At 32.1% G+C, this 72,089-nt stretch overlaps 1 protein-coding gene across 1 annotated transcript; it reads right to left on the reverse strand.

Annotated features, from left to right (window-relative positions):
* Positions 1-7,523: 7,523 nt before the first annotated feature.
* Positions 7,524-46,452, reverse strand: LOC118202254 (large ribosomal subunit protein mL62). The gene is made up of 6 exons (XM_085820528.1): positions 46,190-46,452; positions 30,327-30,372; positions 27,444-27,503; positions 24,232-24,314; positions 15,776-15,945; positions 7,524-7,660 (listed from the first exon to the last, which is right to left on the reverse strand). Exons 1-6 carry the CDS (start codon positions 46,340-46,342, stop codon positions 7,567-7,569), a joined length of 606 nt encoding a protein of 201 aa, XP_085676654.1. The 5' UTR covers positions 46,343-46,452; the 3' UTR covers positions 7,524-7,566.
* Between the last annotated feature and the right edge of the window lie 25,637 nt (positions 46,453-72,089).

The raw sequence follows: 72,089 nt of genomic DNA on the forward strand, positions 1-72,089 counted from the left end.
AGGCCTTCCCTTGGACTAAAACTCAAGATAAGAAAATAAGAAAAACTAATTTAATGCTGAACCAAACTGTACTTAGTTGAAGCTGCACAAAATTATCTAACGTAGTTGGCCCTTAATTGAATTAACCAGCGAATATAAGCAGGCACGTACAATACGTCCGAGCATAGTTAGCTTTAAACAACGAAGCAGCTTACGACTCCTAAGCTCTTACCACTCTAACTGCTTCAAATAACCGGAAGAAACAAGATGAAGCTTTTACTTTTAAGCTATATGTGTTTATTTATCTTATGAATTAATTAAAAATCCTGCTAACACATCTTGTGAGCACAGAGCGAGAGAAAAACACCTCCTGTATTTTCTACAATTAGGCTAAATACCATCCTTAATCTGTTAAATTGGCGTGTTTCTCTTTCTATTTGACCACGGTATCCGTCGTAAAAAAGAAGGTGTGAACAAACATAGAGAATGGTTAAGAGCCAAAAGCCAGGTATTTGTAAATAAATAAAATATAAGATATGGGAAAAGAGAAAGTATATAGTAGTATCAGTTGAGACATTTAGTGGGGCAGCCTTTAGCTTCAACGACGCACTATGATAAACATAGTATTACAAACATATGATTCACAGCACTAAGATAAACAAAATGAGACTTGGGATTTCCATATGGAGTATTTCATGGAACGTAACCCGTATAAGGACCTCTTGGATTTGTACAAAATTAGCCTCGCTGAGTAATTTCATAGCTGAACATAGTGCTTCGAAAATTGAAAAAAAATTCTACTTTCACACGAGTTGTACTTGGATGGTTAACAGGAGTGATCTTCAACGACATATATGTTTGTGCGTAACTTTGCAAGCAGATGGGTTCTGCGTGTTTCCTGTACCTCCGTCAATGTGCTAGGTTTCTGTTTCATCCTCTGAAAAACCACTGTTTTAATACTTTCCATAGGATTTAAATCTGGATTTTAACCAGACTCAGCCAATGTACATTGCGCAAAAAAAGGGGGGGTCAGATATTTATCTCCCGTTCTACTGGGCCGATTGACGAAATTCAAACTGCGGTTTTCATGTCTCGAAAGCGCGACTTAAGATATGTATTATGTTTATACATATATAGCATTGTTTTAATATAGATATTTTGATACAAAAATTGGTGACATGTGAATTTTTTTCCATATTCGACTCATTATGGCAAACTGCCATATTTTGTAAAAATCGCACGAGTAGTTTTTAAAAATTAGGTCTCAAAATTTTAACTCCTCAATGTTAATTGAATTTGATGTATATTTATTAATATCTGTGTTTTTTATTAAACGTACTTGATTCCTTCTTCCAGAATTCGAAATTTAGGCTTAATCCAAATATAATTCGCACATTTTTCAATATTTATTTTAAAAATCTATACTTTTAAATATTTTTTATAAATTTTTCGAAAAAAGTTTTGTAATATAACGTATAAAATTTTTAACATCATCTTAAAGTAGATGCATTTCTAAGCATATCTGCAAACAATTAAGAGTTTTTTATTCAAAGTTTCATAAGATATACGCAAATTTACATTTTGCCGCGTTTTGAAATTTGGCGTATTTAATATAAGCGATAATAACGAAAATGTAGTTTACGCACATTGTTAAAATTATTTGAACGAATGAACGATGGACCTTTTTTACTCTCGTGCATTCAATGAAAAATAAGGAAAGTATGTAGGTTACTATAAATTAAGAATTCCGCCTAGTGAATTATTCTTGACACAAACTGAAAAAAATTCGCCAAGGTAATTTTTAATAATTTCTCCGTGAATTTCTCACCAAAAATTACAAAATTTAATGTCTAGGCATAATTTGAGTCGTAGAACTGAAATATGGAAAAATATTTATATGTTATTTCAGAAAAAGTCTGATTTTATGTCAAAATACCTATGTTAGAATAATGCTATATATAAATCTAATATATATCCTAAGCCGCGCTTTCGAGCCATGAAAAGCACAATTTGAATTTCATCAATTGGCCCGGTAGAACGGAAGATATAAAACTGTTCCCATCCCCCTTTTTTACGCAGTGTACAAATATTATTATCGCATAGCATTTGTTCCCCCTTATCTAGGAATACGTGGACTATAGTAGGGAATACTTTAATGGGCAAAAGAATTAAAATACAAACAAGTTGAGCATCGTTCAAGCTATGCAATGATCGTACGTCCGTAGCAATTTGGATCTGCAGCATGCAGCAAAATCGACTTAGAAAATGCTGTGCCATATAGTGTAAGAAATACTGTTACACAGCAAATTATGTCCAAATTGCTCTTGAACAGTAAGCAAGTAAGCAGCAATTTACGCCATATAAAGTCTGCATAGACCCGCCGTTAACAACCTGATGATAAATTCAAGAACTATTTTTCGCATATAAAAAGCACTCCCATGCCATCTGGAACACTGAATGCTTTCTTGTAGACACAGTACAATCGTCTAAATTCTTCGATATATCTGCATCATTGAATCTGAATCATTTATGTTAATTTTAGACATATTAGAGAAAATAAACACTTTCCATTAAGTAGTCTTTTGGTCTTGAATTTATGTATTGCAAGCTGAATCACTGTTTGATAAAATTCAATAATGAAAACCCATTTACAGACATTTGATTACATTTAAATATAAGTAGGCCGTTGGCAAGATTACATTTTAGATACGAATTAAAAAGTTGGATGTTGTCATGACATCTAAGGATGTTGTCATGTCTAAAGAGATTTTAAATACTTTTAATTAGTTTCTGGTAGTTATTGGCATTTTCATCTAGCTTCAACCAATTACTAGCAATTCCTGCCAGCAAAAAGCCAGTTACAAATGAAACATTAAAATATATTTTCCCATCGAAATTGCTTCTCACGCAGTTTTGATGTATCAAAGGTTTCATTATGAATGCTCTGCTCTTGTGCTATATGAAAGCAGAAGAAACCCCATGCCATATTACAACTTTCTGAACAGGAATGACTCAAAACATTAAGATTTATAATCACAGCAAACGGATCATTAGTTCTATACTAGTACTACGCAGCTGGTATAAGGATTATTCACAAACACTATTACTGTTAAGATTTTTTAGGGATGCTGAAAAATGTGTTTTTCTGTTATTCTTTGTTCCATTTTATCTTAAAGGAAAATAATATTTGCTTCTAAAGTTGTAAAGCATTAGGTATTTTTGGAAGCAAGAGAGATTGAAAAATAAGCAACGCCTTCGCCGGGAATCCAATCGCGGACCTCTCAATTACGCGCTGAACATGCAGACCACTACACCAAAAAGGCTCGCTAAGAAGACGGTAGAAATACTTTATAAAGTTATTTATGAAATATATCCACAAATTCACTAATTAGTTCATGTATCCCAATTTTTAACCATGGATTGCTGTTACTGTTTATACTCTCACAGTCATATCATTTATATTCAAAATAGTTTTGTCTTATTTAATCCCACCTGCATAAGAATTACATTTTTGGTGTTCAGTAAGTTCCTAATGATTTTTAAGGTTATGGTAAATCATTTTTCATTTTCTTTATTAAAATCACTTTCCTGCTTTTACTGTTATATATTTTGAGAATTTCCTTACAAGTATTTCCATTATTTGTAAATTCGGGATTTGTTTTACCACTTACTACACGTTTTCCAAGAAAGTAGTACAATTTAATTTTTATTTCCCATTTATCTCTATTCTTGAACATATTTATCTCACCTGGGTAGGTTCTTTGACATCAACTGAAGCTCTGGAAGTTGCAATGTTATGTTGATCAGCCTTTGCCTAAAATGTATCAATCTTCACTTTAAGGTTAATTTAACTGTACGTTTTTTTGCCTTCGTCATTCCAAAGATCATTGACACATAATTTATTATTCTTCTCTCAACCAAGATGGGCTTAATTTTGAGAAAAGGAATTTCTTTACCTTTGAAATCTTCCTTGAATTAATCAACAGAAGTATTCATTTGAAGATTCCTAATTACTGCTTTTATCATTGCTCTCCCCTTCAGGTTTTCTTAACATTTTATGATAATAAATAGCATTAAACAATTTCAATTTCAGGCAAGCAATAAATTGCAAAGAAACAATTTGTCTTAGGAATGAAGGTACATTCCATTGTTGCTTCATGTGTTTGATAATGACATTCATCATATAACAAAACTTTTTACAACAAATCATTTTGCATACCTTTCTCATCTTATTTTATGATAAGAAAAGAGAAGTGAAATTAAAATATCATCATGTTTTGTACACTCTATTTACTTTCTTTTAAAGTGCTACATCCAGTAACATAATTTGAAACTTGTTTCTAAATTTTATGCAATTACCATCATTTGCTGGGGAAAAAAGAATAATAATGATTTTAAATTATTAAATTTTTATTATTATTACAGTCATTCCTCGCTACTTCGCAGTTCATTTATTGCAACCTCAATATATTGCGGATTGTTCAAAAATATTCATAAAAAATTCGAAATTGAGGAATTATGGCACGAAAGTTGCCCACATGCCAGCAGGAGGCAGGGAGTGCCAACACAATTCAAAATCCACATCTCTAATTGGCCGGATAACATCCCAACATTTGATATTCCTTGCAAGCTGATTGGCCTAGACGTTTTCCCCACCTTCGCTCTCATACCCAGCGAAGACGACCACGCTCACTCAAATCAATATTTGAGTGATGCTTAGTCTTGAGGTGTGCTAATTTTTGCTGTTCACCTGTGTCTTTTTGTGCAAAATAGTGCTTGAGACACCCTTGTAAATGGCTCCTAAATGTCCTCCACCCTCTAAATCGTCTAGTGAACCCAAGAAGAAGAAAAAAATGATAACGGTGAACTAGAAAGTTAATTTATTGGGCATGTTTAAGACAGGCCATTAGCTATACGTCTAATCCGTAATAGATCCATACAGATTGAATGAATTGACAGTTCGCTATATAAAAAGTGAATATATAAAAGTGTAAAATTGCCTCCATATCATTCTCTAAGGATACTATGCAAGTTGTGACTTCTCATAATAAGCAAATTGTGAAAATGGAGAATACCTTATCAGTGTGGATATCGGACTGTCGGGAAAAGAAAGTTAGTCTCGATACCAATGTGATTCGGACTAAAGCCAAAGCCCTGTATCCTCGTTCCTGAAGGAGAGTGAAACGAAGACGACGACGAAAATGAACCTCAGCCTAGTACCAGTGCCTTGAGTGATGCTACCCCATAAGATAAACGTGGTTATATTGCCAGCAAGGGCTGGTTCAAGAAATTCAAGAAGAGATTTGGCCTTCATAGCATTCCTTTGTATGAGGAGCACTAAGACTGGCCTCTTCTGGAAGAGGATGCAGTCCTGGATGTTCCTTTATAAGGACGAACTGAAGAGGCCAGGGTTCAAGGCCCATGAAGATTGAGTAACTCTCCCCATGTGTGGGAATGTTGCGGGCTTCATGCTCAAGCCCAGTTTAATTTACAACTCCCTAAATCTTCTCAATTTAAAAAAAAAAAAAAAAGCCTTGCTGCTCATCTACTGGATGCACAATAAAAAGGCATGTATAACTAAAGCCCTCACACTCGACTGGTTCGTAAATTGCTTACCCCGCTGGTGAAGCTGCACCTCGCTGAAAAGGGGCTGCCCTTTAAAGTCGTACTCTTCATTGACTGTGCAGGAAGGCATGAAACGAGTCTCCATTATGACGGGGGTCCAAGATGGAGTTCCTCGCCCCCACCACCACTTTCCTTATACAACCCATGGATCAGGGGGTCATTCGGACCTTCAAGGCCCTCTACACGAGGTTCACGATGGAGGGCCTCATCTCCTCCATCGACGAAAACAACGTGGCCTTCAGCCTGAAGAACTATTGACAGGGATACAACATTGCAATGTGCCTGGTCAACATTTAAAATGCTTTTAATGAGATGAAAGAACAGACACTGATTGCAAGTTGGAGGAAATTGTGGCTAAAAAACGTCACCCATGACTACAAGGGATTTACGCCTGACGAAATTCACCACTTCGCCGTAGATAAGGCTGTGAGGCTGGCTCGGTTGATAGCCATTGACAGGTTCCCCGACATGACGACAGAAGAAGTGAACACACTGAGTGCCACTCGAATCCCCTAACCGACAAGGAACTCGTCGAAATGACAATATGAACGAATGAGGAAGAAGAGGAGGTAGCTGACGACGGTGATGATAACAAAGCTGAAGAACATAGCCTTATTTTAGAAAACCTGCAAGAGCTCTGAAACATAGCACAGACTCTACAACAAAGGGCCCAAGAAATAGACGACAACATGGTCAGAGCCTTACAATTCTGTAAGCTTATTGACAGTGCATTGTACAAGGTACCTTTGCTCAGAAAAAGAAACAACGGTCACAATTCCCCATCACGATATTCCTTGTGTGCTGAAAACATTCTGCAAAAGCTCCTCCTGCTGCCTCTAACGTTTCTTGCAGCTACCCCAGCTCTATCCGAAGCTGCCCGCAATAATCCAGAACCCCTAGCACGATGATGAAGCGTCATCTGATGAGCAGTAAAGCTCTCATTAACCTGTGCAGTAAATCCTCTTCATCTTCTTCACCTTCATCCTACTGAACAGGTGTTTCATCAACACTTGTAAGGATCAAGCGAAGAGAATTTATTGTCAGAAGTGAGTTACGTACCTTGTTATAAAAGGAAAGCTGGTTTAAGAATAAAAGAGTTCTAAAAACATATTTACAGTATGTACACTTTATTAGATACTGTAAATATGTTTACACATAAATACACTGTAAATATGTTAACACATACGTTACATCTATGTATGTTACACACATATATCATATTTATATTATTTATACATTATTTTATGTATGTTATTTATACTATTAATATTTTATTTACATGTTTGAAACTATTCTTTAATGTTCTAATGATAACATATGCACTTATATTGTTTCATATATACTTATTGATATTAAACACACAAAAAAATGTACGTATGTTAAAAATGAGAGGGTGACACTACTTCGCGGTTTCTCACTTATCACGGCCGGTTCTGGTCCCTAGGGAGAATTTCCTTAACATATATGAATAGTTTGGTACACAAATGAAAAATTTAATACCGAAATAGGTAAGTTATTTCAGCATTACATGTGAAAGATGTAAACTTAGAAATTTCATTTACTTCAATTTTTTATCACTTGTCTCTATATTACATACAAATCAAATGTATTTCCCTACTAAACAGAGAATCTTCTTAATTGAAAAATTTTATCCATTTTGCTTATTTATATATACATATATGTGTGTGCTGTTATGAATATTAGAAATAAAAGGAATGCATAAGTTTCAAGAGAGACCCTGCATACAATTTAAAATAACAAATTCATACAAATATCAGAAATATTAAACTATTAATATAATAATAAAAATATTTCAGAAAACGTACTGAAATCAGCAAATTTCAGATGTTTCAAGAACCTATTTAAAAAACATAGCTCTAACGAAAAATACTAATATCAAAAGTACACATACAACGGACTTGCATATATAAAATTTATTTCACTACTATATACAAATTTTCTCTAAACTTCAACATCTAATCCTTCTTTTTTCAATCTTTTAAATGAAGATTTGATTCTTTTTTCTCTAAGTCTGGCAGCAGCAGCCTTTTCTTGCCTTTAATTTAAGAACATATATAAAATAAGTAAGACAAAAGCATTCATTCAACAGAGTATATCATAAAATAATGTTCAAAAATAAAATATAAAAAAAGAAAGAAATCTATAGGTGGGAGAATGCATTACATTTACTTAAGAACAGGTAAATCTGCTCACATAGGATAAATTAACAATAATTGTATGTGAGCTAACTTTACTAATACCCAGCTAATTAAGCAATAAACAGTTAACTAAGCACTATTCAGCATACTCTTTTGGCTTAAATCCTTATAATGTGAGAAAAGTGGTTTCACAAGAAATGTTTCACAAATGCTTCTGCCCTGAAGCCTGCTTACCTCATTTCTTTTAGAACTTGAAAGGCTAATAACTGTCAGCCCACCATGAAGGGTGTGGAATTTGTAAGAACCGATATTTAATAGCCTGGCTGTTACACTACCTGGTTGGATAGTATATCAGGCAGAAGCAAAGTCCATGTATTTTATACCACCAGAGCCAAGACTGTCAAAATACAGATTCTCAAACAGTACAACAAATTACCCTGGCATGGTATATGGAAAAATTATTACTCTGATTATAAAATATAAATTTATTATGTACTCCTAAAATCTTTAGAATTTTCTTTTTCTTGAATTTATATAGCATTTTTTAACTCTTCATTTTTAATACATTATTTTTAGTATTACTTTTTTTAATAATCCTTAATAATGTTGATCAGTTGCATACTAAAATGCAAAATATTTGTTGTTCCCATGTTTAGCTTCCTCAAATGATTGGGAAAAGGTTCTTCAATATTTTTCATCACCAAGTCTCTTTCCCTTAAAAAGTCACCATTTACTGACTAAATGGTTAAATTTGCCCCTAGCTCTATTCCTACAGTTCAATGAGCCAGCTACATGAGGTTTTCATTATTTTTCTTCGGTATAATGTGAATACGGGTAGTTCCTGCTTGTAAACACGAAAGCAGATAGCCCTAGTAGCTTGGGAGTTACGAATAGTTTGGTAACTTCTAAATACTGTTTCCTCCCCTACCCCAGATGCTTCGGCTGTCATTACCTTCACTTATCTTCTAGTGATGGCAGAAAACTAAATTTTAAAATAAAATAAATAAAACTGCCATTTTTTTAGCTACAAACTAACATTACCATTAAATTTTCAGATGTCTTTATTAAGAAAAGGCAGCTAAGAAATTTTAATGGTAATGATACATTGTACATTATCTTTCAGATTTTATCTCCATCAAAGTCCATGCAAATAAATAATTAACTTTCAAGGTAGAGCTTAGTTCTGTATATAAAATAATTTTTAAAAATGCATCCCCCCATCAAATAACTTTTACCGCTGAATAGCCAACTTTTAATGCAGGAATGCTTGCATTAAGTTCAGATTCTTTATTCTGACAACGAATTAAATTATTGGGCAATCATGAAAAACATAATCATAAAAACTCTTCATTGTTATGTACATAGTGAAGTCAAACCATTAACTTACAATAAATTAAGCTCTCAAACAGAGAAGATATACAAGCATCAAAATTATTATTAGTTAGAATTAGACATGATGTATTTGATACATAGATCAAGTAGCCAAACTGATACTGCATTTAAAAGCCTGAAACTTGCATGGAAAAAAGTACAAAAGCTTCTTGGGTGTGCAGAACAGCCAATGTTCCCTTCAGTTTCCTTATGATGCATGTGCTGCAGAAATATAGTTTTTTTTTTTTTTTTTTTGTGTGTGTGTGTGTGTGTGTGTGTGTGTACGGGAATATTGTTGTGAGATATTTTCTCTAGATCACTATGAGTGCTTTCCATTATAATGTTGGAAGTCAATTATGCACCAAAGAAAAAAAAAATATATCAATGCGGTTTGTATAGCCACCCCCACAAACAGCTTAAAGGAACACTGGAACTTTTCTTTTTCAGTCAGCTGGAATTGCTATGAAAAATGGTAATACCATAGCAGAAAGTATTTTTTGTTTACAGCAATTCATGATCTGTGAATCCATTATTCCTGTTCATGGACCATCATGACAAAATTTAGCAGATTCCCATTTTACAACTGCACTTGGCAATGGTATGTGTATTTTTAGACAACATAGTTACAGGTGTTTTTTTTTTTTTTTTTTTTTTTTTTTTTTGGCATAACTCCACAAGAAATCATCTGAGAGGCATGAAATTCAGAAATGAGAGACAGCATTTTGTATTTAAACACTGACGAAAGCATAATTCAGCAAAAATGAATACAATGTATACAGTATGGAATCAAGCAAAAACAGGCTTTATTGAACTCATAGTATTGTCACACATCATTGTCTGTACAAGAGGAAGAACAACAAGCAGATGTTCCTTAGTATGGGATATGCCCTCCCCTTACTGCAATGGTTGCTTCGCACCGTCTGTCTATACTCAGCACCAGATTGTCCAACAGATCTTGAGGTAAGAGAGCCCATTCCTCAAGCAGCATTTATTTCAGTTATTGTGTGTTCCCTGGAGGATGTAACTGTGCCACAAGGCATCTCCCCAAAGCATCCCACACACGTTCTATGGGATTCAAATCGGGAGTACGCTAGCCTATCCATTCGAGTGATTTCTTCACTTTTCAGAAGCTTCTGAACAGCAGGAGACCAGTGTGGCCGTGCATTGTCATCCATAAAAACAAAATCAGCTCCAATGGCACCTCGGAACAGACGCACATGGGAAAGGATCACCTCCTGGCAATAGTGATCTCCAGTTAGAGAACTTCTGTCGAAAACGTGGAGCTCTATCTGCCCATTTAGCATAATGCCTCCCCAGACGAGATCTCCAGGACACTGTAATGGTTTCTTTCCATGATGTAACTGAGATTAAACTGTGTCCCGACCTCTCTCCAAATCAATTGTCATTGAGAATCACTTGTGGCACTAAAATGACTCTCATTTGTAAGGAGGACATGACTCCACTGAAGAGATGCCCAGTTTTTGCAATCCTTGCACCACTCTAAATGTTGGCGCAGATGGCCAACTTTCAAAGGGATGCAGCGTTCAGGACATCGGGCGAAAAGGCCACCTGATTTTGGGTTCTTTTCGCCTGCGAGACAATATATCGGTTATCTGCTGCAGTTGTTTTCCTAAAGCGTCCACCACCAACCTTTCTAATAGCTGTACCTATGGTTTGGAAGGCTTTTCGAGCATACAAAACAACACTTTTGTTGATTCCGAACTCTTCAGCTGCACTGGTCACACTACGCCCCTCCTCCAACTTTCCGATCGTTCTTCCACATGTGAAGTCATCCAAATGATTTCTTTTTGTCATATTTCACGGAAAAACTCACTTGTACTTGCAGCGAATGTCCTTCATTGTGCCTCTGTCCTTCCTTTTATGATAGTCTCGAGTTAAGCGTGCTGACTGCACGTGTTTGGTAAACACTCACATAGCCTGTGACTTTTTTCCTTGACATTTGCATATCCTTGACCTTTCTACTGAATTGTGTGTTCATTGTACTGATAGCAAAAACCCCTTATCTGCAATTTCATGGCTATCTGATTAAAATTTACATTGTTGCTTAAGTTTTGCACACCAGTGTACCTCTATAAGGGAAAGAGTATAGGATGCAGAATCTGCACATATCCTTAGTTTGCAGTTCACAAAATTTTATACAGTGGCTCCCAAAAGTGTTCATACATTTATGATTTTCATTGAAATAGGGCCCTATCCATTAATTAAAAGTAAACTTTCTGAATGAGATTTTAATAATAAGATCTATAATCTATTCGTAACAAAATTACATGAAATATTTTTGAAATATAGCAAAACTTTATTTTTAAAAAATTAATAATTAAAAAATAAACATTTTATCTCACAAAAGTCTTTGTACACTTAAAAAAAATCTTGAGAAATTAAATATTTTCATTTTTCGTTGAATTAATATTTAGTAGGATATCCCTCAGCATCCACAACAGTTTTTAAACATCTGGGTTTAAACAGTTTTTAAACATCATCAAAATTTTACTAGTTTTTTTTTTTTTTTTTTTTTTTTTTTTTTTTTTTTTTTTGTAATTTTTGTACCAATGTTCATCATGACTTCTATCATGACTGTTTTGAGTTTGTGTTTCGTTTGGATGTTGTGTTTTCGTACTTTAACCTCTAGTTCTTTCCAAATGTGTTCTATGAGGTTTAAATCTGGCGACTGAAGTGGTGTTTTCAAAACTTGTGGACATTTACAGAGACACCACAAGCGAAGGTTGAGACCTGTATGCTTAGGATCGTTATCATGATTAAAAAGAAAGTTGTTTCCAATACCCAAATTTTGGGCTGATAATTTTAAATTGTCTCTTAAAATATTTAAATAAAGAGAATGATTTATTATGCCATCAATAAATACCAAATTACCTAGTTATGATGCTGCCATGCACCCCCACACAAAAACACTTCCACCGCTATGCTTAGCTGTTAAAACTAAATTCTTAGAATGAAGTTCCTCATATTTTCTTCTTCATATAGTTATTCGACCATCAGAACCAAAAATGTTAAATTTGCTTTCATCAGCAAATAAGACATTATTCCAGTACGTTTTGGGTGTATTTATCATTGATTTTGTGAATGAAATCCTAAGCTTTCTGTTTTTCTCACTAACAAAAAAAGTTTTACGGGCAGAACGCCCATGTAATCCAGCTTCTCTGAGAACTCGTCGAATAGTTTCAGGTGAAATTGAAGTAGAAAATTTTGCATTAAATTCTGCTGAAATTTTTACAGCACTGAAATGCGGGTTTTTCACAAATTTTCCAATAATAAATCTCTCATCATGTTTAGTTCACTTTCTCGGTTGACCTTTTCTTACCTTGTTTTCAATCTGATTTTCTTCTTTAAAGCATTTTATCACATACTGCACTGTAAAATGGGATAAATTAATTCATTTAGCAATATTTCGAATTGATTTATTTCTACTATGGTGAAAATTTATCAATTTTCGAATGCTGTTTGTAATTTCTTTATGACCGTGACCCATTTTTCAATAATAAATAGAATATTATGAAGTAAACAGTAAAAAATTAAAGCAAACGATTTTTAAATTAAAGCACAATCAAAAATTTTAAAAAAGCGGCAAACAATAATTCAAATTTTCATTTTATCCAAAAATATTTCAGTGTACGAAGACTTTTGTGAGATAAAATGTTTGCCATTTTTTTTATTATTAATTTCTTAAAAATAAAGTTTCGCTATATTTAAAAAATATTTCATGTAATTTTGTTACGAATAGATTATAGATCTTATTATTAAAATCTCATTCAGAAAGTTCACTTTTAATCAATGGATAGAGCCCTATTTCAATGAAAATCATAAGTGTACAAACACTTTTGGGACCCACTATATATAATTTGTGAATTGGAAATGGCAAACATAACAAATCAAAGAATGTTGCAAATATAGCCTTATCACCTTAAACAGGTAAAGTTTCTAAAGTAAGCTTTCAGATCAACATAAAAGAAACGCTGTTGATCAATATTCTTGGATTTAATAATAAAGCAGCATTTCATCTCAGAGACAGAGTCTACAAGCACAATATTAGCCTACAGAGGACTCAAAATTCTGACGCAAAAGGTACAAAAAGAAAAATATCACTTAAAGAAAAAAAAAGATCAATCTTTTCTGCACAATATCCAAATATAAAATCTGTGGATATTTCTTTTTAGTTGAAGAGATTCTCATGGGTATGTCAGAAAGATAAGTTCTAGATCTGGTTGTTCTCTCAAATGTACAAGAATCGCATTGTTTCATCATTTGGTAACAACACAGAATTCCCCCTTCCCCATTTCTAAGACATCTAGACAGTCAAGAATTTGCTGAATAATACATGGAGGAGGAACAAAAAGGAGATATGTAGACTGATAGACTATATAATCTTCTCTTAGTTCACTGTACATAGTTACTTTCTAAGGGAAAGGACAAAATGTTCAGTTTAATAATAGATGAACTGAAGTGCAAATCAGTGTGGACTATGGGACAAAAATATTCATCATTTATATTTTATAATATGTAGAAATGTGCATGTTTTATTACATAAAAATAAAAGGTTAACATTTTAAAGAGCATGAATGTTTCTTAAAACTACTAAACTTTTTAGTTGAAACTGAGAACTGATGTGCACTATTAATGTGATACACTAGTCTTTCTATAATTGCATATAACATTTCAGTACAGTTTGCTATCACACTTAAATACAAGTACAGAAAGTATAATGGAATAAACTATTTTACACTCTTGATATATAGATGCTCATAAAATAAATATACTATGGTTCTAATAATTATTTTAATTTTAAATACACAATCACATTTTACTTAATCAAAACCAGAATAATCAAAATTTTGGAGAAAAATGCTGAATATGACATTGAAAATCAAATCATCTGCAAGGTTCTTAAAATGGCTTTTTGCACTGTGATATTATTTAGAAATATATATGCTTTCTTTTAATAATTATTTTTTAATGTACACAAATAAACTCAGCATAACATATAAAAATATTAGACTGATTAATTTTCTGTTCAAGAAATGTTTTTTTAAATACCTACGTTCACTGATGAATTATATTGATAAAATTCTACACTAAGAGATCCTTGTAAAAAAATTAAGTTATCAAAGACAGAAGTGTCAAATATTTCATTAAATTACTGAAATGCAGTATATTCCAAGTGAATTTTTGCCACTTTATAAAGAAAAAAGTCAATGGCCTACCATTTATGCTGACAACATATTTAAGCATTTTACATTTTAAAGGATAATTTTTTTTAAAGGAGGGTGTAGGACACCTATGCATTTAATTTATAGTGCTATTAATTTTCAGTATCTTTACATATGAATCATTAATTCAAAAATTTAACTGCAATAAAAATAAAAAATAAAATATGTTATTAATTACACATACACTACTTTTTCATGAGATACAAATGATTATTAATATTTGAAAACGTGAATTTTTAAGGATATTTTATGGAAATATATTCAAAAACAACATTATTATTGAAAATAAAATACATAGAAATGAGTCATTTTCATTGTTATGAGACGCCTGGTCATGGGTATTTACAAAAAGAGATTTTTGAAATTTCTTAGCTTTAGTTAAATCAAATAAATGAGATTTACTGTAATGAATAGCTTTCCATCAAAACAGTAATTTTTCAATGGGTTTGTAACCAAAATATCTATTAAAAAAAACAGCACTTCTGAAAATAATTCCTACAAACTTCAGATTAAAGTATGCCTATAATGGATAATTAACTGGGGTAATATTGGGGGAAACATCCACCGTTAATTTATGAGCATCTACAGACTGGTTTATTAACTGAGTTAATCAGAGAAACATCTGCTGTTAATTCAAAATCATGGTTCATTTGACAGTTAAGAAAAACTAAGAAAATCGAATAACTAATACTTCATAGAAAAATATTATCAACAATTTATCTGCATTTTCAAGCAGTTTAATCTGGATAATAAATTCATTTGATAACATTAATTAAATCAATATACAAAATATAAAGAGCACGTTATAAATAATGGAACATCTTAAAAATGAAGATACTGAGTAACATAAAATATACGGTAAATACAGAAAGTTAAACAATGTAAAACCAATACCAGTGAAAGATACCAAATTTCACTTTAGATGCATGCTCAGAATAATTTTTATAGTTTAGCAGGATGAATTTAATATTATTTGATTATTTTTTTTAATCATTGCATATTAAATTTTTAAAATACATAACTTGAGCCACAAATGAAAAAAAAATTTAGTTTTAAAATATAAAGGGAAATTTATTTAAACTTAACCCTTATTTTTATTTCTTTTAAGAATTCAATATCTGAATATAATCTGTTTTTAAATAAAATACCTAGTTGTTTCCATAGCCTTTTCACATCATACATTAAATCAGAAATACATGTTACCTATGTATAATTTGTTGTACATAAAAATAAAAAGTAATTTATATGATGCATTTCCAGTAAAAAGTAAAAAGTTCATAAATTATTTGTTTAAAAATTTTACATCAAGAAGTTTAGACATATGGATAATGACCTCAATGGATGTATAAAATATGATTTTAAAAAAAAAAAAAATTTGAAATTACAGAGACAGCATACCTTTTTTTTAATATGGCTAATGTTTCTGGCAGAACTTCTGGTGGGGGCCTCTCTGCCTCTCTGATGTAACATCGAAGTTTATCCATGCAGTCAGCTAAGTTTAATGTTTGCATTCTTGTTTTGTCTGACTTCAATACCAGAAAGCCATCTTTGGTAATGTTGTTCTTATGCTTTATTAAAAAAGTAAAACAGTTCCTTAGCTTTAATAATTTACAGGGGGGTACTACGGTTACAAACCTATTATAAAGTTTACAAAAATTTTTAATTTCACAATTTAGTTTGATTACTTTGATAACACTTTACTTTCTAAACTTCTGGATCACCCATTCATTTAACAAATAAACTTAAAAAAAAAAAAAAAAGTTCCAAAAGAACAAAAGAAAGTTAAGGAGTTAGAGGATTAAAAAAAACAAAGTTAATACATAAATAATTTGTAGAGACATTAGGTTTTTTAAATAAGAGATATGAAAAATGAGCAAAGCCCTCGCCGGAACTCGAACCATGAAACTCTTGAATATGTGTTGAGTGTGCTGACCACTACACCACGAAGGCATTCTAAGGCGGGAAAAATACCTTACATACTCCCCCTTTTAAAGGGCGACTGGGGATTAGGGTACCCAATCTCCAAATCCTGGTGGTGAAGAATCCTCATTCACCCCCTTTTAGTTCAGGCACCACTCTAGAGACATTAGGATTTTTGATGCTGAGAGAGGTGAAAAATGAGCAATGCCCTTGCTGGGACTCGAATCACGGACCTCTTGAATACGCGTCGAGCGTGCTGATCACTACACCATGAAGGCATGCTAACAAGGCGAGAGAAATACCTTCTAAAATTACAAAATATATTAGTTGATAGAGCCAATAGGGTCTTGAGATTTAAGAGGAAAGATTAGGATTCAGTGGTGGACATTTGAACTGCACAGATTTAAACGACGGATTCACACATTTAGAAAGTACCAGATTAAAAATATTGATGAAAATGTTCATATAGAAAGGAAGATCCTATATAAAAAAAGAACTAGTTGTATATAAAAAAATGATGAAGAAAGTAAAATAAGATTCTTTGTTGAGAGTGCAGAATATTATGGAGGTTTTCTTTGCGTGGCTAATGGTAAAACGTGTCTCGGAAATGAGTATCAGAAAAAAAGCTAATACTGATGTGAATAATTTTGAAATTATTAAGGATTATTTTAATAGGAACTTTGACTGTGGTTCTGTTGAAGATGTTTTTTTTTTGGGGGGGTGGATTTATTGCAGGATGAAGGATGTGCTTCAAGGGATATGCCATTTAGGTTGCAGGAAATTGGCAACGTGGTTAAGAAATTGCATAATCATAGCGCTCCAAAACCATAAGGGATCACAGCTACTATGATAAAATTTTTATTTTGGAAATATTCTGATTTCTTTGTGTTATTATATAATAAATGCCTTGATTTATGCTATTTTTCCTAAAGTATGGAAGGTTTCTAGAGTTTTGTTTATTCCAAAGTTTATTGGGTCAACCATACCTATATGTCTGTTAAAATTTTGTGCAAAAGTTTTGGGTAAGTTACTTACAAACAGATTGTACTACTTTTTATTAAAGAAAGATTTTGTTATGTAATTTGTTTCCTTATTTTGATTATCAGTAACTTCATTTTTGATTAATATTACTTTAAAAAACTGCTCAGTTTTAAAGTAGTTGTTTTAGGTTGATTTTTAAGCTGTAATTGTTTACTTTAAATTAAGTTTGGTAATGTTAATCTTATTACCCTTTAAAGGTGAAGTCTGGTTTTAACTTTTTAATTTTTGCTTAACACAATTTTAGTTTCAATTGGTTTTATTATTGTGTTTTTTTAGGTTGATTTGGTTTGACCCTTAAAGTGGATTTGGTTTGACCCTTAACTTTTAAAGCTTTCCTGTTTTGTTACACTAGTCTGGTGTGTAAACTTAATTAGTTTTTCTTTTTATTTCTGTTTAATTTTTACTCCTCTTTCCTGTAAAGTTATTAAACCATATTTTCTGACTGAGGTGGTATAATTTTGACTGACGTAATGTAAGAAACTTAATTAATAGAACTGAATACCTTTATTGAGTAACTGTGTAACTATACTATTCGACATGTTTGGGTAAAACCATTAGAAAGATAAAAGAATTCTATCTTAAATATTTAGGTTATCTAATTATAAACAGCATTCCTTCCCTTTCAAGGTGACTTTTTTTCCTTAGTCAAATGGTTTGCCATATTTGTATTGAAAGAATGGTTTACAAAGGATGCTCAAAGGGTTCTTGTAGTGCTCCACTGCTTCAGAACACCATAATGTATGGGTTGTTAAATTATGTGAATTAAAAATTGTATGAACTAACCTCATTAATGTCAATCAAACATAGTTTCAGGAACCAAGATTACTTTTCTAAATCAGGATATAATATGAAGTATTTGCGAAACTGTATTTCTAGGGTTTTTAAGAGAGCTCTAAAAATTTTTGCAAATAAAATTTCCCAGTTATTATTTTTTCCCTCCAATTATAAAACTGTCAGTAATCCAAAACATTTCAAATAAATCACTTTCCACCCTGTTTTTTTTTTTTTTTTTTTTTTTTTTCAAATGTTGGTTTGTTAAACTTTACCACTCTGAGTAAATATATTGCTATTTTTTATTTCAACAGACAAGTTGTTTAGCTTCTCAAAATTGTTTGATAGATAACAGTTTTGAAAACCATAAATTATTTTGAAAAAGACCAGAAAGATTAGAATTTTGTTCAGTTAAAAATATATAATTTCCTCTGTTAATAACAATAATTTTAAACTCCATCCTCTTGGCATCTATCTTACTTCAGCAAGCATTAATACATTTTGAATTTGGAGTCACCACTTTATGGAGATTTGAAAATAAATGGCTGTTAAGGGAATGGCTTTTAATTAAGTTTATTATTTTAAAAACATCCTGAAGCACACTGTTCAACTGCTTTGATATTTTTTTTGCTGCAAGTGCCTCTCTTCGATCAGGCAATGTGCAAAAGTTACATGATCATTGCCAACAGCTTTAACAAACGATATAAAACCAGTAATTTTACCTATCATCACTTCTGCACATCTATTCATACTCCAATACAATTTTTCCATTTTATACCTTCAATTTAAAAAAAATCCTCAATTTCACTACATATGTCTTCCTCTCTTGTACATTCTTCTATAGGATAGCAAAATAACAATTCTTCATCAAAGTTTTCTTTATAAAAGTATCTAACATATACAAACAACTGAGCTACTTTTGAAATATCATTTCTTTTGTCGAAGTGAACAGTAAATGTCGGGCTTTTTTTAGTAACAAGCTGCTTGAACTGGTTGCTGCTGAATTCAAAAAATGTATCAGCAACAATGTCATTTGGCAAAGGAATTTTCCTAATTTCATTAACATATTTACTTCTGTGAAGTATTTCTGCCATTTTAACAACAAAAGCATAAGATAATAGCAAGACCATCTCAAATAATGTGTGCCTTTTATTTTTAGCAATCAGATTCATTGTGACATGAATAAATATTTTGCAATAACAGTCATAAATTTCTCAAAATACTGGATGATTTTATTTGATGATTTTAACAACCATTTGAAATATTCTTTAATTATCTTATTAATATCAATATTTATTAATCTTAATGGGAAGTGGGAGAAATACCTTATACTATTAATAAGATAATTTAATAATTTCTGCTCTAAAATTATAAAAATAATCATTTTATTTGTTACCAACTTAATAAATATCAAAATCTTACGTTTAAAATTATATAAGAATTTGGAAAAACACATTTCCGTCACATAAATCAATACATTTCAATTGTTATGAAATCTCACTGAACACAAAAGTTGGCAAAGGTCTTGCCAAGCATTCCAGTAGCAGTTTCAGTGAACAGAACTATTTACATAATAACGAGATACAAATTACTGATATAACATATTAGAAACTTATACTACTTATCATAATTTTTCATATTATATCAGCACTGTTTATCCCGTTTTCAAAGTTGTGTATCATGGCTTCTTTTATGCCCAGATCCTGTAACTTTGAAAATATTCCACTTCATGCAGTCACAAATATTAATTATTCTTTCAAAATACGAGAAAAATATAATTTATATCTTTCCTTACAAAAATTAAATTGGATTATTGAGAATTGAGTTTACATTTAAATCAAAATGATCTTCCAATGATTGCTTTGAGATGTAATGTTTATCCATTATTGGAGCCATTTGGAGACAATGTATATCTGTTAATGATGTAAATGGCAAGCTCTAGAATGGCACTACAAATTTCTCATTTACTAAATTTTCTGGAAAAACAATTTTCTAAAATATTCCAGTTACTTGAGGTTTCTGGTTAGCTGAATGCCAGATGGTCCGGCTTTTACTATAGGTAATGCCAAAGCAAAAGTTTATACAGCCATGTGTTAATTTGTACTTCCCATATTAACTTAACTTGCATATTTGTTCTACATTTCCTGTAAATTGAAATCAATTTCGGTTACAGTATTAGTTTTGTGTAATCATCAGACTAATATGTTAACAAATATGTTTTCTTCAATTTGAGTTCTGTTTATTATAGTTAGAAGAGAATATAAATCATATTTTCGCATCGCTCCAGTAGGTTGGAATTTTAGTAAACTATACACAGTAAGTAGTAGAACTGTACCTATACATTTGCTCAAAGTGCAGCAATAATTATGCCACTAAATATAAAATAACTAAATATATAATAAATGAATAAATATTATTATGCCACTAAATATTTCTTTGATCTGCATTAGTTCCAACCTAAAAACTTAAAATAGCAATGTATCTTTATAACAGTGATTGCCAAATCGTCGATCATGAGCTACTGGTAGCTTGCGGGACATTTCCGATAGATCGGGTTACGTTCCGGTTGGCTAACCTTAATTCTTCCACTGAGCTGACACTGATGGCAGGGCCGCACATGAGAACAGCTTCTTTTTACTCCTGTGTAACTGCCATTATTAGCCTCATCTCATAGTTGATTGCATACGGGTGAAGTTGTGCATGTTATGTTTCGTGTGTATATGAGCATTTGCTAATTTGGATAGTTTGATTTACGCTTTGGTACTAAGCAAGGTCTGTTCTAATGATGGCGTGTTCAAACAAAAAAAGTTATCACTTTCATTCGGAATGGGAAACCGATTACTTTGTTAACCATGTAAAGGATAAATGTGTACGTTTAATGTGTTATGTAAGTGTGTAACAGTCGGGAAGAGTGGGAACATCGAACGTCACTTTAAAATCGTTCACGCAGGGATTGAGAAGGATTTCCCACTGAATTCTGCTCTAAAATAAGAAAAGGTACGGCAGCTAAAGTCTAAACTTAATGCTTATAAATAAACTTTCTTAAAATCATTATGCAAAACTAAAGGACCAATTAAGGCGTCATTCCGAGTTTCAAATATAATTACACAGAATAAGAAACCATAGGAAGATGGTAAAATAATCAAAACTGCATTTTTAGAAGCTATAGATGCATTATTTTATAGTTTCGAAAATAAGACTGAGATAATGTCCACTATTAAATTTGTACAGCTTTCTACAAATACAGTAATGAGAAGGTTATGAGTTCTGAAGTTACTCACAACTTAAAACTGACTTTGATTGCTTTGGCCATTTTTACAAGAATTTTCCCCCCCCCCTTTTCTTTTCTTTTTTTTTTTTTTTTTTTTTTTTTTTTTTTTTTTTTATGATTTCGAAATAAGAGAGGAGCTGGTAAAGATTATACCATTAATTGGATGCACTACAGGACAGTAAATATTTTTAGCTGTTAAAGATCTCATCAAGTCTGAAAATAGTCCTATAAATAAGTTGGTGTGCTTAGCAATTGAAGGAGCTCCTGCGATGATAGGCAAGATTTATAACCTTGTCATAAAGACAACGCTATCCGAAATTTCTCTTTTATCACTGCGTAATACAACAGTAATCACTGTGTGAAATGTTTTTAATTATCATGTAATGACAACAGTCATAAAAATAATAATAAATTTAGAGTACATGTAATTCAGAGGCATTTGTTCAGAGTACTGACTGATGAACTAGATTGCCAGTAAAGTGATCTAGTGCTTCATACAGAAGTTTGTCGGTTGAGTGGAGGCAAAGTTTTACAGCATTTTGAAGAATTGCTCCCTGCCTTAGTAGAATTTTTGAAGAACGAGGCGAATCCTTCCGTGAAGATCCGGATTGGCTACATAATTTTGCTTTTCTCACAGACATCGCCGAAAAGTTCATACTTAACTTGCAGCTTCAAGGTAGGGATAAAGATATTGGCGGAACAATTTCAGATGTGGGTTCATTCATCAAAAAGCTGGAACTGTGGGATAAAAATATCATCCAAGGTTAATGCAAACACACTGCCTGTTTGAAACAACCCCTCGAAAAGAAAGGGTCTTCAACGCCTCTTTAAAACAACAAACAATTAGTTAAAATTATTTCAGATTTGAGAAGTTTACAAACATTTCCAAGATTTCAAAAGGATTTCAATTGTTGTACAGCTTGTCAAATTGCCTTTTATACAGACTGATGTTGAAAAGTTCTCTACTTGTGTCATGGAGCATTTTTATTTTCAAGAAGCTTATGCTGCAGTGAAGTTTGAACTGACTGATTTTCAAAATGATTTATCTGTAAAATCCCTTTCTTCAAGCTCTGAAAATATTTGGCCGCTTGTTCATAAGAAAAATACCCAAATTTGATCCAGGTTTGTTCCAAAATGAAGGCAATGTTCAACTCTACATATCTGTGCGAAATTTCTTTTTCCAATACGAAATTTATTAAAAATAATACAAAAACAGACTCCCTGTTGAACACTTGGATAACTGTATTTGAATGCGGCCACTACCTACTGTCCCAGCATTAAAAAACTTGTTGATGGCAAAAAAGAGTTCCATCCTTCTCTTTAAAGTTAATAAGTCTGATAAAAATATTTTATTACATTTGTTATTTATTACTAACTACACTTCAATTTCTTTCTTAAGTACAACTCAATTTCAGCTTCTTTTTGTTATATACAGTTTAATTAAAATTGATTTCATATTTACTAGAAATGTAAGTTAATAGGTAATAAACAAATGTAACATTACAGCAGGATTTAAAAATGGTACGGTAGCTCAGAAACTTTGTATGTTTGACAACCACTGCTTTGTAAGAAAATTGCCTAGTACAAAAACAACTACAGTCAAAAGTCATTAATCCAGACTCGTCGGGACTTCGGCAATTCCAGATTATCGATTTTTCCGGATTATAGATCATCAGTCTAAATCTGGTAAGATGGCATGCAGAAATTACAAAATTAAAAATATGAAACCGTAATTTATGAAATAAAGAACAATTATGATCTAAAGGGTATCAAAATTTACAAAAAGAAAAAGCTTAATATTTATTTGTTTACTTTATTAAACATTTCTTTTCAATTTAAGTTGTTTAAGTTGCTTCGTTTCATGTGATAATACTTTCTCTTTAATTCTATTAAACAGACATAATTTCTTGTTTAGTTACAAAGTTCCGCTGTTCAAGTCCTATAATTGCTGAGTCGAGAATACAGACTAATTTGTCAATTGAAATTTTTTCGTTTTCAATAACCTCTGCGTCACTTTCTTCACTATCGGAAGCGAATTATAATGAAGAGGAACTTGATTTAAATCATATCAAAGACGGAGCACATCGAGATGAAATACTACATTTAGTAAGGAATTATAAGCCAAATAAAATAAAAACATCTGCCCATCATAAAAACATCTGATAAGGATAGTGCTGACAGATAAACTTCCAATTCGTTGCGCACCTCGTCATTTACCTCCCCCCGCAGAGCAGCGTGAAATTGATAAACATATTTCGGAATGATTAGATAATCAAATGTATGCCTTTATCCATTTTTTGCAGCAATTCCACTTTCTGTTTAATGGACTTCGAAACATACTTTCACTTTGTAGATCCTTAACATATTAGTAAATATATATCGGAAATTCTATTTGACATAATCGAAAGTTCAAGCTTACTTTTATAAAATTGCTCTAACAGTCTGCAAAAAATAATAAGCCGGATCCAATTCGAAGATTAAGGAACAATGCAATCTGCAACATTAACTGAATTAGATAATTTTAGCTTAGCTTATACCTTCCATTATATATTAAACGCGTATGCGTAAACGTATTATGCGCATGCGCACACGCATATTCGCAGCCGTAAAGGTGTTACGTGCAGGCGTAAACACCTAGGCGCATGCGTCAGCGCGACGCATGCGCAGAAAGTTTGTAGCTTTGAGGTCCAGATTATAGATTATTCCGGATTATGGGTGTCCGAATTAACAACTTTTGACTGTACCTCTTCATTTCCTGGTTAGCCTTAGCAACTCTTACTAATTGTGGTTTTACACTGCTTGAACACTTTTTTGATAAGTTCGTCAATTTTTTAAGTCAAAAAAAAATTACCAATTTCAAAATATTTTCCCTCGCAAGTTCTGGAATCCAAGATGCAGAAGCTACATGAAAACGCATCTCAACTTTAGTATTCACTATAAAAGAAGAAAAAAATATTGTGATTCTAAAAAATATGATATAAACGGTTAAGAAATAAAAATTACTTTTGCAATGGAAATTAAATATTTTATGCATATTAAAAATATAAAACCAGATATTCCCTAACAAAAAAAAAATAGAAAATAAAGGATCTATATACACAATAAAACATACGAAAAACTAATTTTAATTTTTAAGCTGGACATTAAAAAAAATTAGTTCAATAACTAACAAATTTCAATGATGTCTTTTAAGGTTTCATGGGTAAAAATTAATTTACGGGTACCCCTTGGTGAAAATTAGCGATTTTTGGCAGTACATGAATACCGAGTTTGTGCAATTCTTTGACTTTTTATTTTGGTTTGTGTAGCAAATAATTGAAATATTCAACCATGGCTGAAAAAACTTGAATTGTTACTCAGATAAGTTTGTTTTTTCCTTTTGAGTCTATCCATTTCCAGGATCATATTTAACGCTGTTCCACAGTTAGGCTTTTGTATGAAATTTCTTCCCATGGTTATATACAATGGAATGCATGTACTTTACACGAATGGTCAAGCTAGTACTGTATATTCCAGCGTATAATAATATAATGTATATAATGTGCACTATTAATGCAAAAAGTAAGACTGAAATTTACGGATACATGTTATATGCCGGATATAAAAATGATAGACTTAAAATTAAAGAAAAGATGAGTATGCAAAAAATTAGATTTCAACATGTACCTAAATGCTGTTTTTTTAAAAGAAATGGCATACCTTACGAACTTAAAAATTTTCATTATCAAATAACATGGAAAGTTCGTCACATCTTCCATTATATCTTCAGGCACATCATTGAATTCTCTTTCATCTTCATCATCAGTGTTACTCTAATACGTAAATAAATAATCATCTCCCATTCCATCTATATTGTTAGATATACTACACCTTTTTAATGACTTTTGAATTATGATGGGTTTAATCTCATTCTGTGCTTTTATTATCCATTCACACACTACTTCTAGACTGGCATGCTCATTTGGCCTCCTTTTTTCTGTAAATGTTTTTTCACCTTCTGACATCTATGTATTCTATTGTCGTTTTAAATCTTCTTTGAATGGTTATAAATTATCTTTGAAAGGTTTTATTCCACTGTCATTTTAAATTTTCTTTGATTGGTTTTTGAATAGTTAATTTTCTTTTAATGGAGTGGTATTTATACATCTGAAGATTGAACTAATGGCGTTAACCACCTAGAACAACTGCCATGTCTATTTCAAAAATTTCTTCATATTATATATTAGATGTGATCTGAACATGTCCCATCTAAAAGACTTTCTGGATTTTAAAGCAACAGGATGCTTTTGCCAAACATTTCTTACCTATAATTTCACACCATTTTTGTACAAGAATGAAAACTCCATTTGGGAAATTACATTTTGACATTGTCTTTCTTTTAAAAATAACCATGGGTTTTAATTTCATAACATTTGCTAATCAGAAGTGCACTACAGTGAGATAAGATTTTTTTTCCTGTTGTTTTATGTGAGCCATTTAACCATGGGTTTTAATTTCATAACATTCACTAATTAGCAGTGCACTACAGTGATATAAGTTTTTTTGTATTTATTTCTGTTGTTTTATGTGAGCCATTTTTACTCCTTTTGGATTTTTTTTGTTTTAAATTTTATTTTTTATAATATCAAATATTGCTGAATTTTCGTCCATGTTTCCAATAGGTGACAGTTAATAATATTTTTGGCTTTGTAGGTCAATAACATACTTCTGGAAAGTTATCAATTTGTTGTCCAAATGTTTTGGAAGCCTTTGTGAAACTTAGTTTTTCCCCATAGAATTAAATCATTCCTTGCCATAAATTGATTACACCAATTCAAAGTTGCTTTAAAGTTTTCCCTTTTAGTTGTACTTTTTCCCACTTCAAGGCACTTTTCTTACAATTAATCTATTCTAGTGATTTTCTTAGATCCAGTTTGGAACACATTCTTCTAGGATAGGCCATTTCGTTACTCTTTATACAAAGCATATTTATTCTTTGCCATATTAATTACTGTGATTTCCTTTTTCTTCCACTCATATATGGAGCTTTCACCAGTACCAAACATCCTTGCTGCAGCTGGATTTCCATTTTCTTTTACAAACTGAATGACTTTTCGTTTGAAAGACTTCAAAAGATAAGAATATCGCGTATGTTATCTTCCAGGTTTCTTCACAAAGAAAAGGAAGTGCATTATACGACAAATATACCTAAAAATTAATAAATGTAGTTTGAAATTGTAGGTGAGCATTATACACTGATGCACATTATACGCCCGAAGATATGGTATGTGTTTGATAAATTCTGTTGAAAATGAGTCTCAGGTTTCAAGAGTTTGATAATGACCTTTAATTACTAAATTTCATATTTTTAATAAATATGGGTGGATTTTTAAAAGCAGCATCTTTAAATTTCTTTTTCCTCAAATGCACATTTTAAATTTTGCTTTATTTAGAAACTTTTAATATTAAGTAAAACTTTTTTTTTTCCCTTCTTAATATTACTCTTATTTGAAGGTTTTGACAGATCCGAGATTAGAGAGATTAAAGAATCTTTCAGATTTCAGATATGCATTCAAGTAATTTAGAATTTATTCTACCTCTGTTTTCTTTTTCCAATGCAAGTTAAAACCGTGCTTATTTTCAATATTGTTCAGTAAGATCTGAAATATATCATAACCTTATTATTCAGACAATATAATAAATATGTCAATAATAAACATATAAAATGCCATTTAAAGAGACAACAACTCTAAAAAGTGGTAAATGCAATCGGAGTAACAGAAATTTTATTTGATAACTTGACTCTTTGAGATAATAACAATCTGACACTAAATATGCAAAATTGCTAATACCATATTTCATCAGTTGGCTTTTCAATGGTTGTATAACACACTATGCAATTAAGAGATGTAATAACAGAAATCCATCACTCATTCGTAGGATCAATTACACCTAATTAAAGAGGCAAACTTCCCCAATCTAAATGATTATGCAACACTTTTAATTTAAATTATAATATTATTTCATTATAAACATTCATGAAACAGTTGGTAATATATAAAATTAATTTTTAACATTTCTTACCTTTATTTACATTTTGCCCACCTGGACCACTACTCCTTGAATATGTAATTTCTAGCTGATCTAAAATTTGAAATATTCAGCTATTATTACTATCACAAGAAACTAAAGAGAAAACATGAGCATTAAAATTATAACTCATCACTTTTCCTAAGGTTGATAATCTAAAATTAATCATTTTAAATTCTTAGCAATATGAAAGATTTTATATCAGAAGATTTAAAGAGTTTATTATACTTTTCCTTTTAATGCTAAGTAGCTGATTTCTTATATGAACAGTGCACATATGTAGAAAGTTCATATGATATTTGAAACTAAAAACATTATCTATCTAAAATTTCAGTTTAGAATAAAAGATATTTTAAAATGGTTACTATTGAAATGAAAATCCAGGCTGCATAGCTTTTTGGACTCAAACTGGGTCATAATGTGAATACAATAATAATCACAGTAAAGCTTCTGTGAGATTACTAGGGAACAAATATGACTGATTTATTCTTTCTTTTCATGCAGTTCTTTGCGATCAACATTGTTTTAGCAACTGATATATGCTACATTTAAAAATTTATTGCTGTTTCTTTGGCTTTATGTTACAATATTAGATTTTCAGCAAACTCTAAGATCACTGATGCAGCCACAAGAACATACAAGTTATAGCAATACCAGAAATAACATATTCATCCCAACATGGGTTACAAGAATGCAACAACAATTAGCAAGCTAAGCGAGAATAAACATGCTTGAGGTAGAACAAAAACATGCAAATATACATTCCTGGAGAAATTGAAAAATGATATCATGTATGCCTATGCACTGAAGCTTCAGTCCACTAACAGAAAAATCAATCCCATAAATGCCTGTGGCTAGCAATTATAGCAACCAAACTCGCAACACATGCTTAAAAGTGATGATGAGTCATGACCTTCAACACTGCACTTTAAAATGATGTGGAAGAATTTATAGCAACCCAGAAACTAACAGTTATACTGAGACATAGATTTCATATTGGCTATGGAATATACTTTTGGCTCAAAAGTATAATATTCGGTTTCTAATCAACAGGTCTGAATTTGACCTTTAAGGTGACAGATGAGCCATAAACAGTTTGAATTTAAAATCACTACTATTTTCATTACAATAAGATCAGAGAATTAACTAGCAAATTAAGATGGTTCCATGCAGCTTGATTAAAAATCTTTAAGCAAGTAAATGCCGTATATCTTTGTCAGAAATTATATGCCTTATTATATATTCACTGCTGATTCTCCAAAATGCAATGCAAAGAAGGACAAAAGAAATCAAAGCCAAATCTATCTCCTAGATTTCTATGTCAGAGATTACATATAGTATCAATGTTAACTGATTTGAAAATACAGCCTTCTTCAAGGTAAAAAAGATGAGAAAATCAGTCATAAGTGCTGCCTCCAAGTTCATCAATAAATGCTGCTACACACCATGGCATTGAATAAAACAGGCTTTGGATGTGTTGTTGGGGAATGGCAGCCCATGCTGCTTCCTCACATAGCCAATGAAGTACTCAGGTATACCCACGGGTGCAGCATGGCAGGCTATGCATACTCCAGTCACTGACCAGACATGTTTGATGGGCAGTAGATCTGGAAAACAGGCAGGTCAGGGTAACAATGCAATATGATGGGCCAAGAAGAAAGCTTGAACAATGAATGCAATGCTACTCTGCTGAAATGGGGCCATGCTACCATGCTGAAATGGGGCCACAAGTAAGGTAAAATGGGGAAATGGAGCCACAAGTAAGTGTATAGTCATGCTACCCTGCTGAAATAGGGCCGCAAGTAAGCCCTGAAAGTAAGAAAGGAGAACAGGCTCCAAAACCTCAGAGATACAGCATCGGCTGGTAAGTACCTATAATGCATACTAAGGGGGTGTAGAATGGAATTCAATACCACCCCACATCATAACACCGGTGCAGGACCAGTATGATGATGCAAAACACAACAGTCGAGCAACTTCTCTCCATGGTGTCTTCAAATACTAATTCAACCATCGTGGTACTGCAGGCAGAAGAATGATTTGTCCAAAAACCAAATGTCATGCCATTTGGATGTCCATCTCTGCCATTCAGTATACTATTTCAAAAACAAATGCCCATGGTTTAAAGATAAGTGAAGCAATGGATGCCAGCGGACAGTCCGCTGTACTGTAAATGATATCAAATTGTTAGTACAGACACCGACTGCTGTGTTACAGACTACATTTGTTGTGATATTGTTGTGGATGTGGCAGTGCACTCCATCAATGCAATGTACACAATATGCGTGTCTTTCCGTGCAGTGGTATGGCGAGACAGTTGCAATGGCCTCTTGTCCATTAGTTGTTCCCTCCTGTATCCACCAATTCCACTTCATATGACTGTTACTTAGCTACATCTGACACAATGACCAATTTTCTTGAAATATAAGCTGAAATCTCTGTATGTAATTATTTTGCCTCGATCAAACTCAGAAAACATGCTCAAATAAAGCTTTTGGTTTTCTACAACGCATACTGAAGTTGCACGCACAAAAAAAATCTTGCGAGAAAACAATTCACCTTATTTAAAATGGCAATATTTCCTCACTTTATATATGAACTGTAAGGAGTGCTGCAGTCATCCATAATGTGCATGTGCTCTGAAATTATAATCATTGCATATTCGATCGTGATAGACACACAATACAAGTTTCATGCTGTCTGGATGATTTTTTTCATAGTGTTACATTTTGGGCAGCCAGCAATTTAATAATGTATTAAAGTCTAAGTTAGGAAATCAGTACTATTCACTTCACAAAAATGATGTAAATAACGCTAGATTATTCATAAAACTATGAAGAAAATAAATATAACATTTTCTGCAGGGAAAACACTTACCAACAGGTATAATTCCAGAAAATTTTCCATCTTGTCTTTCTACAGGCTAAAACAGAAAAATATTATTATTATATAATGAAAAAGAACAAAAAAAATTACTTTTCAAAATTTAACTGCAGTGTTTTTACAAACATCCTATTTACAAATTATTGCATTGGTCATGAAATGTGCACATCTAAAAGTCTTTTTAACAGCATTCTCATTTATAGGCTTTCAATCTTTGCTGCCATTAAGAGTTTGAAAAACAAACAGTCTTCTATATAATATATCGATATTTTTATAAACATTCTTATTTATCATAAATAAAAGTTTTATTATATAGCACCAAGCCTGGATTTTATGCAATTACCATATATTCTGGTATACAATGTGCACTTGTAATACAAAAAACAAGATCAAAATTTATAGGTGCATGTTATACACTGGATATAAAAATGATAAGATTTAAAATTAAGGAAAAAATGAGAATGCAAAAATTAGATTTCAACATGTACCTGAATGTTTCTTTTTTTTTTTTTTTTAAATGATATAACTTATGAACTGAAAAATTTTTCATTATCGAATAACATGAAACGTTGGTCCCATATTCATCTTCCATTATACCTTCAAATTATATTTCATCTTCACCATAACTGTTAAATAAAATAATATAATCTTCCATTGCAACTGTTAGATATACTATACTTCTTTAATGACTTTTGAATTATGTTGAGTTTTATTTCATTCCATGCTTTTATGATTCACTCACACACTGTTTCTAGACTGGCATGCCATTTTTTTTTTTTTTTTTTTTTTTTTTACATCTTTTTTTCACCTCTTAACATCCACGTACTTCACTATTGTTTTAAACTTTCTTTGAACAATTATTTAATACATACATCTAAAGGCTGAACTAATGGCATCAATCCACCTTGAATACCTGCCAAGTCTGTATTACACTTTTTCAGCAATTTTTTATTATTATCCATTAGATGGGATAAGAGCATCTCCTAAACTAAAAGACTTTCTAGATTCTTTAAGGGAACAGAACACTTTCATCAAACATTTCTTATCTATTTCACATGAACATGAATGAAAACACTTTCAGAAAATTACATTTAAGCACTGTCTTTTAAAAATAATCAGGGTTTAATTTTTTACTGTCTGCTAAATAGGAAAGCACTATGATGAGGTGAAAATTTTCTCAAGAACCATTTTTGTTCCTTTCACATCAGTTGTTTTATTTCATATCTTATCAAACATTCCTGTAGTTTGATCCATATTTCCAATAGACAGTAAATAATTTTTTGGCCTGGTAGGTCAATAATATACTTTTCAAAATTTATCGATCTGCTGTCCAAATCTTTCAGATGCCTTTGCCAAATGTTAGTTTTTCTCGTGGAACTAAATCATTCCAAGCCATAAATCAACTATACCAACTTAAAGTTGCTTTAGAGTTTTCACTTCCAATTGCATTCTTTTTTTGCCCACTTTAAGGCAAATAAATGTGCACTGTTTTTGTCACAATTAATGCATTCTGGTGATTTTCTAATGGATCTTTCATCAACATCAAACATCCTTGCTGCAGCACGATTTCCATTTTCTTTGTCAAACTGAATGACTTTGCATTTGAAACCAGCATTGTGTTTGTTTTGTTTGGTAGGAGCTATATTCTCAACTGAAAGGAACAATAGATCAACTGTATTTTAAACAAACAAATGTGATTTACTAAAGCTTCAATGTTCACTTCAAAATCGCGACTTTGAATGACTACAGAAAGAGAAAATATCTAAATCCTAATTCTGCGAATTCATTTGGGTCAGAAGTGCATTCTTATTTCAAATAATGTGCTTCTTTTCTTCAAACCCTCAAATAAGATTCTTGCACATACCTGCACTGAATACAACCTACCCTCTCTGCAAAGTTATTTAGTCCCTCTAGCATTTCTCCTACACACATATTGTTTCCCTTATCGCTTGTCAATTTAGTATACTATCATTCGAAAGCCTGGGGAAAATGTTCTAATAAATGACTTCAAAAGATAAAAGCATGACATATGTATCTTTCAGGTTTTTTTGCAAAAAAGGATGCACATTTCAAGGTGAATATACTTTAAAAATGTAGTTTAAAATTATAGCTGTGCATTACATGCTGGAATTACTTGGCACATATTTTGTTATTTATCAACCAATTAATTCCTTTAATTTTCAAAAATATTTTTAGGCCCCAGTTAACTGTGGATATAGAATTTGCACAAGAGGCATGAACATATATTAGAATTACAGTAAAATTAATATAAGCTTACATTTAAGGTGAATATACTTAAAAAATGTAGTTTAAAATTATAGGTGTGCATTACATGCTGGAAAATACAGTACTTTGCCCTTCTCCATCTATTTAAAGATACATCATAAATAAAATTACTATTTATAAGTTTATATACAATACTTCTCAATTATCTAACCGAGGGAAGACCTAACCAAAAATATTTATGTCAATAACCAGACATAAATGCTAAATTTATCTATACTGTGAAGTATAAAGCCCACTTTCAGGAGAACAAAATAATAAAACCTCTGTTTCTTTATCAAAGCTATGTACAAACTATGAAACATTAGTCAAAACTACACCTGCATATATGTGTTTATAATCAGCATTACAGTAGGAACAGAGAATTTGTACCTTTAAGTTGTTATATTTCATCCTTCTCCTACTTGGCGCATACGTATTTTGGTATTTATCAACCAATTAATTCCTTTAATTTTCAAAAATATTTTTAGGCCACAGTTAACTGTGGATATAGAATTTGCATAAGAGGCATGAACATATATTAGAATTACAGTAAAATTAATACAGGGGTGTTTGTGGGACCCCAAAAAATCCCCTGAAACTTTTACGGACTTACTACCTACATTTTGGAGTTTCGAGAAGGGGGGGGAGAGAAATGAAAAATTACAATTATGAAGTATTGAATGACCTAATTATAAAAGTTCAATGAATTATTTTTTTTGCAAAATTAATAACCATAAATTTTCGAACATATAAATACTACATTTTATGTAAATATTTTAAATTACCTGAATTAATTCTTTAAAAAAAAAATTATCTAATTTCTGCTGCTTTTTTTTATTTTCTGATGTTTGTGGGCTTGTCTTTCTTTTGTGGTGAACTTCATAATTGCAGGAAGGTTGACTTTTATTTTCCTCATTTACAGTTGAAGAAATTTCCTCGAGAACTGCACATGCAGAGGTAGAAGCAGTTTGCTTTTCTGCTAATGTAGAAGTTTTTCAGAGACTTTTATAGGTGACGCATCTGAAATACATGTTTTTAAGTCCTCTTGATATGTTTTCCAACTTCTGTTCATATTCAGTAAGAGATCTGTGTGAATTGGATCAGTCATTGGATTTTTTTTGCCATATTTTTCACATGAGGTTTCTTTAGAAGCCATTAAATCATACTTAATAGTCTGCACTGCATCTATGGAATGAATCTTAAGAGAGGTTCTATAGTCAGTGACAAGTGTATCCATTAAGTTGAATGCACTTTCCACTAATGGGCCATGGAAGCAGCTAAGGCAAGCTTTGACCAATTTAGCCAATGTAGGATACTTATAATCATTTGTGAAATCATCTTTTAAATTAAAAACTTTAGACCAATGTTTATCAATTGTACATTTGACTTGATTTCCACTTTCATCAGATGTGGAGAGCATTTCTTTGGTGATATCAATATCACTCTGGTATAACCTTATTTCAGCTTCTACTTTTGACTTTTCATTATCACTAAAAATATGGGACATAAAAGATGATAATTTTTCAAAAGCTAATATTGTACTGGTTTTACCTCTTAGCTCTGGATCTAATGCTGTAAAACTAATTAGATATGAATTTTTTTTACACGTGCATCAATAAAGGAAACGAAAATTTTACACAGCGGAGAAAAAGAAGTTGAGAAGTGATCAATGACAAATAGCTAATACGGCGAAAAATCCCCCTTCTCTACTTATTGGCGCCACGCCAGGAGAGATAAGACCTTTGAACCCAGAGTCATGTGATCGCACATCTGGTCGAACGAAGTCTCTCCCTTTTTTTACTGCCGCGCCTACTTGCCGAAAAGAATCCAGAAGAGAATGTCCGAGAACTGGGGGAATGAGTCATAACTCGCAATAAGAAAAGAACAAAAAAGAAGCTTTTTCCCCCTTTTCACACATTATCACTGCCTTTGGAGAAAGAAAGGAAAAGTTTTCACCACACACACTGACCTTGCGTTTTCTGCTTTCAAAGCAAACAAAATTACCCGGATCAAAATAAATAATTCATTATTATTCCTACTTCCTTTTGAACGACGATCCCTGGAATTTCCGGGTATCGAAGTTCAAAATCCCCGGAATTCCAGGGTTTCCCCGGAGCACAAACACCCCTGTTAATATAAGCTTACATTTAAGGTGAATATACTTAAAAAATGTAGTTTAAAATTATAGATGTGCATTACATGCTGGAATATACAGTAATTTGCCCTTCTCAATCTATTTAAAGATACATCAATAAAATTACTATTTATAAGTTTTATATACAGTCAAAAGTCTTTAATCCGGACTCGTCGGGACTTCGGCGATTCCGGATTATTGATTTTTCCGGATTATAGATCATCAGTTTAAATCTGGTAAGATGGCATGCAGAAATGATAAAATTAAAAATATGAAACCGTAATTTATAAAATAATGAGCAATTATGATCTAAAGGGTATCAAAATTTACCAAAAAAGAAGCCTAATATTTATTTGTTTACTTTATTAAACATTTCTTTCAACGCGCGGATGCGTTAAGCATACCTTACGCATAGCCGAAATTAGAAAATTGCAACCAGAAAACTATTTGATTTGTATTCGTGATATTTATAATGACGAGGAATTTGATTTAAATCATATCAAAGACGGAGTACATCGAAATTAAATACTACATTTAGTAAGGAATTATAAGCACAATAAAATAAAAACATCTGCCCTGAAGATAACAATAGTGTTGACAGATCAACTTCCAGTTCATTGCGTGCCGCGACGTCCCCCCCCCCCCGCGCAAAGCAGCGTCAAATTGATAAACAGATTTCGGAACGGTTAGATAAACAAAGGATATGCTTTTATCCATTTTTTGTAGCCATTCGTTTTTTGTTTGATGGACATCGAAACATACTTTCGTTTTCTAGATCCTTTGGGAGCTCCAGCATCGGAAATTCTATTTGACATAATCAAAAGTTCAAGCTTACTTTTAGAAAATTGCTCTTACAATCTGCAAAAAATAATAAGCCGGATCCAATTCGAAGATTAAGGAACAACGCAATTATCAACATTAACTGAAATAGATAATTAGATAATTTTAGCTTATACCGTCCGTTATACATTAAACGCGCACGCGAAAACGTATTCTGCACTTGCGCAGACGCATATGCGCAGTCGTAAATGTCTTGCGCGCACGAGTAAAACGCCTATGCGCATGCGTCAATGCGGCGCATGCGCAGAAAGATTTTAGTTTTGAGGTCTGGATTATAGATCATTCCGGATTACGGGTGTCCGAATTAACGACTTTTGACTGTACAATACTTCTCAACTATCTAACTGAGGGAACACCTACCCAAAAATATTAATGTTAATAACCAGACATAAATGCTAAATTTATCTATACTGTGAAGTATAAAGCCCCTTTTCAGGACAACAAAATACGTAGGATGTTTTTTTTTTTCAACCTCCGATCGCACAGTACGATGGCCAGATATGCGGCAGGTGGTTGGTGTGCATAGTAGGTGACTGCGTATCTCCCCCTCCACATGCTCTGTCACTGTCGTATTCAACATGCTATTTTCTGTTGAGTTGCAGTCACGTAAACATGGCTGTCGCTATTGATTCTCCAGGCAAGTGTGAATTGCGAGCTGTTATTCGTTTCTTGCAGGCAGAAGGAAACAGTGCAGCGGAAATTCATCGAAGAATGAGTCGAGTGTATGGAAACAGCTTTATGAAAGATGGCGTTGTTCGTGAATGGTGTCGCAAATTTAAAGATGACCAACCTGATGTGCATGATGAAGGGGGTCAAGGACGCAAGTCTGTCATTACAGACGACATTGTTCAACGAGTAGACTAAGCGGTTTAACCTTCTAAAACCGGGCCGAAATTCTCATAATATAGCCTTCAGACCGGCGCGATCCGAAACAGTTTTGCCCCCTCTTTGACATTTTCCTAATGAGAAAAGTCGTTAGTCCCCCTCCATGGATGAAGTAAAATTTACATGTTTGTCGGACGCTTATGTCCCATAGTAGAGGGGTTGCTAGATTTGCAATTTTTTTCAATGATTTTTCTGCTTTCATTTAAATGAAGTTCTAAATAAATAGTGCATAAATAAATATGCATATCCAGTGCACAATTTATTTAGAACAAAATGTATGCAATGTTTATATTTCACTCACTATTTCTAATCAATTTCGTAAATAATTTGTGAATTTTTTTAATTTGTTTTCAATCTTCATTTATATTTGCGTATTTTCGTATTAGAAATTAGAAAGCGAGAACAAAATTTAACAAAATATAGTAAATACGGACTAGATTTGTAAGTCTGCAGGCTGGAATGTGATTTTTAATGACATATTTTCATTAATAAAATAATGGTAATGACTCATTTAATGAAATAATAATAATAATAATATTTATTACCATTAGATGATTAGAATGAGATTCAATACAATTAGATTTTGAGATGAACTTACAGCAATAATAAAGCTTTACATACAATAACAGAGATTTAAATCTGCGTTTTTCGATAATTTTGTTATTATAATATAAAAATCAAAATCCGAGATACATTGGTTGTGTTTAATCATTTAACTTTAACAAATATTACATTGGACTATCAGGCAAAGAAGGTATATCTTTAACGAGAATTTTTCTTTGTAAAATTGGCTTTTGTTTATGTTAGCAGAGAAAAAAATCCGTGACCTATACATGCAATCATCAAAAAAATTTTGAGAACAGTTTTAAATGTTCATGAAGAATTAATTATACATCAATTTCTATTCATAGGTAGAAATTTCGTCTAAAACCATCATTATATCCAAATGTTGAAGTCTATTTCATTTTCAACGAATATTCAATTTGCACATAATATATTTTCTAATTTATTTTAGAAAGAGTAATCTTTCACGTTTTCAAAAGAATAAGGACATACTGGGTGTTGACACAATGTAGTAAATTTGTTTTTCATATTTCTTCCAGTAATGAAAACAATTACCCTGGTATATTTTCAAAGCAAAATTAAGAAAACCATTTACGCCAAATTTTGCATAAAGTATCTTCTCGTGTATTTTTTTATTAAAGTGTGGAATTTTCTCTTTGAAAATATCAAAAATCATGAATGGAGCAAAATTAATTCATGAGAAATAACTTTGAAATGTAATAATTCCATCGTAATATGAAATAGTGGAGAAAAGTGCAATACAGTTTATTTAGTCACAAATAATCCCCCTCATATGCATAATTTATGTACTGTCGATTGAGAAATATAGGTTAGTAAATTAAACCAGTTATTTCAATACTTTTCCTTTATCAATATTTTTACGGGCTCTTCAGTAGAGCAATAAAGGTGGCTGAAAACTTGTAGCTCGCTTGGTTTTGAATCCCGGCTAAATAGTTGGATTCAAGGTTTTTGTGTAACGTAAATGCAAGCCAGCTTTTCTTAGAAAGTCCTCCACGAAGGCATAACTCCCCTTATACAGGTAATTGTTGTGTGCTTTGATGTAACTCAGTAAACGAACAAAATTAATCCAATCAAACCCGAAGAACAGGTTGATTACATGTGGAGGTTTCCACCAGGAACGTAAATGCGAGCAATTTTCTCTTAAAAAGGTTTACATGAAAGCATCCTTCCCCTTAAGCAGATAGCGTTCACGTGCTTTTCCGTAATCCAATCCTAATTTTCATACATTTAATAGTAAGTTGACATACACCTTATTACAGACAAAATAACAACCTTTTTTAAAGATATTTTTTTTATAACTTGTCTGAATTCCCTTTATCTCTTGAGGAGTATAAGAATTTCAGCAAATAAAACTGGCCGAAATTTTATACAATGTAACTGATGTTTTGATTCAATTTAGAAGTAACGTGAGCTTTACTGATATTTAAATACTTTTTGGCAGATCTCATCCTAAAAGAGGGTCTAAAGATAAATTGATTTTATTTAATTTACAATCAATGAAAATCATTGAAAGCAATCACTGAATGAATGAAAATCACAAAAACTATTATGCATACAATTGTCTCTTATTTATCTCCTGATAAATCAGACAAAATTGCCTACATAATAGAAGCACTTTGAAAGAGTTAACAGTTCTTAAGGGTTTTATGCACTCCACAAAAAAAATGTCAAAATAAAATCTTATTATTCATAAGTATGAAAAGGAAGTAAACGATAAAAGCGGTTTTACCTATTTACTAGAAGGGCATTAAATCTAAAATATTAATCTATTCTTATTTGTTATGATTAAAAAACATTAAATATGGTAAGCTTAAAGAGCGTGCAAAATCGCTGACGTTTTAATCATAGCAAAAGTCAGTACTAAAAAAATTAGCATTAAAATTATGAGACAGATTGAGAGAAAGATGGCCTCTATTTGATTTTCAAGTATATTGGCGCGAGACGAAACCTGCGGTTGTTTGCCAAAATGTAGCCAAACAGATAAGAAGAGGGAAATAATGCGTAGCCAGCGGCTACTCTGAGCAGCGACAATGGACCACCCAGAGATCTACAGATAGGCGATTCTCTAAAAATAGGGAGGGCATGGATGGTACGACAGTTGTACCAATGCCGGCGTCTGAGAAAGTCATTCTCCTGGTACAACTGCTGTACCAGCCGGCTTCAGAAAGTTATGCAAAATCGAATTCACTAAGGTTCACCATAAGTGAATTATCGATGAAATTTCCAGAAGTTTCAAGATCTTCCCTGTACTCTATCATTACTGAACAGTTGTGCTACAGAAAAACGTTTGCACTCGCTGGGTCCCACAGATGTTGACTGACGACCACAAAACTCGCCGAATGGTTGCAGCGTCTGAGTTTCTTGACCGTTACAATACTGACGAAGAAGATTTTTTGAAATCCATTGTGACAGGTGATAAGACATAGGTTCAATATGACATGCCCGAAACGAAACGACAATCACAACTATGGATGCACACAAATTCTCCAAAGAAATACACAAAATTCAAACAAACCTTTAACAACTGTAAGGTTATGGCAACTGTTTTTTTTGGGGGGACCAAAAAGATGTGTTGCTTGTGGAGTTTATGTAGCCTGGAACAACAATTGATGCAGATTCATATTGTGAAACTTTGCGACGCTTACGGAGAGCTATTCAAAACAAACGAAGAGGCATGCTGACTTCTGGAATTGTTCTGATCCACAATGCCTGTCCTCATAGCGCTCGTGTAACCCAACGGCTCCTTCAGCAATTTCAATGGGACATTTTCGAACATCCACCATATAGTCTCGAGCTAGCGCCGAGTGACTTTCATCTGCTCCCTGAACTGAAGCACTGGCTTGGAAGTGCTTACAAAATGACGTGGAGCTGAAAGAAACCGTCATAACTCATTTCCAATCATTGGCGGGGACATTTTATGAAGAGGGTATTGCAAAGCTTGTTCACAGATATGACAAATGCCTTAATCGTCAAAGTGCTTATGTAGAGAAATAAACTGTATTGTACATCACTTTTGGTAATAAAATCTTTTTTGTATATTCACCCGTCTTTTCTTTATAGCCCATCGGAGGTTGAAAAAAAAAAATAGCCCTCGTAATAAAACCTCTGTTTCTTTATCAAAGCTATATACAAACTATGAAATAGTAGTCAAAACTACACCAGCATATATGTGTTTATAATCAGGATTACAGCAGAAACAGAGAATTTGTACCTTTAAGTTGTTATATTTCATCTTTCTCCTACTTGGCACATATTTTGGTATTTATCAACCAATTAATTCCTTTAATTTTCAAAAATATCTTTAGGCCACAGTTAACTGTAGATATAGAATTTGCATAAGAGGCATGAACATATATTAGAATTACAGTAAAATTAATATAAGCTTACATTTAAACTTAACTAATAAAATGCCAGAGAGAGGACATTTATAATGAAACTTATTTAATATGACAAAACACAGCAAACAAGCATAAAATAAATTTCAGTTATAAATAAGAAAGACTGCATAATGATAAAAAAAAGAAGGGGACATGTTGATTATAGGAATTTTAAATTTATTCCTATCAATTAAATGTATAATCAGTGCCATAAAAAGAAATGTGGGCCCTGTTACTGAGTCGGCCTTCAAATAAGTAAAAGAAAAAATATCTCGATGAATGATAGTTTTATAAGGAAGGATGGTATATTTGTTAAAAATTAAAAAAGTGATATTTTAAATACAGAGATGCTCTTAAAAAAGGTATTAGTTATTGTTAACAGAATTATGATCCCAACTCTCAAGTGTTCCTCCAGACTGAAGGGAAGGGATTTAACAGTATAAACTGGATATTGTAGTACATAAAAGGCATACTATTTATAATTTTTCACAAGAAACAAAAGACTGAAAAAGTAAAAAAATAAATAAAACATATATTTTTCAATGTTACTCTCCCTGACCTGATAAGGTCAACATTGTTGCGTGTTTTCCTGTAGCTAACTCTTCACAGCCAAATTTACTCTGGTAACAAATAATGCTACAAGTAAATAATTTCATTTTCTACATAAAATGTGCATTCTATACGTCAATGAATTAATAGGGTATACACTGAATTTGATGCTTCAGCACAGTGCTGAAAAACCTTTCTATCAGGATATTGCTGTGAGGTAATAATAAAATTATCAGCATTACTTTGCTCAGTTCTCCAGATTAGTAAAATCCATTTTTATCTTGCAATTTTGAAATGCAGTACCATACTACAATCATTCAAAGAACAGTAAAAGTTTCATCATCCAAAACAATGAAATGGTAAACTGCAAATTCAGTTTCCAATTGTTCAACATCAACAGAAAGTTTTTGAACAATGAAATCATAAACTGAACATAAGAAAATGAAATTTTCCTTCTCAATGAAACATCCACTACTTCTGTACACTTCAAAATCTCACTGTTCATGAGCATTTTTTTTTGGGGGGGGGTATATACTGACAGCGATAAAACTATATTTACGGGTACCCCTTGGCAAAAATTGGTAATTTTTAGTGGTACATGGATTCAGAGTTTGTGCAATTCTTTGACCTGTTATTTTGATTTTGTGGAGTGGTGATTTTAGTGCCATAAACCGCCGCTACACAAAGACAAAATAACAAGTCAAAGAATTGCACAAACTCGGCATCCATGTACACACTAACCTATTTTCACTTAAAGAAAAATCAAAGAATTGCATAAACTAGGCATTGCTCACTCCCTTGGCTTTATCCATGTACACATTGACCTATTTTCACTTGAAAAAACATCACATAATTGCACAAACTTGGCATTGCACTCTCTTCACTTTGTTTATTTGCACATCGATATATTTTCACTTAAAAAAATTAAAGGAGCACACAATTCTACAGTAGAGGCAAACAAAAACTATATAATCTCAATAAACTACATTTTAAACCAAACCATAAAATAACATAAAAAAGGAAAAACCTCTTATGCATCTAAGCACTACATAAAGCAAATATCCACTTAACTTATTTAGAAATTTCTTCATCTTCAGTTTGTGACACGCAAAATTCCTTAACATCATCCAAAAACTTCCTAAAATTATCTAAACTTGAATCTGTATATTGGCGTCACCACATAAATTTAAAAAAAAAAATTAGAGTAAAATCATCCATAGTTCCGGACTATCCGGAAAATGGCTACTAAGTAAACCTTCATTTACACACCAGTCAATTAATGCTCTTTCTCCTTTCGTTTCAAATCGTACAGAAACTTCAAATTAATCTTACTACATTCAGCCCTTTTACCATCTAAACAACAAAACATGCAATGTAAGAACAAACAAACAACACACAACAAAACATCCCATAATTCAAAATTTACCACAATCATGCCACGGATTACGTCATAATAGGTTTGCCATAAAATTCAACTGCTCGGGTTAAAATAAATGAAACAACTTGCCGATAAACAGCCCAACAACTTGGCGATAATACAAGCGGTATCCTTCAGTCTACTCTAACCCTCACAGCCTCCTTTGTAAAATTTCTTCACACTAGGACAAAACTTACTAATCTGTGAAACTTTAAGTTCCTCACCCTGTCCAAAATGTAAACTGTAGTCTTAGCACCATTTGCTATTCTTCAGTTTCTTATCATTAAATAGCAGGTCAGGATCGTCCTTCTGGATTTTCCTTTTGTGAAAGTCAACAATAAAAACTGATGTATCATCATCAGCCTTAATGGCTTAACAAATCCCAGTGTTAAATACGGGAAAAAAGCAACAAGTTTCCTTCAGAGATATGTATTTAAGCAGCTTCTTGTAAAAGAAAGTCATTAATGAAAATAAAAGGGAAAGTTAGTAGAGAGTTAAATTCATGTGCAAGATTTTGTATTGGCATAAAATCAGCATTTTTTTATCATAAGCACTTTTATCATAAAATCTTCTCAGTGTAAACTCAGCGCCATTCATCGTTTGGTCAGCTAATAATTAATGAACAGTTTGCAGTTTCTTGGCTTTCGCCCCTTATTAAGTGAAAGAAACAATGAAAGAGAAAATCTTGATTAATTGCTTTATCCCTTCTGGAAACTGTGGAAAGAAACATGAAATACATTATATTGTGGTATAGGAAAGTTTTGGTCTGCATGCTGCATTGTACTGTAAAGTGGTGTCTAGTGTCAGTGGGGGGTCAATTAGAGAGAAGATTGATTAGAAGACAGTGAGAAATAAATTGATCTTTAAAAGAATTTTATTTTAATACTCATAAAGAGTCATGTGATATAATGTCTACAGGGTAATCTTAAATGAGTAATTGTCCAAAATTTGAGAAAATAAAATGTTATCATAAAATACCACAGAGAAGATATTCAAGAAACTTAGATGAAGTTTTTAGGAAGGTGAGAAGGCATGAGAAGAGGATGTATAGGAAGAAAAAGATAATTTTTTACCTATTTAAAAAATGTATGCTGTTTGTTTTTATTTACATTGACTTTTATAACTAAGCATTTAGCAATGGTAGTTTTTATGCGAGTACTTGTCAATCAGAACTGCGCACTTTTATCTGCAGGTTTTTATTAGGAAACTACTTTTAATACTTATCTCGAATCTCATATTTATATAGTAAAAAAAGTTTAATTTAGACCTTTTCTTATTTTCACAAATATATCTACTTACTCTGTTCAGTCTAAGACCAAATTACAACAATGAATACAAAAACTAAACAGAATACTTTCAATGCAAACACAAATACATGAAGAAAAAACAAAAAGATTTTCATAATACTTACTTAAAAACTGAGATTATTTTCAAATATTTAATTTAAAAAAAATGAGAATTAACAAGATTTAATTCAGACTGAAAAGATGCATGAAACAGACAAAACCCCGGAAAAAAAAATAAAATATTCCTTCTTTCTGCTATCAGCACCAAAATAAAATACAATTAATATTTCTTTAAAACAACTACTTTTGGCTCTAGGCAATATGTGGAGATGATCATCTTAAGTGGGTGATATTCAATACCAATTTTTATTTATAATCTCAAAAATACTGGTCACATTCAGAAAAAGTCACCTAAGAAGGACAGTTACCTTAAAAGATATAAAGCATAAAATGAACCATTCCTGCCAGAAACAAATGACCCCAGCTACTACAATGACTGTCACTATTCAGACACGTAAAAAAATTGGGTACTTTTCCGTTTTGCCGGCGCAGGCGATAAAGTTGCTAATAATGGTACAACTGATGCTAAATGGAATATCCTTGCTGGTAACCTATTATGCCTCATTTTCAAAACAAGTAGCAGCCATTTCTTATCAGACTGATTGTTTCTTTCAATACTGGCATGCAATTACATAGAATTTTTACCAGATAGTTCAATTTTATGCCTTAAGGCCATACACGGTAATTAAGTCAATTAGGATTCAATCACATCGCTCACACGAAGGCGAAAATACAGAAAAGGCAAAGTCAATGGTTAAATTCATCAATTTTAATGAGAATGTACTAACGAAGTAAAGGACTGCAGTTTTACATAATTTCTGAGTAAGCTATTTGTATAAATTGAAATAATTCTTGCATTGAAACCTGTATTCCAAACTAAGATTGATTTAACTTGAAATTAATGTAAATAATTACTGAGAGAGTTAGATTTTTGTAACATAGTTTACATGAGATGAGATTACTTGGGGGTCACGTGATATGAACCAGCAAATCAGGATGTTGAACCATGAAAGCATAGTAAATTCTTAAATTAACGTCTTTTTACAAATTTATTGTTTTTATTTATTGGCTTTTTACAAAATTTTAAATGATATTAAAATGTTTATGCCTTTAAAATAAAAAATTCTTAGAACTAACATTTGTTAACATTTTTTATGCGTGTACTGTATGCTGTCACCATTAAAGTCTGCTTGGCGAGAATTGTGTCAGCAAAACGGAAAAGTACCAAAAATTGTATTCATGAATTAAAAGAAAAAAATTTTTCTTGTCTAAACTAAGAAACATGGGGGGAGTACAGAATCAACCACTGCTTGGCGCGTTTTTACGAATTGCACAACTCGGTATCCACGTACACATCGACCTATTTTCACTTAAAAAAACTTCATAGAATTGCAAAAATTTGGCATTGCACACTCCCTTGACTTTATCCATGTATACATCGATCTATTTTCAGTTAAAAAGTCAAAGGAAATTGACAAAAAATCATATTCTTCTTACTCTTGTAAAAAACGGCAAATAAGTGGGCGATTCTGCACTTCACCCAAAACAGGATTACTCCCAACTTTTCAAAGAAAAACATGCCACTGAGATATTTTATGAAAGAAAAAGGTACTGTTCCAGGGAAAATATGCAAACGAGAACCTTAACGCAAAATGTCAATAGTTTTTTTCCGAATTTCCAGTGCAACACAAAAAAATCTTAACTGCATATGATAAAGATAAGGGGGAAAGCACAGAATCAGCCACTGCTTGGCGTGTTTTTAAGAATTGCACAAACTCGGTATCCATGTACACATCAACCAACTTTCACCTAAAAAAAAAAATCCCAGAATTGCACAAAAATGGCATTGTGCACTCCCTTGACTCCAAGCAAACGCCAAACAAATAAGTGGGCAATTCTGAACTTTTAACCAAGATAAGATTACTTTTCACATACCTGATATTACACATTTATTATTATTAGTTTCATAAACCTAAAGACTCCCAAATGCATCAATCTGAATGTAAGCAAATATTTTTCGGGTAAAACACAGAATCGCCTACTTATTTGTTTGGCGCTTTTTACAAGAGTAAGAAGAATTAGATTTTTGTCAATTTTCTTTGATTTTTTAAGTGAAAATAGGTCGATGTGTACCTGGATAAAGTCAAGGGAGTGTGCAATGCTACTTTTGTGCAATTCTGCGAGGTTATTTTAAGTGAAAATAGGTCGATGTGTACATGGATACCGAGTACGTGCAATTCTTAAAAACGCGGCAAGCAGTGGGTGATTCTGCACTTTCCCCTACTTTTGTACTTAATAACTGATTTCATAAGCTGTTTTTAAAATTTTCACTAAAATCTAACGAACGATTATAACCAACCTATGAATAGTATAGGTTCACAGAAAAATATGAATAGATAAATAAAATTAAAACCTTAAAAATATCTATATAAAAAAAATGAATCCTCATAAATGAATACCTTTGGTTTTGACAGATCAAGTGTACTATTTGGGTAAATGCGATCTAAGCTATGCTCACTTTTAAAACTTCTTACAGCTTTTAAATTAGTTACATTAAAGAAATTAAAAGTTCTTGTACTTGGCAAAGTTAGAAGTGCACGATGTAATAACATGTCTGCAGACTTATGTTATTAAATGAAAATTATAAAGGCAATATCAGCTATATACCAGATTAATAAATAAACATTTCGGTAAGGCAAGACTGACAGACATACGTCTTGTTTTGCACTTGAGAGGTCTTTCTGCCAGGCCAAGGGAAAAAAAAAAAACAAGTTGGGATAACTTCTCGCAAAGGACTTGTATATATTTTATTTAAATTCATCCTTTCATATTTAATCTAGAAAAAATTTTTACTGTGCTTTTACTGAAGAATTGTGTGAATTATATAATGTTTATTATGTAAAGATCTGCCAAGAAAAAGATTATGACTAAAAAGTGATGCTCCTGCTAATAATTGCTTTACACACAATAATTGCTCTTTTTGCTCTCTGCTAATTATTGCTCTTTATTATTAATATTATTATTATTATTATTATTCTCGAGCGTCAAGATGTAGAAACATCTTTTTACTCGACTTCTGATAAAAATCAGGGACCTGAACAGAAATCTTCACAGAAATACGGCACTGCATTCTTCACAGAAATCTCAACAGATGGCGACACATAGGTCGCATGCAGTTCTGCTTAGTTACGTTCCCATATTACCTTGAACCTCTAGGTATATAAAAACCTTGGTTCCTATATACCTAGAGGAGCCTTAGTTACGATGGGTGCCAACGGTGTTATATATGTAACTGTAACTGTATCTATTATTATCTTAACTATAACTGTAATATAGAATAGTTGATGAGTAATGTAGAATAAACGATGTTTGTGTACAACTTGTAATCATAACTGAGCAGTACCCAACACATATAAAATACAACACATGGCGCAGCCCGTCGTTGATTAAAAAAGAAAATCTTTTTTCAAGAACCATGCAGCCTCGGTAAAGATGTTCTAAACAAAAACATCATGGGAAGTTGTTTACTGTGAAATCGAAACTTATATCGCTGGTAAGTGAGTTGTTTATTTTTATTGGAAGTGGCTAAAAATACGTATATATAAACTATTTAATGTCCTAAATTAAATATGGATGGATTAAAGCCACCAAGTAATCTAAGTTTCGAAGGAAATTTAAGCGAAAATTGGAAGAAATGGAAACAAAAATTCCAAATTTATATGTTAGCGTCTGGTGGTATTACTAAATCACCTGAAATTAAAGTAGCTATTTTATTGCATATAATTGGTGAAGAAGCACTTGAAAAATTTAATACTTTTAATTTAAGTGAAGAAGATAAGAAGGATGTTGACAAAGTAATTGAAGCTTTCGAACATTTTTGCATACCGAAAGCAAACGAAAGTGTTGATAGACATATATTTTTCTGTCGAACACAACATGTAGGTGAATCGTTTGATGATTTCTTAACCGATTTAAAGAAATTAAGTAGCAACTGTGGATTTGCAGAATTAAAAGATAGTTTAATAAGGGATAGAATAGTAAGTGGAATTCTAAATAAAAATCTCAAAGACAGATTATTAAGGGAAGATCAGTTAACATTGGAAAAATGTATTAAAATGTGTAAAGCTTCTGAATTAGCAGAACTTCAGCTGAAAACTTTAACTGAAGAAAATAAAATAGAAGCTATCAAACGTAATAAATTTCGACCTTCAGAAGAAAAAAGTCAGCCTTGTAAGAAAGACTATCATGTAAAACAAAGTACTAAATCTTCTTCAAACTATCAAGGAAATAAGTACAATAATCCAAAACCATGTAGAAAATGTGGAACTTTTCATAAGTTATACAACTGTCCTGCTTATAATAAGATTTGCTTGTACTGTAAAAAGAAAAATCACTTTTCTAAAATGTGCACTTTTAAAAATGTTAATGTTGTACAGAATAATTTAGAGCATGAGTTACATAATAATGGTAATGAATATATTTTAGGGTCAGTAGAAGATATAAATCCATTTTCTAAAAATAAAACCGAATGGTTTGAAAAACTAAAAGTAAACATATCTAAATATTTATTTGTTAAGTTGGATACTGGAGCTCAGTGTAATGTGCTACCATTGCCTAAATTTAAACAATTAAATTTAAGAGAGAAATGTTTCACTAAATCAAAAGTCACTTTAAATAATTACAATGGTACTACAATTGATGTAGTTGGAAAATGTAAATTATTATGTGAAACATCAAAAGGGAACAAGGATGAAATAGAATTTCAAGTCGTAGCATGTGATAAAAATGTTCCAGCTATTTTAGGGTTACCTACATTGCAAAAATTAAACCTAATACAAAGGATTTGTACAGTAAATCCTGATTCTAACGAAATGTTACCAGAACTTTTAAAAGGATATCAAGATTTGTTTAAAGGAACTGGGAATTTAACTGGATATACATATCATATTAAATTAAAACCAGGAGCTGTTGGTAAAATAGAACCCTGTAGGAAAATTCCACTTAGTTTATTAAATCCATTAAAAAAGGAATTAGCAAGAATGGAAAAAGATGGTATTATAAAGAAAGTTAACCAACCAACAGAATTCGTGAATTCATTAGTGGTAGTAAGGAAAAAGGATGGAAATTTAAGAGTGTGTTTAGATCCTCAGCACCTTAACCAAAATATACTGAGAGAACATTATCACATACCAACCTTTGAAGAAATTTCATCTCAAATGACAAATGCAAAGGTCTTTAGTATTTTAGATGCAAACAAAGCATTTTGGCAAATTAAACTGTCAGATTCAAGTTGTGAATTTACTACATTTAACACTCCGTTTGGTAGATATTGTTTTTTAAGGTTGCCATATGGACTGAGTTCATCACCAGAAGTTTTCCACAGAAGTTTTTCTGAAATTTTTAGTGATTTAGAAGGAGTTCAAATATATATAGATGACTTATTAGTTTGGGGTAAAGATAAAAAAGAACATGATTCAAGATTAAAGAAGTTGTTGGACAGAGCCAGAGAAAAGAATGTTAAATTTAATTTAAATAAATGTAAATTTGGGCTGAATGAAGTGAAATATATGGGACATATATTTTCTAAAGATGGTTTAAAACCAGATGAAGACAAAATTAAGGCTATTCTAGATATAAAACCACCAAAAAATGTGAAAGAATTAGAAACTTTCCTAGGAATGATTACATATGTTTCTAGATTTATACCTAATGTATCAGAATTGACATCATGTTTAAGAGATTTGTTGAAAAAACAAGTTATCTGGAACTGGAATGCAACACATGAAAAAGCATTTAGAAGACTAAAAGATGTCTTGGTAAATAAACCAGTTTTACAGTATTATGATATAAACATGCCAGTAGTTTTATCTGTAGATGCATCTCAAGAAGGACTAGGAGCAGTCTTACTGCAGAATAATTTACCAGTGGCATATGCATCTAAGGCATTAACAGATACACAGAAGAATTATGCTCAAATTGAAAAGGAAACTTTAGCTATTGTATTTGCGTGTGAGAAATTTCACCAGTATATATTTGGAAAAAATATTACTGTGGAAAGTGATCATAAACCACTGGAATCAATTTTTAAAAAGCCATTAAATAAATGCCCTGTAAGACTACAAAGAATGCGTATAAGATTACAGCCATATCAGTTTGAGATAAAATATAAACCAGGAAAAGAACTTTTTATAGCGGATGCATTATCAAGATCATTCACTGATAAAGGATCTGATTTCTTTGAAGGAGAAATAGAAGCTCATGTTGGATTAGTTGTAGAATATATACCAATGTCTAATGGTAAAATGGAAGTTTTTCAACTGGAAACAGAAAAAGATGAAGAACTACAAGTTTTAAGAAAATTAATTAAAACTGGATGGCCAGATGAAAAATGTATGGTTCCAGAACTGGCAAAACCATATTTTAACTTCAGAGAAGAACTATCAGAAGCAAATGGATTAATATTTAAAAATTCCTGTGTTGTTGTACCAAGAAGTTTACGAAAAGATATGTTAAGCAGAATTCATTATGGTCATTTAGGAGTAGTAAAATGCAAGATCAAAGCAAGAGAAATATTATATTGGCCAGGAATGTCCAAAGAAATTGAAGATTTGGTACTGAATTGTCAAACATGTTTAAGTTTACAAAAAGCTAATACTAAAGAACCAATGATATCTAAAGAAATACCTAATGGTCCATGGGAAGTATTGGGAACAGACCTCTTTTACTTTCAAGGAAGGGATTATCTAATAGTTATAGATTATTTTAGCAAATATGTTGAAATTGGACATTTGGAAGATTTGTCAAGTGTAGCAGTGATAAAGCAATTGAAATCAATTTTTGCAAGACATGGTATTCCGAAAATAGTATATTCGGATAATGGTCCACAATATAATTGCAGGAAATATAAAGATTTTGCAAGAAGATGGAATTTTGAAACCAGAACTTCAAGTCCAAAATACCCACAGTCTAATGGAATGGTTGAAAGACATATTCAAACTGTCAAGCGAATGTTAGAAAAAGCTGTAGTTGACAACAAGGATCCATATTTAGTTTTACTGGAATATCGTAACTCTCCTATTTCAGATGAAATTAAGTCACCTTCAGAATTGATGTTTGGAAGAAAAGTAAATGGATTGATGCCTATAAAAGAGAATTTTGTCCAAGCTAAACGATATGAAGACCATAAACAACATTTACTGAAGAGACAAATCTTACAAAAAAGTTATTATGATAGGAATGCAAGACCATTAAAACGACTGAAAACAGGAGATCATGTTTACATAAAAGAGAAAGGGAAAAAACTAAATGAAAGAGGGAAAATTATAGAAGAAGCAGAAAGACCACGTTCATATAGGATTATAAGAACAGATGGAAGAATTGTAGAAAGGAACAGAAGAGACCTTCTTAAAGGAACTAATCAGGAAGAGTTTGCAATACAAAACAACTATGAGAATGAAGTTATAGATGAAACCGAGATACATGAAAATAGTAGGAGCACTTCAAATTTAGATGTGCCTGTAAGTCCTTCAAAATCTAACAGAAGTGTTGTGTCACCAAATAGCAAAAGAAGCATAGTATCATCAAATTTTTCAAATGGACATAACTACGTCACTCGATCTGGTAGGACTGTTAAGAAACCTTATTATTTAAAAGAATATGTTTAATTTTACTACTATTATTATTTTTTATAAAAAAGGGAGATGTTATATATGTAACTGTAACTGTATCTATTATTATCTTAACTATAACTGTAATATAGAATAGTTGATGAGTAATGTAGAATAAACGATGTTTGTGTACAACTTGTAATCATAACTGAGCAGTACCCAACACATATAAAATACAACACAAACGGATGACGCCGCCTAACGCTACTGAAACTCGAGAAATGACGCGCTTATGGTGCTAAGTATATCCTGGTTACTCAGGAATTTTATTCTTACTAAGGCGGTTTGTTGACAAATCTCTGCCTATTCGTTCAACATAAGCAAATTTAGCCCTTTATTATCTTATAAAATGCAGTGCCGTACTAAAACGTCTGTTGCTGCATCCTCGAAATTCTGCTGAAATAAAAAAAAAAAATAGCATACTTTATCATGTTATAAATAAATATTTGCCGAATATCCCTTTTGTTGTTTTAGCGTTTTTTCGATTATTATCAGTATTGAAAAATAGAGAGCGCCACAACTCCATTTCGGCGGATAGTCAATTTTCATTTTGGGGTAATATTTAATTTTTCTGCATTAAAATGGTTAATATTTTTATCCTAGGAAACGAAGTAACATTTACAGAGTCACCACAACACGTTTCATTCATCAAAATGTTATTTCTATAGCACAAAATGCGCACATACACAGATTATATTCAAATACTTTGCAAACCTTTTCGGTAACGTCATTGCATCTTTCGCCAAGTAGGAAATTTAGCGAATTTTTTCACGCCTCTATTGTAGATTGTCTGCAGAGTTAAACAGGTTTTGAATGTATATAACCCCCTGCAGAAAGCAATTTAGGAGAACAAAACGTTGAAAGCTTTCATTAGCAATCAAGATAAAACGTTGAACGCTTTCAAAGCCATCTGCTGGAAACCATGACGAGTTACTGCACTCAACGAAAAATTTCTCAAGAGCAATGTTTGGCTCTCCACTAAATATAATTCAAATGATTAATTATTTGATTAATACTATTAATAAATGTTAGAACCCAGCCTCGTTTGTTATTTTTCTTTTTATAGTTTGTCACTGCAAGAGTGGCAACGATCTGATTTTTGTTGTAGTTTCTTGTAGTTCTACGAATTTTGAAAAATAAATATGACGCTTTGGAATTTTATATGTAAAGTTATTTTATTTTGAGTTTATTAGGAGAAAGGAGAGCGGGTAGTTCTTGCAAATCTCGAACAATTTTGGTGACGACGGAAGTGATCGGTAAAACAAGTCAAGGTAATTTTATTGGTTTTATCGAATTTAATTCTATTTGGCTTTATTGACTTTATTTTTACTGAAATGGAATCGTTAATTGAGAAATGAAAACGTCATTTCAGAGCGTCTTTTAAGAGAACAATTAATGCAATTTTGCAGTAATTAGAAAAAGAAATTCCTGATGAAGAATTTATAGAAACGAAACTTTTTGCTTTAGAACGTTTATCTGTTGAACTTAATGCATTTGATACTCAAATATTAAATTCAGAATTTTCTTCAAATGATCATTTTGAAAATGAATGGGCGAAAATTGAAGAATACAAAGGAAAATTAGATTTAATACGAGTAAAAACGGAATTATTCTTCAATCGCCAAATGATACAATCTACTAGCAGTTTTCCGCCGTATTCGAACAAACGGAAACTGAAATTACCTAAAATAGAGTTAAAACAATTCGGTGGCGAAATTAAAGATTGGTTACCGTTTTGGGGACAATTTCGGCGAATATATGAAGATAAAGAAATTCAAAAGAGGATAAGGTGCATTATCTCGTTCAAGCGACCGTACCCGTTACGAGACCACAGGATATTGTAAACAGCTTCCCTGCAACTGCCTTTGCTTCATCTTTATCATCATTTTCATCTTACTATTGTACGATACTGTGTCAAATCTAAGATAATGTGTAAAAGATATGTCAAACTTTAGTTGTTGTTATAGCTTATCCAACGAAGACTTCATCTGTGGCCGATATATGGCGCCACCCCTGATCAACGTCTTCACTACTGAAGACTTTGCACTTTTATTACAAGTGCACATGACTTTTCCAGCTTATGGAATTTAACGAACTTTTACAGGTCCTTAGGGGATTGATAAACATGTAGTGGTAAAGGTCCTCGGGTCGAACACCGCTTAACGAATGATGATCCCCGATATCCGCAACTGCCGAAAATTATGAAAAAGTTATAGAAAACTTAAAAATAGGTTTGGCAGGGAAGAATTGTTGGTAGAATTCTATATTCTGAATTATTAGGTTTGATTATTAAAAATGTCACCGATCGAAAGAGAAAATGCAGTATATCAGAATTGTATGACAAGTTAGAGTCGTATTTACGTTCGTTGGAGTCAATAGGAATGACAAGCGATAAATACGCTGCAATGCTGTTTCCGCTCGTGGAATCTTGCATTCCCGAGGAAATTTTACGAGTTTGGATTAGAAATCATGCATCAATAATTACAGCAGAAATTTCTCATTCTGAGAAATTGAAACAATTATTATTGTTTTTAAAAAATGAAGTGGAAGGAGAGCAGAGAATTTCTTTGGCAAAAGCTGGATTTAAATTAATTGATTCGGGTGCCAAGAAAGAAAGTAGAAAAGATAAAAAGTACCACAGTGAACATTTCGTGCCTACAGCAAATGATTTATTCTCAGGCCATAATAAAGCAACCAAGTATAGTGAGAAGAATTCTTGCATATTTTGTGAAAAAAATCATGAAAATCGAGATTGCTTTGTTGCTCAGAAGATGCCTCTGAGTCAAAAGAATGATGAAATTAAGAAAAGGAAGGGTTGCTTCTTCTGCCTCAAAATTGGACACAGGGCCAAGCAATACAAGACAAATGTACGATGTTTGATATGCTCGAAAAGACATTGGGGTGTCATGTGTCCGGATTTGCCCACCAATCAAAAGAGCAATGATGTCGAAAAGAATAAAGAAGAGGAAACACAAAACGTATCACTTGCGAGCACTAATTTCCTAGATGAAGTGTTTCTTCAAACACTATTAATTAATATAGACGCAAAAAAAGCAGAAGACAGTAAGGTCACTTATCGATACAGGATTGCAACGTTCATGCATATTAAAGAAGACTGCTGTAGACATAGGGTGCCACGCAATTGGATCTGAATCTTTAATCCATGCCCTTTTTGGAGAAGTAACAACAAAGAGAGAAATTCACAAACGTTATGAAGTGAACGTTAGAAGTCCAAGAGATGATTTTTCTAGACGACTAATCTTGTTGGAACAGTCGAAGATTTGTGGACCAGTAGTCAGTTTACAGCCTGGACCATGGATAGAAGAACTAAGACAGAAGAATATCCATGCATCTGATGTAGGAATAAAGGATTTGAAAATAGAAGTTCTTATTGGAGCTGACGTCGCAGGTGTTCTGTTAACCGTAAGAATTCAGAAATTAGAAAATGGGCTGACTGCTGTGGAATCACTACTTGGATGGACAATCATGGGAAAGATAAAAGATAACGTTTCAGAAAGAAACTCCTTGTCCATGTCTTAAACCATAACGTCGATATTTACTCACAGCAGTGACATAGAATACTTGTGGAAGCTAGAAGCACTGGGAATTACAGATGCCAAAAAAAAAAGTAAAACTGACTCAGAGTTAGAAGAAGCAGTGTGGGATCATTTTCACAAGACTCTGAAGAGGGTGGATGATCGCTATGAAGTCAGTTTACCTTGGATAAACGATAAAGAAGCTTTACCAAGTAACAGAGAAGTTGCTGAAAAGTGATTGATTTCCACGACAAAGAAGTTCATGTTGAAAGGTAAATTTGAAACATACAATGCAGTGTTCGAAGAATGGTTCGAATCTGGAGTAATAGAAGAAGTAACAGAAGAAGAGGAACGAGTTAACAATCATTATCTTCCCCACAGACCGATCTTCAAAGATAACTGTACAACAGCAGTAAGGCTTGTATTTGACAAGGAGGTTAGAATAGAAGGAGGCAAGGTTCAACTCAAACGGTGAAGCTTGGCGGCCATCTTCCTGTTATCACCGGACTTGTGCAAGGAAGTCTGTCATTGCAACATTTTTTTCTTTTCTTTTTAAGCATGTCAGCTTGTATTGCATATGGATGCATAAATGGATTCTCGAAAAAAATTCCGGGCATTATTTTTCACACGTAAGTATTAATTTTCTTTTTTTTTATGTAATATGACAACTATGTCAAAAAATATCACAATGTCATGTGGTTTTCTTTCCAGATGTGAAAAAAAGGACTTAAAATAGGTTATTTAATATAACTATAATCAAAATATATTAAATACATTTTAATGTTTCTGTTTATAGCTGGTATCTTCGTTCCTTAAGATACAATGCTATATGGTAGGATTTAAATTGTATAATTTGAACGTTTTAGTTAATTCGTTTTATAACTTTCATGAAAAGTAAGAAATCAATTGTTACTATTTTTATTAATTGTAAAGGTGTTAAATAAAGCAATGCTTTTCTTTATATATTAATTATTATTCATTTTTTAAAGTTAAGATAAACTGTTCTGTTGTTAAAAATTTTTTGTATAAACTTACAAATTTCTGAGCAGTATAGTGATAAAATTAAGTAAAATATTTACACAAGTGAACATGTGGAAAGATGTATCCAAAAACTTATATAGGTGTATTTCTGTAATTCAAGTTAATTAAAGGCAGCTTCTTTGAGATTAATAAATATGAAATGCGCATAAACTGAAATCAATGAATTCTGTTTTATTTTATTAAGATTTATTTTCTAACCTAAGCGAATCAGTGAAATATGCAGAAACATCATTTTTTAAAGGCTTTAATGTTATGCGCATGCATTTAGATTTCGAACTATTTCTTAACAATTTGCTGTACATAGTAAATTATGGATATCATCTTTATTACTTTAAAACAAAAATTCAACAATAGCGGGGGATTTCATTATAAATTTAACATAATTTTACTGGAAAATAAATGCACGGAACAGCTTAGAAACACGTACATGTCACTGCCGTAATGCAATGTTTTGAAGTCACAAACATGGACGCCGCTTGTTCGGCGGAGTTTCATTCCCCGATAGTGGAGGAAACTGCGAACCCTCCCTCCTTCTATTCTAACCTCCTTGGTATTTGACGCTTCGTGCAAGCAAAAGGATTTCCTGTCACTTAATGACTGTTTAGCAAAAGGTCAAAATTTAATTGAATTAATACCTAGACTGCTTCTTGAATTCAGGCAAGGAAAAATAGGGATTATCTCAGATATTAAAAGAGCTTTTCTTCAAATATTTCTTCAAAGATCTGATCGTGATTTCCTAAGAATCCTATGGTTGAAAAACTCGGAACAAAAGGAAATAAGAAATTTTCGACATTGCAGAGTAGTCTTCGGACTAAAATGAGTCCGTTTCTTTTAGTAGCAGTGATCAACTCTCATTTAGACCAATGTGAACCTTCTTTGAAGGAAGTGGCTACAAAATTGAAAAATTCCTTCTATGTTGACAACTGTGTCACTTCAGTGAATTCGAATGAAGAAGCAGAATACTTTTTTGCAAAATCAACTCAGTTAATGGCAAGTGCTAACTTTTACTTAAGAGGGTGAGAGCAAACAGAATTGAACAGTGGAAAATCTACAGTGAGCGAACCATTGAAAGTACTTGGTCTTCTGTGGGATAAATATGAAGATTATTTGTTTTTTGACATCCCTAATATCAACTTGACTGATCTCTCAGTGACAAGACGAAACGTACTATCAATTGTATAGAGAGTTTATGACCCAATAGGTTACACATGCCTTTTTACTCTCCTTCCAAAGTTATACTTGCAAAAGAGCTGGGAAACTAAATTGAGCTGGGATGCAGAGCTACCTGAAGATATTAAAAGAAAATTCTTGAAGTGGGGTGGCTTTTGGGAACGACTTGTTCAAATGATTAAGAAGCTTTTGCGTCGAGTCCTAGGCCGGTCATGTCTGAATTATGAAGAATTGATGAGTGTGCTGTGCAACTGCGAAGCAACTGTGAATGCCAGACCACTCACTTATGTATCAGAGGACTCAGATGATCTCATCCCTTTGACACCATCCTTGTTTTTAGGTGAAATTCCAGTCTTTGGAGTTCCTGAATTGAAGTTGACTTCAATAAGAGACTGAGACATTTACAGAATTTACGAGAGCTCTTGAGAAAGAGATTTAGAAATGAATATCTCGGCCTGCTAGTGCAACGTCCATCTACAGTGCCGATTTCTCAACAGATAAGAGTCGGGATATAGTTCTTATAGAATGTGATGACAAACGCAAGGTGTTGTGGCCTCTAGCAAAAGTAATTTAACTATATCCCGGAAAAGACAGCAACATTCGAGTAGTTCGTGTGAAAACCATGTCTGGAGAATTAGTTCGACCAATCCAGAGAATATTCCCTCTCGAAATACCTTCATCTTTTGAGTCAGATGAGGCAAATGAAACTGAGACGCAGGGTGAAGACAGTTTAGTCTCAAAATTACCAAAGAATAATTCAGCTGCAGATTTATCAAAGGACATTAAGACTGTCGTGACTAGAAGTGGACGACAAATTAAAATTCCATCTGGATTTCTAACCTGAACACTACATGAGTTATTTTAGAGTAGAAATTTAAGAACTTAATTTTTCTTTTGTTTATTATTTAGCCTTAATATTTGTATGGACAGTATTTTTTTATATTTTGTTTTGATTGATTAAGTACATGTCATCAATCAAAAGGTGGGACTATTGTTAGAACCCAGCCTCATTTGTTATTTTTCTTTTCATAGTTTGTCACTGCAAGAGTGGCAACGATCTGATTTTTGTTGTAGTTTCTTGTAGTTCTACGGATTTTGAAAAATAATATGACGCTTTGGAATTTTATATGTAAAGTTATTTTATTTTAAGTTTATTAGGAGAAAGGAGAACGGGTAGTTCTTGCAAATCTCGAACATAAATGTTCAGCTAAGGGTTATGCGAGAACGTGGAAAGATCATTCGATATTTTTTCAGAGAGCGTTAGAGATATCTTTAAAACTGCCTCACTTATCAATTTTGAACCATTATACATAAAATTTTGAATGCTGAACTAATATTTACGTGGAGTAATTTATAGAACTTAATCATAGAAAAAGAATGCGTTCAAATTATACTCATATTTTTTTAATAATATCATTCTATATTAGGGCAGCACTTGAACGTGAACTTTGAATGCATTGAAATTAAGTATAACTAAAACGGATTTAAAATAGTCTTCAAATATTAGGTGTAGTGTGTTATTTTAAATAAAGATTCGTTAAAGTAAATTTTGCCCCTTCAATATTTCAATATTTTTTCTTGAATCACGTAGTATAAGTCATTTCATCGCCGGAAGGATGGCATAATTAGAAATTAAGGAACATCTCGAGAGATAAATCGTGAAATTCAGTGAATATTTCGCATCCGAATATTTTCACTTCCACGTTCTTTCAAAGAATCTGTTAGATAACGACGCATTAAGTTATATTTATTTTCAAACAATCGAGCTTTGCCAGTGTTAATAGAATCGTTACAAGAGATCAAGATCTTGATTTAAGCTGATAGTATAATGTAATACGTTATACGCCCCACATATTTTTTTTATTTGGTATCTGTTATCATCATTGGTTTGGTTATTTATTTCATTACGGCAAAGCACACAAGGGCTATCTGCATTAAATGGAGGAATGCCTTCGTTGAGGATTTTCTAAGTGCAACTGGCTTGTACCATGCTATACATGGGAAAAATCAATGCAACCAGACCATGCGCTGCTATTCGAACCCCGCTCGGTCGTTGGTGATCTAATCTGCTATTATGTAACGGGGTTTGTATTCGAAAATAAATTGTTCAAGGATGCCGGCATATATTAAAAGCATTTAAACATTGGAAACCATATCGAAACTTCAATATAAATCAGAAAAATTCTTGATTTTTATTTATTTATTTATTATGTGACAAAATTACGAAAAATCCTTAAAATTTGCAGAAATTCGCTCAGTAAAAAAGTGGGTCTTGCGGAAGAATTCAAACAATGGATAACAGCTTTACTTTGTAGGTATTTTGTCTGCTTTGTCAGCTCTTTGATTATAAATCATCAAAAAATAATTAATGGCAAAGCAGATGAAATATCTTTAACTAGGTAAGCATACTTACCTAAATTTCAATGATTATTTCGGCTTGTCGCTGTACGTATTAGATGTAAATAGTAGATGTGAACATGATCTTCATACGTTATCATAAATTTTTTAAGATATTGTTGCGTTTTGCGGCTTCGTATATTTGGAGTAATTGATAATCACGTGATGAAGGATGAAAAACATAGGAGTAATTTGCAATAGTTTGAGAATAATATGTTAAACTTCATTAATGTTATTCTAATTAAAACCCTGGCATTTTTTATTGAAACTGTTTCTTGTTCTGTTTGAAGCTTTTAAACACTGGATTATTTCGGCTACGGCAAAGCATATGAAAGCAGTTTGCCTAAAGAAAGGAATGTCTTCATGAGACGCTTTCGAAGTGGAACTGGCTGGTATCCACATAACGCGTGGGAAAAATCACGAAACCTCCCATGCAGGAACTTCTCTGGGGATTTGAACAATGGTCGATCTAGCAATTTTCAGCTATTTTAATGTTTGGCCGCGAACGGGTCTTGAGAATTGTTTTAATTATTAAACAAATGCCAGGCCATTGACCATCAGGTCATTAGGCGACGAGTTTTCCAATACGTTTAACAACGCAATAAAAAATATTTAGTGCATAACACTCGCCCAGATAAGCATCAGTCACTCCTTTTCTGGAGTCATGCATCACGTATTCAGGGAAATTATGCAGTTAAAATCGAAGTAAATAGGTATTAAGACAATCATATCTGCTCAAAAGGTGGTCCACAGCGGCAGATCCAGAACACTGCAAGTACTACGAAGCACATTCGAGGGCCTTCAACAGCGATCGCTGGTTGCAATTCGAGAATGAAGGGAGTATATAAAAGTGGAAAGAGTTCAAATCCTAGGTTATTTTCATTCTGTATGCTCTGCAGTGGATGGAATTTATAATGATTGAAAGTTAATTTAACCATACAACAACGTTACACAAAAAAGAGTGGAAAGGAGGAAGGAAAAAGATGGAAATAAACTGTAATCCTTGAACGAATAACGAATGAAAATTAGATAAATATAAAAATTATTAAAAAAAATTACACAAAATTGTAATATGTTTGTCTCAAGTATAATTTTATTCTTTGCTTCTCTTCGAGTATGAGCGCAAAATGAAAAGAATTGTATAAAACTGCTTTCTGTAGGTCAGTTCTCAGTTCAGGGAAAAAAAAAAAAAACCTTCCTCTATCGTTTAGATACTTTACACAGCTGTAAAAAGTATATCAGTTGTCAATCTATTTCTCGTTTTGGAAGAAGAGGAAAGGGCAAACAAATCAGCTTTTACCAGAAGGGAAAGCGTAGGTACCCCATGCGGGCAAGAATGAAAGGAGGGGCCCAACCCTGCACTACGTTTGATACTTGTTAGTTAGCCTGGCTGACACTGCCGTCACCATCGAGATAGATAAGGCCTGCGCTCTGAAACGAAACTGGCTTGTGACGTCACGGTTAAGGGACCCTCAGCAAACTTTTGTTGGCTTTTATAAGTTGTAATTTTTTATTCATTATGTTTTAAGAATTGAATTTATGTTTACTTTTGACATCTGAAGCATCATCCCTTGTAATAATTACTAACACTAGTAATATAAAAATTGTCAGCAAAATTTATGATTATTTATTTTAATTGGAAACTAATTTTATATGAAATAACTGTCCTAAGGGGTTAAAAGCATAACACTTATTTCATTACATAATATGTAGAATATCAAATGCAGAGTAAATTTGATTCTTGACAGAATACTGTGTTCTTAAATTTAAATATCAATGTTTTTTGCAAATCATTAAATATCATTTTATCATGATGAAACTTAAATGCATATGTTTAGCTAATATAATTTCTGTTCACTTTTATATATGTTATTATCATGCAATCAGTTTGTTTAAAATTTGTTATGCAATATAAATCTTTCTGAGAATGACAGAAAAGTTTCTAAAGTAATGTATGTAAGATTCATATTAAGGTAATTAAATTGCGAAACTGCAAAATGAAATTTTAAAAATGTACAGTTATTGAAGAAGCAGTAGTAATTGAATTCATATGGAGACATACTTGTTTTCATAGTATTTCAATTCAATGCAATTTTAAAAACAATTTTTTTTAATTATCTTTTAAATTACAATCTTTAATTTGAGTACGTGGCACCACCAAAAGCTATGTAAGTTAAGTTAAAAAAATTGCTTACATTATCCAGAAAAGTTTTGAACATAATGTTAGGATTTATATTTTCTTTTCATGTGGATATTAATGGAAAAAATATTTTCAGAACAGAGGTAACGCTTATAGTTAAATAGGTATGATGTAAATATTTGCAAGAAATTTCAGTTTCTAAAAGTTTTTTAAGTATTTCGTATATTTTAAAAATATTTTCAAAAAAATTGTGTATAACTTTATTTAAAAAACTTTTTTCCTGTCTTATTTGGAATTTTAATATTGATAGTCTTCAGAGCTATGTAATAAACATTATCTCAATTTAACTACAGAGTCTGTCGAATAATTATGTAGCATTAAGAGCAAAACATTAACTGTAATACAGATTAACATACAATATGTAAGTAAGAAATAATTTTAAGACTAGACTATTTAGTAATTTGTTACATTCAGAAAAATTTTCTGACTGATATAAGGCATTTAAATGTTAGTCTAAATATTAAGTAGTCTCTTGCATTCGTTTGATGTTTTATAATCCTGCTACATTAATATGATAGATATAAAAAATACGCAATAATTATAGAATAAGAGATAACATGTGTTCCCACTGGCAAACATTTTGTTAAAGTAGTGGGTGAAACAAAAAAAATTGATGCGGTGATGAGAATCAACGAGAGACACAAAAACAGTGCAGAAAAATCAAAGTAAAAATGTTAGCTACTTGAATTTTAAAATCAATTTTTCTTCAAAGAAATGATTTGCTTTTAAAAGCACTACACCATTCTCAAATAATTTTGTTTTGAAAATAAATACCAACAAAAGAAAATGAAAATATTTCATATTCGTATAAGCTTTGTCAAACATTATATTGCCACTTGTAATTTTGTTTTAGACTGATTTAATAGTATGAGATACCAATTTCATAGAATAGGTTTAGAAAACGGGTGTTTAGCAAGGAAGCTAAACTGCGCGAAGACCGGTCCCCTAGAAGTGACGTAATAACTCAGCGCGCAGGCCTTATCTATCTCGATGGTGACGGCACTGCTAACAGGCTTTGGTCTCTAGATTTTTTCTTTGCATCCAGAGCTTCCTTTCCAGCGCTTTCATAGTATTTCCACACACGACAGTTCCATACAAATCGAAAAGCGGGACACTTCAGCATAAAACAAACATTCATTGCTGAATGAATAATAAAAAATTTCTATAGTATAGTGGCATTTTTCTCAAAAATCACATCTTGGTTATTTTTCGATAACTTGCAATAGCGATTTTGCGGTAACTTTAAAATTGTACACGTCTTTCGATACCCTTGATTCGCTACTTTTATTTTATGTTACAAACACCAAAATGTTTTAAATGAAATACATGTTTTCTCATCCACATGTTATCGTTTTATCTTTATATAACTGAATAATAATCACTTTGGGTGAACTAAAAAATATTTAAAAAAACAAAGTTCTGTCTCTCTTTCTTAAAATTTTATATAGCAACTTGTTTACTTGATGACTAAATGTAATACAAAATTATGAATAAAAAATCTTTGTTATTTAATGCATATTCTTGAGTAGTGGTCTGTTATTTCTGAAAGAGTTTCAAGACAATGAAATACTGGAGGACGCTAAGTTTCTATTATATAAAAAAAAATGCTTCGAGACGTTTTCGGTTTTTCTTTGTCTGTATTGTCTTATCTTTATGTATTTTAGGTATATTATTTAAAAGTATTTGGTAATTGTAAAATTATTATAATAAGTTAAAGAAATACCAAAATTGCTAAATTTTTGGCGACCCACAGTTTAAAAGAAACTCTGGATTAGTGGAAGAAATAAATCTTTAATCACAGTTTTCTAAAGAAAGCAGACTTATGTTCACATTACACATAGAAGGGAATCACGAAAAGCCAACCCTTTCGCTGGAATTCGAACTTCAGTAAAACTACCAGTGTTCCATGATTTCACCTACTCGGCCAATCGTGGGTTATGGATTTAAATTTATTAATAGTTTTGAAGATAAGACATCATTACTATACCCGGGCGAAGATATTCAGGAAAAAAAGGTGCGCTTTGAAACTAATGAAACAGTTAAATAAAAGAAATAAAATATCGGTCCTCGTTTTATTTGGGGCTTCCAATGGGCTCCAAAAACTGAGAAATAGCCCAATTACCCTCCGGCTGAATTTAGACCCTTAATATATGGTGCAGCGTGTTATTTCAATCTATGAGAAAAAAAAAATTTTTTTTCTCCAGCACACTAGTGGAGGAAAGTAAAATGATTAAAGTTTCACTAAGGAAAATGGATAATGCTATAAACAATATGAGATTATTGAAAGACATTTTAATGGAGAAGTGTAGCTTCGAAAACGAAGAGAGAAAAGTCCAACGCTTTCTGACCACGATGACCTGCCAACATAATTTTAACTGCCAAGCAGAATGCGACTGTGCAATAAATTACCTCCCGAATCCGATCCGATGAAAATATGAGAGCAAATGTAACGTCTTGACGCACTGGAGAAATGGTGTAGCACCAGGGTGCCTGGGCGTGACCTTCAAGAAGAAGGCCATGACACTTTATAAACATGGCGGAGCATTCCGTCCGATGTTATCGTCGGAAAGTCATCTGGATTTTTAAATTTTCGTCGGAAATATAACATATTGCTTAGTTAATTAAAATAGCTGAAAGAAAGGAGGCTTTATATACATTATTTTCACTTTTTACAGATATTTTAATTAATTTTGTGCGTAAGTATAATTGAAAGAACCGAAGAATAAACGAACATTTTACAAAAATTTAAACGCTGATTGAAAATTGCCACTGTCATGATAAATTGAGAAGGGGTTCTTAAGATAATAATTACTATTTTACCTATGCTCAAGTATTAATTTATTCGCGTTTCAGAGGAAAATGTATAACCATCAACTTCTTTATCTCCAACGTATGTAAATGAAATACTACATAAATTAGCTAATAAATGCGATAAAAAATATTTCATACAAGAAACATACATAAATATTATAACAAAAAAATCCTTCCAACATTCATATTTGAAACGAGATACCTAAAACCTAAAAAAATATTTTAAAATAGTGTATGTTGGCATATTTAGTGTATGTGTCAATATTTAAAAAAACACGTAAACTATGCAGTGTTTGAAAGTTACCAGCAAAAAGTAACAGAACTACTATTTCCAATTAAATAAAAAATCATTTAGTGCTTTTTAAATAGCAAGCTGTTAAAAGTACAATAATTAGTAGCAATGCTGATGATTTTTAACATCATTTCTTTCGATCATATGTAAATATTATATACACACTTGTTTTAGACAATAGCAGATTCTTACGGCCATTCTATTCATTTTTTCAAATCAATAACATTCCTTTGGATACTTTCCCTTGGATACTGCGCAGAAATGATTTGAATAATATACACAATAGTAAGAACTGCACGTTTAAATCTGCTCTTGATTAAATAGCACACAACAAAAAGATTTTCCCCATTTATCATGAATTTTATTGCTATCACAAGCATGTACAAAAATTAACAATGAAAATGGAATGTATTCAAATGTAATAATTAAAAAATCTGATGTGTACCCCTCATGACTTCCTTGTACGGAATATTAAATTATACACATTTTTTCTTGCATTTCGTTTAAACTTATTGGATTGAATTAAATCTACGCCGACAGCGCATAAACCACAATAGAATAAATGCATTCTTTAAAATTCACTCTAGTATTTGTTTACCATAGCGACACTCTGGCGCTAGATTCACATAACAGTATTATATTTCGTTCATATTATAACTCATAATGCACAAAATTTATATCATTTAAAGACTAGAATTATCTAATCGTTGCCATATGTTCTATTCAAATACTATAATAAATAATAAAGCTAGAATGACGTGTAAAAGAAATTAAGCAAATAAAACAAAAAAGAAACAGTTTCTCACAGACGATTGAATATTTCTCTTTCAATTAATTCAGTTCTCACTTCGCGAGAAGGCAAAAATACATAAAAACTCAAAATATCTATATTAAAAATTACGAAGTAAATCTTAAACACTTATTTCCTCGAAAAAATTCCAGAAAGGATTAAGCATGATTTAATTGGCAATAATAAATGAAGACGTTATCATTGTTGTTGCGAAGCTAAGTTTCTCTAGATTGGCAACAAATCCACTAGTCTGCGGTTTCAAATGTAAACAATCAATGGCCGCCATCAAAAAAAGGCTTAGCGTCACTTAAACAACTTTAAAATTGTTGATAATTCTAAAAGTATTGCATACAGATTTACTAAAGGCATAAAAACCTTAACAGGAAGATAAAAACAACTTAATTCAATCATTTTTAAAGCAAAAAATGTACAATTTACAACATATAAGAGTAAAGAAACTGAGATCACTTAGCCGGGTAACAGAGTGTATATATATATATATAAATATATTTATATACTACGTTTGGTGCGGCCGATTGCAACCAAAATACGAGGTGCACATCTACATGTTATAGCAGTCCTATATACAAAATTTCAACGTTCTGAGGCTACTCGTTTTTGAGTTATGCGAAATACGTACGTACGTACATACGTTCGTCCAGACGCCAAGAAAAATTCTCTTCAGAATTAATTTTAAAGCAGTTTTATAATTTTTTTGGAGGAAAGAGTCTTTTATTCTGTCCTTACGTACAGATATCACGCAAAAACATCGTTAACACTTTGCGGCATGGTGGGTCAATATATGTCCCACCTAATTAATATTTATTTTCTCAGTTAGCAATTTTCGTTAGAAATTTTCTAATCTTTTAAAAATAATCTATTTTAGTTATTATTTTTCTCAGTAGATGTTACTACTATACCAGGGCTTAAGTTTATAAGCAAAAAATATTCAAAATAGGATCACAAAAGTGATATCCATGTATCTCGCATTTTTCAATATTTTAAAAATTTTGGTATACAATTTATGATATGTATGATTCTTTTTAATATTCAAAGGTATTTTATTTTCAAAAATCTTAATTGGATTCAATATTTTATAACATTAATTTTGCAGTTGAAATAAGTGGGTTAAAATTTGTCCCACCACACACACTTGAATTTCCGCTCAATAGATGGCAGCACTCACGATTATTTTTCTTTTCTTTTTTGCATCTTTTTTTTTTTTTCGTGATTGCGCTCGCTTTTACATCCGTTGTATGCTCTGATGTGCTAAAATGTCTAGAAAAAAATTAACAACTCAGGAAGCTTTGGATCTTTTTGCTGAATTGCCATCCGATTGCAACTCAAATGCTTCAGATGTCAGTTCTGATTCAGATGAAATTGAAATCCAAGAAAGAATAACTGAGGTTGAAGTTATTGCTGAAGAAGAAAAGGAAGTAGTTATAATTTGTTTCGCTTTTTAAAGATAGACTCATCTATGCATGTGGCACTGTAAATATGGATCGGAAGTATCTACCCAAAAATTTAAAAGACAAATTTATGTCAAGAGAATATATAGACTTTTCAGTTAGCGATGATTCAATTTATTGCATAAAATGGAAGGATAAAAGATCCGTTTCTATCCTGTCTTGCTTGGAAAAGGCAACTGAAATGAAAGAAATTAATAGAAAAGAACTAGATGGAAAGACAAAAAAAAAAGTACTGTGCCCAAACAGCATTATGTCATATATTAAGAATATGGGATATGTCGACTGATTGATCAACTGAAAGGACTATATGAAATAGACCGCAAAAGCAAGAAATGGTGGCACATGATTTTTTTTTTTTTTATTTTACTTTTTAGATGCGAGTATAATAAACGCATTTATTCTATTTAAGTTTGTTCGCGAACCTGATCATGATGTAAAAACAATGAAAGATTTTCTTCTCTCAGTTATAAAAGGTCTAATGGCAATTGCAGGCAAGAAACAGCTGAAAGAAAACTGAAATCCCCAGTTCAAATAAAAACTAAAAACTCTTTCGTACAACCAGAAAAGAGACTAAAAAATGTAAGTAAAACGCCAAAGAGAACGAGCAGGAGAAGATGTGCATATTGTAGCATATCGAAAGAAGAACGACGAACATTTTGGGTGTGTGAAACATGTGAAGTGCCTCTATGCTTACAAAAGAATGAAAAAACATGTTTTTCAAAGTTTCATGAAAAATGACTTTTTTTCAATTTTAATCGTATATAAATGTTTTTGAATCAAGTGCCAATTTTAATATTTTACTTAGTATCATATGTACGAGTATCAAATTTTAATCTTAAAATAATATTCAAGAAAATATTTTCTTTTGATCCTAAAATTTAAAAATATTAAATATATGTATGCAAAATGTGCATATGCAAAATTTTACAAGTCATGCATATATGCAATAAGTACAAAATGCATTTTAGTGTGTTTATTATGAATATTTTAGAATGCACGCTTTATTTTGTTTATTCATTCCACATAGGATTTTTTTTTCCCTGCTATACACCAATATGCTGTAAGACATGTGCTAGTTGCATGGTGGGACAAACGGTATCCCACCTTCCACCGTAAAAAATAAAAGCGCAGAATTTTTTTCAAGCCTTAAAGGCACTTAAGTAAGTCCATCTGACTTATTCTAAGGCATTTTTTTAAAGATTAAAATATATTTTAAATATGCGTGTCGCAAAGGGTTAAATTGCATTCGATAGCTGTCAAAATGGATATTTTCGTTGAAATATGCTGCCTGAAACTTTTCGCGATTACAATACTTCCTTTTTACTTCGTACAAGGAAGTAAAAACATAATTTGCAACATTCGTATTCATACAAAGAGATATATTACAAATTCCAAGAGAAAAATAACGGAACTGCAATTTGCACTTAATGTAAAATTTAAAGTTTTTAAAATATTATATGATTAAAAATGCAATAATTATGGATTACAATATTTAGTAGTAATGCTGATCTTTCTTAATACCATTTCTTTCAATCATATGCGGGTGTATATACATATTTTTAGCTTCTAAATTTTAGGATAATGGGAATTACGAATATCATTTATATGCTTATTATTATTTTTTATTTTCAGTTGTGTAGGTTACTTCATTTCAAATATGAATGTTGGAAGGCTTTTTTGTTATAAGAATTAGGTATGTTTCTTGTATGAAATATATTTTATCACATTTATTAGGTAATTTATATACTATTTCATTTTCATACGTTGGAGATATAGAAGTTGATGGTTATATATTTTGCTCTGAAACGCGAATAAATTAATACTTGAACCTAGGTAAAATATTAATTATTATCTTGAGAACCCCTTCCCAATTTATCAAGACAGTGGCAATTTTCAATCAACGTTTAAATTTTCGTAAAATGTTCGTTTGTTCTTCAGTTCTTTCAATTATATTTATGCACAAAGTTAATTAAAATACCTGTAAAAAGGGAAAATAACGTATGTAAAGCCTCCTTTCTTTCAGCTATTTTAATTAACTAAGCAACGTGCTATAATTCCGACGAAAATTTAAAAGTCCGGATGACTTTCCGACGATAACATCAGACGGAAAGCTCCGCCATATTTATAAAGTGTCATGGCCTTCTCTCTCTCGAAGGTCACGGCCTGGGTCAGAGACCCTACCCCTTTTCGAATAGATAGGTAATTTCGAATACTGTCAAAAAGTAACTAGCATGAGAAAATAACTAATTTTTTAAATATATATATATATAGTTTTAAATTTATCAAGCAAAGCAGTAATAACAATTTTTAAAAAACCAATTTTGGTCTAGAAAACATCTTGCGCAATATGCTGCAAAATAAGTAAAATATAAAAATTGTAGTAAGCTCGCCTAAAAGTTACCAAGAGCTGCTGCTCCAAAAGGTTTAACACGTTTTCAAAAAATTAATACACATGAAAATCAAATCATTAGACATGTAAAACATTAATAAAATTAAAAACAGAAAAAGTTAAAAAGTAAGCGGAAAATGGTAAATTAGCCCAATTCGACTTCCAAACAGGCTTTTCAAGGGAAATTTCATTTATTTGAACGTCGAATCAAGCTAACCCCATTACGCGTTTCGCCGAAACAGACAATTGAAACTTTTTCGCTAAAAATTTTTTTTAAATTTAGACAAAGTGTCTTGGAAATTTTAATAGTCTCAATTCTCTGTTCCAATTTCCCGACGCGTCCGCTCAGAATGACACATTAAGGTGTTAAAATATGTTAATCGAAACCTAAACCTCCTAAATCTAGACTTATCTTTACTTTGTGCATTGTCTTGTACATTTTTAACATTTCTAGCAGTAGGGAACTTCGAGCAACCACGGTAATGGCCGGGTGCTCTGGCTGTTTGCAGTTGCAGTACATAACATTGTCAATTCGTTTAGCCTTACAGTTTTCAGTTTTATCTGCTCCGGTGCACTTGACGCAGCAGGTCTTTAATATTTACAATTTTCTAACGAGTGGTGGAAGTGTTGGAAGTTGTGACACTGCAAAACACTTCCGATGGCATTATATGGGGTAACAGTAACACATGAAATAAGTTATATTGTGAATATCTTCTACACCTGTTACGTTCTACAACTGGACTTTAAAAAGAGGCAAAGGAACATTAGTTTTGAATCTGCTTTTGTGAGACTTTACGCACTTTATAGCCAAGAGCTGTAAGCTCTTCATGAATTTCCTCTTTAGAACAATCTATGGGTAGTCTTCTGAAGACAACTTTAATAGGTTTTCTACCTTCCTGATTATTAAATAATGATCTATCTGTTTTCCATCTAAGTATTTAGTAATTAATCTCTGGTCACTTTCTGTCTTAGGGAACACTTTCGGAAACTCGCCATTAATTTTAACTGTAAATTCAAGTTTTGTATCATTTAGTTTTTTAACGAAGTCAAAAATTTTTTCTACAGGTTTTACCATGATAGGTTTTATTTTCGGGGGTACAATTTCAATAATCTCAGGCTCACCTTGTTGTCATTACCATTATCGTTTACATTTAAGCCATTAAATTTATTAATTACTGGGATATCTACATTACACTTAACCTCTTAGGACCAGCGCAGTCAGGAGAATGAAGCGTCACCAGGATCGGCGTCACCAGCCCGCGCATTTTCAGCAGTTAAGCCTAATTTTACACACACAAAAAAAATCGTATAAAATCAGCATTTTGATATTATGCTTCAATTTTTGAAGCTGTTTTTTTAATGTACTTGTTTTAATGTGTATTAATATAAAGAATATCACATTAATAGAAATAAATTTAAAGAGGCAAAATACTAAAATCATAACTATACACACAGAAATAAATACTATAAACATGGAAAAAAAGTACAAATACGAAATTCAAAAAAAAAAAACTTAACAAGAATTACCTGTAGGTAATTAAATTCCAATTTAGAAATTCTGCTGTGTGTGAAATAATTCAAAACAAGGATCGACACACAATCCTACATTGCATATTTTGCACTCAAAATACGTTGTTTGCTTTCGCTTTTCCTTGGTTTTACCGCGCACAACGCATCTTCTCCTACCTGTATCACCTTTCCGTCAAGGTAAATTCTCGAAAAATGATCTTCCAGTTAGACGGAAAGGTGGATTGTCCGGTGATTTTGAACAAATATTTAAGTTTTTAAGTTTATATAGGTCTTAGCCATGGCTAACGGAATGAAACTGAATATAACCCCAACACATGTCCCAAACTTTCTTCAAAAGACACTCAGAAATATTTCATCCTCAAACCCTGTGTGACGTCGGGTTTAAATTAGAAAACTTCCTCTTTTTCTAAATCGAAAACAGTGCCCACGATGACGGGAAAGTGGTCAAGGAAAGACCCCCATTGGTGGGATATCTGTTACTGATAACGTTAATATATACATTATATATAATTATATTATATGTAAAGTAAATACATTATATACCAAAATATAATGCCTGTGTAATTATATGAAATGACCATTCAAGGCACTATATATTGTTGCGTTATTTTCTTCTGACACTACTTGTTGCGTTTTTCTCTTCCTTTACGGTCGTACGCTGTTCGTAGATTTGGAGTGAATAACGACGTAACGACGACACTTGATGAAGTATCCAAACAAACTTTTATTTGGCAGTATTATCAGGACAGCTCCAAAACACGTTTTACAGTCGTCGATGAACAACTATAAACACGCTGACACGATCAGCGACACAGCCTTCAGGTTTTCAGGCTATCACGGCAGGCTTCACAGCAAAGTTTTCAGGCTTCACAGCAAAGCACCAGAGTACAGCTCCCAACTCTGCTCGGTTGTTCTCGGAACTCCACGTATTCTCAAAACTCTCCACGCTACAACTCGCGATGCACTCGACAACACACAGAGCACGGCTCCCGACGCTTCAGATCAATCGTTCCCGGAGCTCAACACGCTCCAACGATGCACTAACCACGATACACTAAGAGGCTCCT

The sequence above is a fragment of the Stegodyphus dumicola genome, chromosome 7 (assembly GCF_044657685.1).
Source record: "Stegodyphus dumicola isolate Sdum_Otavi_A_Nest chromosome 7, ASM4465768v1".
Lineage (NCBI taxonomy): Eukaryota > Metazoa > Arthropoda > Arachnida > Araneae > Eresidae > Stegodyphus > Stegodyphus dumicola.

What these genes read in the sequence shown, in the direction of transcription:
- LOC118202254 (XM_085820528.1), bottom strand. Translation starts at nt 46,342, where the DNA reads ATGTTATTACATCGTGCACTTCTAACTTTGCCAAGTACAAGAACTTTT. An exon ending in TGGGCAAAATGTAAATAAAG is followed by an intron (nt 24,315 to 27,443) that starts GTAAGAAATGTT and finishes CTTCTTTTATAG; the next exon opens with TGAATACTAAAGTTGAGATG. An exon ending in GGGAAAATATTTTGAAATTG is followed by an intron (nt 15,946 to 24,231) that starts GTAATTTTTTTT and finishes TTTTTAATAAAG; the next exon opens with CATAAGAACAACATTACCAA.